The sequence below is a fragment of the Anopheles bellator genome, chromosome 1, assembly GCF_943735745.2.
Source record: "Anopheles bellator chromosome 1, idAnoBellAS_SP24_06.2, whole genome shotgun sequence".
NCBI classification, from domain to species: domain Eukaryota; kingdom Metazoa; phylum Arthropoda; class Insecta; order Diptera; family Culicidae; genus Anopheles; species Anopheles bellator.
Genome location: NC_071285.1, coordinates 51,794,904 through 51,866,992, shown reverse-complemented (window position 1 = coordinate 51,866,992; position 72,089 = coordinate 51,794,904). Strand labels below are relative to the sequence as shown.

Below are 72,089 nucleotides of genomic sequence, written 5' to 3'. Positions count from 1 at the left end.
AATCCAAATGAATGAAGCGAAAATGATGGGTTTCTGACAATTAAAGATCGAAACATATAAAGATGAACAAATTTCGCAGCAAAGTTTTCTATAGCAAGTATCGAAAGTATAGAAACTCCCCAAACAGTAGTTTCATCTCATCAACAGGTCGCTGGGAAGGCGACTCTCAGCGCTCGGCAATTAACAAACGCTTGCCATGTACGGTGCCGTCCATTTCGGTTTTTCTTCTCACAAAATTATGCTCACTCGGGACCCAGCATTGTTGCGGCGTTCCATGGAGAGCGACGAAAAAAAAAAACACGAAATGCCTTCGCATAAGTTTCCTTTCATCAGCACGACGACGGGCAATGAGCTAGCCCTCAGCGCCCGAGAGTGGAAAAGAAAAAAAGGACCGGAATTCCCGCCGGAAGTGTCACCCACCCGGGAAGGCTCCGAGTGCTGCTCGGGTGCCGGAACCCTCCCTCAACGGTTCTTTCATGCACGAACCACTTCCGGTCGCTCTGCTTTAGTTACTGCCAAGTGGCCCAGTAGACCGACCGGTGGAAGCGCACCGGAAATGCGAGAGTCAGAAGTACTGGCTCCACGCCATCGCCATCATCGCCATCATCATCATCATCTGCTCGTAATCGGTCTACTTTGGAGGTCAACTCCATCTCTCGTCCCTCTCCTTCCGGCACCGACCGGGCGGAAGGAAGAAAGATAAATAAAGTACCGGCAACTGTTTGCGGAAGGAATTTATCCTCGACAGGGATTGGCCCACGACCGTTGGCTTGCGGCCGGCGAAGTGCGATCGGCTGCCAAGATGGTCCCGGATGAAAATTGATGGTTAATCGGTTCGGGCGAGGGCCGAACCGTGAGAGCTGAGTGCGCACTGAACGAGCTACTTTCGGCTCAAGGATCAAGTCAAGTTCAACGAGCCCTCTTAAGGACTTTGTGGCGGTAGAGTGCTATTAGTGGGTGTGTCCGTCAGTTTTCTGACCCATCCAACCGTGAGCCACACCGGGAAGGCTAAAAGTCGCTCGTTTTGTTATAGGTCCTTTTTGGGGAGCTTGACACTACACGTGGTTCACTGCAACTGCTTATTTGATTGTTGCTTTTCAGCAATTTCGAAAAGTTTTTTATATGACGGAAAGGAAAACCATTTCAGCGTTGGCCACCTCCACAGGACAATTGCTGCGGCGTACAATGACCTGCCACAAACCCTGCCTGAGTCAGTCTCTGCTCTGCTGCTTATCGATTTTACAGCCACATCCAGACACAAAAAGGCCCCGAGAAAGCAAGCGGAAAATGAGGCTAAAGTTGACGAAAAGCTGCAACGTTTCTTGAGAGCCATTCAAATCACGGCAAAAGAGGCAAAACATTGACCATTTCCTTTGGCAAACTCTAAATGTAGGTCGCCGGCGCACGGGCCGGGCCGAAAAGTCACAATAGTGACACACGGTTATGCCGTGGCCGTGGCCAACGTTGGTGTGCAGGAAAACAGTCCCGAGCAAAGCGTTGCTTTTTAGAGGCGGCGAAAAAGTTTCCGGAAAATGGCCCCATGGCCCGCGCTCTGCCGACGGATTAAACCCCCTTCCGGAACCGCGCAGAGGGGCTCGATTTTTCCACACATCCAGCTGGCAGCTGGGGGCTGGAAGGCCACTTAACTGGGCGACGGTGCAACACACGAGCGACGGTGGCCGAAGCAGCCAACGGATTGCGCTTCGTTCCGCCGTTTGCTTTTGAATGCGCTGCGTCTGATGTACACGGAACCGATTTATGTTTCTTATGCTGCCCGCCCGGTGGCCGCGGGGTATTTCTTTATGATTTCGGCATTCAACCGCCACGCTCCCGGTGTGTGTTTGTAGCAAGTTTGTGGTACGCTGGTGCGGCTCAGACGGCAGTGGCCGCATTATGAGTACAAATGTTTTTAATAATAAACTACACCGGTAAGTACTGCGCACCGTGAACCGTGTAGCGACCCGGACTGCATCTGATACGCGGTTTTGTGTGCTTGTGTTAACATATCATACGCTACAGCCCTGTGTGTCCTGTGAGAGTGGCCCGGGCCACGGCCCGGTGTGGTTAAATAAAGTTGGGATTTTTCTCCGCAACTTGGCACAAGTTCTGTGTGCCGCGGCCCCGCGATAGGGTGACTTGGAGTGCCCGGATCTCGGACCATTCCGACTGCTGGCCGCTTGTTGAAGTGGTGGCGTTTTTTTTCACGCCACCTCTTTACTTTAAAGTTCTGCATTCCGGTGGCGGCCGGTGGCACCAGACCGTGGCCAGGTTAATTTAATATTATTTCCAACGAGATTATTTTTTGGTTCTTATGTTGCATGGGCCCCGAAGCGCCATTGTGGTTTTCGGTGGGTTCTAGTGTTTATAGAGCGTGACATTTGCCTGCAGAAGATCGATCCTGCCCCGTTAGGGTGTTGTGGTTTCGAAATGGAGTGTTCTTTGGTTTAAAATTTCATAGCAAGTGATGGCATGGGGTTTCTGAATTGTTTCCACGAAGATTAATAATACATTTTTTATTGCTATCATTGAGCAGAAGATGTCCGATCGGAGTGACTCTTATTCAAACCGAGGCAAGTCGTAAGCCGGCAGCACGCAATAAACATGTTTTCCGCCCGCTCTCCGTATATTACGATTGACAAAAATTGAATTATCACCGGCATTGAGTGGCTGGCCGGCCAGCCCGGTGCGTGACCATCGTCCACATCAGGTGGCATAATTTAATTTTTCGCAAAAATCGGAACGTTGATTGACGGACAGCCGGCCATCGGTCACGGGAGGGTAAGCCATTGCAGTCAATTAGCGCCCGGACCGGGTTTTGGGTCGCCCGCCCCTCCCCAATGGCAATAAAATATTAATTATAGTTTTATCATTTGATTGTCAATCACCAATCACTTGTGTCGGCCAAAATGGTTCCGTTTTCTATGCGTTGATTCAATTTCATTGGTTTAACACTTGGTGCAGGAAATTCGGAGAATAAATCAGCGACCGGCAAATGTTGTTGTTTAATGCATGACACTTTAATTAAACTATCTACTAATTACGCTCCGGGACTTATCTTCCTTTTTTGGTTGAAGGTGCGTTTCAGCCGTGGCAATTAACCCGTTTCGCTAAGGGATCTTCTGGGGTTCGTACGATAACATAAGAACCAGAGCAGAAGAGCGGAACCAAGAGGGGCAGGAATTAAAAACAAACAGCGGTCCATCATTCCGTACGGTGGGCATATCATTCGCTGCGCCGGTTATGGATTTAATTTTATCATTTTTGTCATTTGCACACTTGCCGAGGGCAGCTTTAAGGGCTAATGTTGTCGTTTTATTACGCCTGGGAAATGGTCGCAGTTTGCAGGCATTTTGTTTGTCTGTCGTTGTCGCACAAACAAGTGGAACCGATAAAACCCGGCTTGTGCGTGCGATTTCGATTACCGTTATTACTACTGTTACTGTTGGACGGACGGTGTGGATTTAAAAACGGGTCCCAAACCGTCCCCTGATTCTTTTTTGGAAAGAGAACAGTTAAAACCCGTGCCGCTTCACCGTGTTACTGATGGTTTTCATCGAGGTTTTGTTTGGATTTTCATCCCATTTTGGGCGCGAAACGAACGCGAAAATCATGGGCGGTGTAAAGTGGGTGAACGTGTTCGAGGGCCGGTGCTGCTGCTGCTGGGGCTGGGTGGTTCATTGTGGCGCTTGTTGTTGATCTTTCGACACGGTAGTTATTTCACCTGCGGGCTTTATGATAGCCTTTCAATCGGTGCCCCACTGTGAGCCCCATTGGCGCAGGGATTTATATTTACTTCGCTTTAAATGGCCGCGTGAAGCATGTTCATTGCTGGCTATCAACGGGCAATTGAACCATCAAACCCGACCGGATGGAATAATTCGAGCGAAAAGTGACATTTTCAGCGCTATCAAATCGAGGCTTTGATTGAATCTTCTGCCACGTTTAACCATTTGATTTGACAACCTTTTTTACGGTGTTAGTCATAAATAAATCAACACCTATCAACCGGCTTAGTAATTGTAATGAATGAATGTATGAATTATTTAAATTTAAATTTATTCAAAGCAGAGGGTTTTTTCCGCATTTATTTGTTGAAGTGACGTTTTGAAGCTCAAAAGTTAAATTTAAGAATTTAAAAACACATAAAACTGAACGTAAATTTTGTTGGTTTAATTTTGATACCAGCAAATGAATTGACCTCAATTTGTGCACAGCAAACCCTAACCGGGTTCCAATTTCTAATCAATTGCTGCGGTAAAAGATGGTCGAAATCTATTAGAATAAGTGGAAATCAATAGCCGAGACACCAACTGCCGTTCCAATCGGCATTCCCGTAGCCCATGGCTCATCCGAGCGTAGGATATTTATTTGCCACAACATATTTGTGGCCACCATCATCGGCTTGGCCCCGGAGCATAATGCCAAATGGGGTGCAAAATATACGTCATAATGGAATCGTACACTGAACCGTCTGGATGCTTGGCGATTTGAGCCGGAGCCAGAGCGAGAGCTCTGCCCCGGACGAGCCCAGCATAAGGCCCTTTAAATTTAAATTGCCCCACCAGAGACACGTAGCATAGATCTCTTGCCGGCAGCATAATGCAAGCGTAGAAGAGCCGCTAAACCGACCGCGGGCCACGTTTCCGAGTCGGGGTTGTTGACATCGTGGGCGCCTTTCGTGTGCCCAATTCACCGCGTATCACTGGCCGGACTAGGCGTCAGTTGCACGTGCACAGCCATATGGACCGTGAATCGGTATCGGGCCGGTGGGCCGGTGGGCCGGTGGGCCGTCTGACTGCGATCCGTGCGATCGGCTATGTGGCCACGCTAAATTGCGGTGATAAATAAAATGGCCATGATTAGGCGGTGGCGGTGTTTTGCGTAAACAGGATCAGGACCGTTAAAGGCCGACCACTGGGCAGATGGCCGGCTGGGGTGGGTTAAAGCACACATCGTACATTGGGCTGGACGAGCCCATCATTGTAAGAGGTCCAGTGCATCGGTCCGTGGTTTATGCACTTTGCTTTCGAACGGCCAGAGCAGCTGGCCACATTAGGGCTCATGCTTTATGATAGGTGTTAATGTGGCTGGTTGCGTGCTGCTTCGCAATGTGCCTGATGTGGTCTGATACGGTCTGGTCCGTCCGTCCGTTTTTTTTTCGTAAGGACACTGGCTGTCAGCTCGACGTGCAGATAAAAAGTGATTCCGAAAACCCTCATAAAGTACGTCAGACGGTGGTCGTACCCTCTGTGGCCTTTACATTGACCTCGGGTGGGTGGCGCAAAATGGGTGGATTTTGAAACGAAAAAACTTCCCTCCAATACACGTCCATTACAGGCCGAGAGGGCAAACACATTAGCTTCATTTCGTAGCTACATTAAGAAATTATCTGCAGCGCACCACGGGACGTGAAGTGATGATTTTTCTCTCTCTCTCCATAGCCCAACATCTGTGGCCAATGGAGGGCACTGAGGATCTTTTTTCGACGCTTACATCTAGCGTCTTTTTCGCACACGGCCACCCGAGAGGGACGATCGTTATGCTGGCAACATATCACCATATTGAGGCACTTCGTCACAACCGGGTGAGCTCGCCTGGCTCCTGGTACCCCATCGCAATAGTTTCATCTTATTAGCCAAATGTTCTTCACGCGTGCTTGGCCAGCCAACGGGCGGAGCGCATCGCATGTGAGCACCGGAAAAGCGGAACGGAGCCGTACGAACCGGATGAAGTCATCACCCCGACGAGTGCCGTCGCGAGAAGATGAAGTTCCAGGACGTGGCGTCCTGGCAGAGTTTGTGTGTCGGGAGCGGAGCCGTTTTCAATGTCTGTCAAGCACGAAACCTAATTCGCACGGAGCCAATTGGGGTGGTTTCGTCACGGTTTTTGAACGAAGAGTGCTCCGTGCCGGGCGATGGAGCTTGGGGAGCGGTGAACAGGAACGAGAAAAACGGATTCGGGACGGAAGCCAGAAGTCTGGTACGAATGATAAACTAGCTTTTGATACGTCTCGGTTGCTGCCCTCAGGTGCTGGGGCCAGCTTTGAAGTGAGTAACCATCGGGTATCGGGACTTGGGCCATTGTTTTCGATTAAATCAATCAAGCCGAAGGTGCTAGCGTGGCACGTTTAAATCTAATGGAGGCGCCAGGTGGTTGGTTGAAACTATCGGAAAACTTTCCGCACCAAAACTTGACACTAAATAATGAACACTTAGACGATCACAACTTGGAACTTTAGGTGCTAGTTTTGTAGATAACAAGTTCACTTAAAAATGTACAAGCTTTAAAAAAAGAAACAATTCAGCTGCAAACACTTTTTTCTATTATAACTGTCATTTTTTTAAAAATATTTTCGGTTATAGTTTTCGAATTCGAAAGAGCGTTTCGAAAACTTTTTGCGTCGGCAGCTTTTGATAGATTAAAAATTGGTCAACTCGTTAATGTTTGATCGTTAATTTTTAAATATTCTTCTGAATATTTTTAATGCCAATTTAAAACTTTAGCAATGCAAATTTTTACTTTGGTACTTTATATTTTCTTTACGTTCAAAACAATCTTCAGAACACGATCGCAGCGTAGCGTCTTTCGATGATAATTTTCAGTAGCGCTTCAATTGATTCAGTTGAATTCTTTGTCCAGTCATTATTATCATTATTCTGATGTTGTTATGTTTCCGCTCACCGATATGCTACATCAGAAAGTAATGTAAGCTCAACGTTACGGTAGCAGCCCTCCCCGAACGCATCGTTGCTTTTTCTATCTTTTTAAATCATTATCCATTCTCATTTCGGAGTTTCCTTTTTTCTGTTGCTCGGAACTCCCATCGTTGGTTCGGCATTGAAGGACAAAACGAAACGAAAAAAAAGCTGGCAAAAAGAGCGAAATTGAAATCATTTCATCATTAGCATAGCTCATGCAATAAAGTGCCCCAATTTAACACATAATACGAAAAGTTTGACCCCATCTAACTACTCTATTTGTTCGACCCGGCCCGCCCGGGGAAAAGGTGCGAAAAAGCGAATGCTCCAAAATGTGTTGTAAGCGGGCTGAATGCGAAAAAAAACTTGTTAAAAAATAGTACTTCCCTTTCACGGGCGAAGGAAAAACCGGAAAAGGTTTTCCATCGGCAGCCGGCAGCGGAGAGTATTTTCTCGAGCATTGTTTTTCCGCTTCGTCCACCGCCGTCCCCCCATCTGTTGTCACGCCTCTTCGTCATTTGCAGTGGAATTGAAAATGAAAATTCAAAAGTTTGTGAAACACATTTTTCCTATCCTCCGTCCGGGTGCGGGGGTTCCTTCCGGTTCGCCGAAGGTCGCGGGTAAACTTTGCTTTGCTGCTCAACCGCGCAACGCCCGCCACGTGGAACGCCGGCAAAGACAACACACGCGACCGTCTCGTGGTTGCGTTAACGCGAAAGGAAGTGAAAGTTTCGGTGTGAGTCCGTGGTTTTTTTTTTATGGGACGGGCTAGTTTTCGTTCATCTTCCCCAGATTGTTCCGGGATTGTGTGTGGTGGTCGTCGTTTTTTTTTTGCCGTTCGTAAACTTTAAACCTATTTTGCTGGCTTTTTTTTACTCATTTACGTTCGATGTCGAAGGGCGCAGCGATGGGAAAATGAATGTTTTAACATCTTCTCGCGTGCCACTCGAAGTGGGGCGGAATCGCAGGGTGACTTCTTATCGGAAGCACTCTGGCACGCTTCTTCGAGGGTGCCTCTTCATCATCGGGCGAGAGGTGGGAAATTTTGATTGAGTTCGGAAAAGGAAAACAATTACATTAAAGTTCGCAGCCGCTGAGAGCTGCCGCCATGGCCACGGCGACTCGATTCTCTTCGCTTCCCGATTTGCCTTCTTGTTTTTATGCTCCGTTTTTTCATGACTTGATGCATGACTTTCGCTGACCCTCAGTGGAAAGAATATCGTCTTCGTGCAAGTGAGTTCGCGGGAACCGTAACGATTACCATCGGAACATCGACCGGTAGGTTGAGCTTCATTTGTCGAAAGTTACATTGCAATTTGGCGAAAAGAAACTTCCCTTCTTTGTGTCGTTGTTGCGCAATTGGTTTTGTAATGTTGAATTAATTTGCTGTTTTCTGTGGGAATTTTCTTATGTTTTGCTTATTATTCCAATTTTTTGTCGTTACACTGCACGCAAAGACTAAATACTTATTCATAAAAAGAGCAGGTCACAGTGTTTCATATTTTTTTCGCAGCACTTTGTATATTCTTTTAAAGAAAGATCATTAACCGAAGAAAACCAACAGCTCTTCGCCATCCGAAGCGAATGTCCTGCGACGTCTTGGGCGCGACGCGACCTGAATAACGGTCCAGCAAACGAACGATAGTTTCGGGAAAAGTATGATAATTTCTTTCGTTTAGTCGGATGAATAATTCGTTCCGACGGCCAGAACGCTAATGAGTTAAGGACCGTGCGCTGCTGCGCACATTTGTAGCATAATAATCAGTGGTTTTCAGTGGCCTGGTCGGGTCATTTGGACGTCTTGTCGAAGATGTTTTGTTGCTGAAAGAGAGAGCGAGAGCGTTAGAGTAGAAGATGTTCACTGTTGGTGTGTTGGGGTCCTTTTGCCCACCATAACCGAGGACGCATAATGGCCATCCATTTTCCGGCATTCGGCCGGGCACCAAAGTTGACCGAAAGTTCGGTTCGGGCACGGTACTAAGTAAAACGTTTCGATGTTTTCGAAGGCCGGGGCCGGAGCCATTTTCTCCTCTAGCTTCCTCTTTTCGGGAGTCAATTAATATCCCGGGTAGCAGCGGGAAGGAAAGAAAAACTTTTTCGTTATGCAACCCTTGGGACGGTTCGGCTTCCGCGTGGGAATCGATCAATAAATAAAAAAGTGCAAAAGCTTATTAGAAAAACGAAAACCAAAAAATACTGGAAAACCCACAGAAACCATAATCTACCTTTCGGCAAAGCGGGCTACCGTTTCCTTATTCCGTTTTTCCGAATCCCCACGAGCACCATTCGGTTGCGCGCAACATATCTTGTGCTCGGTCACTTTCGGGCGGACACTACGCCGGTGGAAAAAGTTGACGTTCGAAACACATTAGATTCCGGACCCGAAGCGGGCAGCAGAAATGGGGCAGCGATCGTAAAAAAATCGAGTAATTTTTCATCGATGACGACAGCCGCACACACCACCGGCCGAGGCCCGGTGAGTAATAAAGTCATAAACTGTCAACCTGCGATCGTAAAAAGATGAAATGTGGAGCCAACCTGTGGGAGATGTGTTTGTTATCTGTTTTTCACGGTGCAGCCCAACGGTACGTGGGGGTTTCTTTCTCCGGAGGATGTGTCCCCACCACCAGAGGGCGTGTGTTGAGTGGATGGTTGAGATGAAATGATGATTATTGGCGTTTTATGCAACCGTTTGATGGTTTCCGCGTACAAGCGACGATGCTACGATCCCATTCGGAGGGCGGGCCACTTACCGGTAACCGGTCGTGATGATCGTTAAAAAAAGGACACCCTCTATCGCGTTTGATCAGAAGACATTTTCCGCCGCTCCGGCGGTGAAGCAATCAAATTAAGTCACTCGAGTAAAGTGGCGTGCAACGGAGCGTGATAATTGTGCCTGCGAACGAAAGTCAACCAATTATTGTGAAAGACGATGGCGGACTCGGAGTGGATCAAACGGAGCGGCCTGCAGTCATTATGCGATACTGTCAATAACGATTGATCCTGGCAATGGAAACATATTTTATTTTAAACAAAGGGAGCAGGAGCGACTGGAAAACAGCACCAGTGATATGCAAAAAACATCCGAAAAAAATGAAAAATCTTCCGGTTTTCATATCCAATCGGCTTCCCTTCTCACTTCGCGTTGCATCTTGTATGGGAGCCCCCCTTGATAAAGTGTGCAAATTACGCTGTGTAAAGTTTCACGCGGATTGCTTCAGTAGTTTTGGAGAAACAGTAAAACAGACGACGGACCGAAAAACATTCATTGTTTTATACATAGAAGATAAAACTAGACATTGTTAAAGCAAAAGATAAAGACTAAGGATCGCGGATCACTTTAGCAATCGCATTCGGGCACGCCATCGCTCGGTACAATCGCTGGACCAACCGACCGGAGGCTCCGAGTTCCATTAGCGTCCGATTGCGGCCCGTCCGGGACGTCCGGTAACACGATAACGAAATCAGGCTTCCGGGAGCGCCAGCAGCAAATGGTCATTTATTATTTAAAAGGCAGCAATTAAATCATTTCGTTCGGACGGGCGGGTCCGAAAGCGAGATGGTGGCCGTGTTAGGAACGAGGTGGCCCCGCCATCACCGCCGACAAAGGAAGGACATTTAAATGAAGGATTAAATTGCAAGCATTCGAATTGCTTGCAAATTGTTTTTGGGCTACGTAAAAAAAGCGTGGCCAAAACTGGGGAATGTCCCCGGCGAAGCACTTCGGGCACTCGAGCAGCCAGGCAACCTGCTTCCTTGCTTTCATCCATCAATCCATCACTTTCCACCGCAAAGCCCGTGTCGTGTCGCCGAACGGATGTTTGTATCGTTTGAGAGGGCGAAAAATATTAATAATCACCAATTAAAACCCACTAATCACCGCACTTACACCGCGTGGCGACTTTGTACGCATTTGCGGTTCCAGGCACACCGGATGGTTGGGGGGACCCACTCGGGCACGAACGGGACCACCGCCGGTGCCAATGGAGCCTTGGAAGCGGGGTCCAACAAGGGGAAAACCCGGTGCTAATGAGAAGGAAACCTCTGTTTAGGTGATTTTCTGACTCATTAACCATTAGCCGGCGACCCGGCCTCGGCTGTTGGGCTTGGGCTGTTGTCGAAGCCCGGGGCTTGCTGGCTTCCACTTATCCACGTGCAGCGTTTTCACGCGGACCGAGTGGGCTGAAGTACGTGTGGGTGTGTGTGCTCTAATCCGGGTGGACAGCCACGACCGGAGTGCGAACGGTCAATGACGCCCACTGTGTGGCGTCATTGACACAGCATATGCTACAAACACGGTCGGGAAATGGGATCGACAGCTGGGATCCAGAGTCGGTTGGACAGCAAAAACCATCACGCAATTTAACAAATCGATTCGGATGGCTGCACTTTCGGGATGATTGAGATCGAAGGAAGTGCCATCATCGTCATTGCTGATAATAAATGCATCTGGTATCTATGAATTGTTTGTGTAATGGAATTAGTAATCTTCTTGTGCTGTGCGCCATATCGTTTGGCGAAAATTTAACAAGCTTCAGGAACATGTTTTGGGTAACATTTGTGAATAACAGATATTAATGGTTTGTACCTAAAGAATACTTAAGCTACAAATTAACATTCAAACCTGTTGGCACGTCACGTCCGTGTTTAAATTGAAATCATTAACGCTGTCAGGCAAAAATAAAAACGAAATCATTCCTGACCTCTTACTGTGACCCACGCTGGAGGGTGTAACGAGGCGAAATGAGTTTCATCCCTACGGCCCGCGAGAGAACCGCCCGCTTTGCCATGCTTAGAATTTATGAAATCCATTAATTCCCGCATCCGTTCTAAAACGCCATCGAAGACTAATGGATGACCATTTGTTGCCGTTGCTCGGCGCTCCGTGGCGGACCAATTTGCGGGCGAACCCGTTGCGAGATGATGGATTTTTCATAATTTCTGGCCATGATCGTTAGTCAGCGTTGTTTTCTGGACGGCGACACCCCGTCCCGGGGACAGTTAACGATCCCACGCCTCGCACCGCATTAACCTGGCCGTGATCCTTGACGCTGCCTTGGCTTGTCTTCCACCGAGCCAATTACGAACATGTCACGTTCATGCACGCACCATTCCGGTTTTCGGTTGAAGGCACCGTTTTTCTGTGCGACCAATTTGTGGTTCCTTCGCCCGCCCCGAGGGTAGGTCCGCTGGCAGGCACCTCGCGGCAGATTCGTTGACTGTCTTCCCACTTTTTTTCCCGTTCCCTATTTATGCAGCCGTTTCTAGCCGGATGCTTCGGTTCGCAGGGCTCGCGGCCAGCTTTGTACTGTCAACGAAAATGTTTTCTTATCATTATTTCTTTGATCATGCGACTTGGCCGACTGTTATCCTGGCGCTTCATCAACAGACGACGGCGGGGCCATCGTCAAGGTGCGCCCGGATACTATCTTTGGCTTTCGCTGAAACACAGAGCCGCAAGGATCCGGGGTGGCTCTGGATTTCGGGTCGCCAGCTTCGGCTTTGGAGTGCCACGGTTTTCATGAGATCCATTGATTGGTCACCATGGAAATACGACGGACGAACCAATGCTAACTTCGGTTGCAGTCAAAGTGCTGATAGTAACGGGCAAGATCAATGAGTTTCGAATTGGGAAACGTAAACGGTGCTTCAGCTGCCGTGTTTTCTCTCCGGTCTCTGGGACCTCTTTGGCACTGGGACCCAATCCAATTGACTTACAGTCGCTAAGTTTGATTGTGTTGCAAAATAACCACATGTGAGCTATTTCGCTAAGTAGTGTGTGTTGTACCGAATTTCAACCCATAGGCTGGATGTCCTTATGGGACCTCCAAAAAATGATGTGTTCAAACATCCGAGTTTTGCCATTGTGTTGCAGGAAACGTATGCGATGCTCCTCCATAGGAACGCCAGCAATTTGCGTTGAGGTGACACCCTACGCCTGGCGCTTTCATGGCGATGTCTCATTGTCCCCACGGTGGCCACGGGGACAGAACTAGAGCGATGCCACCAACACGGCGGTGGAAGTTCAATCCAATTAAATAAAATTTATGATAATTTTTAATAAAGTTTAAACAATTAATTACGCGCACACATCATTATCGTCGACATAATTTGAGCTGATGCACTGTTGCACTGTTTGCCGCTGGCGTCCGTTGTTTGGTGCCGGTGCGAAAGTTCACAACTCGTGAACGCCTGTGACTGTGGGTCGGCGGGGCTGGCATTCTGTTCGCACCCCGTGTGCAGATCCCTCGTGATTGTGGGACACGCCGGCAAAAGTTGGCATGCGAGGCGACTACTGGCGGCCATTTTCCGTTTCATCCGACCGGGGCGGGGTTTTTGTTTTAATTTTGTCAGCCCCATCGGGGCTGGGAAAAACCTGTGGCATCGCTTAATTGTGCCTGAGTGACAGCTGCTGTCGCGGGATGATGATGATGAGTGGTGCCCGAACCCATGGTTTAATGTTAATGATGTCTCGCACCACTATTCGGTCAGAGCCATATTTGTACTCAAAAGCAGAAAATTTGTCATACACAAAGTTTTCCATTTACAAACTACTGATTAACCGATATGTGTTGCATAATTTTTGACCTATTGTGGAAAACGTGAAGACATTGAATCCAAATAAGCACACCAGACGAAAGCATTTTTACCGTAAAAATTCGATTGTTTCAAAATATTTCATAGGAAATTGGGCAGAAAAATTGTCACAAACCGGGGAAACTATAAGAGGCCAGAAAGTAGCAACCGACCGTGAAGCAACCGTGACCATCTGAGCATAAAGCATGAACTCCGGACAGCTCCTGCCCGGGCAGAGTTGATACGCCCTATCGATTTTTAAGCAGCGAGCAAAAGGAGAAAAGAAACGAAAACTAGCTGATGATGGCGATGATAAGTGCTTTTCACTATTATGCCACCGAACCTCCGTGTGTGGCTCCGTCTGTAGGTTAGATGCCGCCATCATATCAACTTCCGGCGCCTTTCGCATGTGCTATCGATAAAACTCCCTCTCGTCCTGTTCGCGGTCGGTTCGGTTCAGTTGAAATGCTTTCAAGAAGGTGACGAGCCGAAAACCCGGAAACGGACGGCGATACAACATACATTATGAAGATTGGGACCCCTGCCCCCCAACCTCCCGGAACGCTTTTTCAGCAACAGGATAATCTTTTTCCCCGGGCCCGCCCGGCCGGCAGTGGTAAAGTCGGTCCGATCTGTTGGCTGATGGTTGAACTTTTCTTTCGGAAGTCGATCAACAAGAAAAGTGGGCTTCGGGTGGTAAATTGGGTGTTTCATGTTGCCGGCTCCATCGGCCTCGGGCTTCGTGGCAGCTCCACATTGATCCTGTTTTTTGGAAAGACTCCCCGTTGTGATATTCACTGGCGCAGAATTTAAGCAGAAATTTAGCAACTGAGAACTCAGCGTAGTTTGTTGTCTTATCATTATATTTAATATCCTTTACCTCACTCTCTCTACACCTTATGATACAATATAATGTTTTATTTTCTTACATTTTAATATTTATTTCATCTTTCCGTCCCTGGCTGTTGTTTTACTTCCTGCAGCAGGAAGCATCAACCTGTCAATCTGGCTCCCTAACGAGCGGCACGCGCGAATCAACACCAAGCACGCTAAGCACCGCGGCGGCCATCGCCCAAGGACCTCCGGCGCGACGTGACGCAATCCCTGGCCGGCATGCCTTTAAAATGGTTTCGGTTTATTTTGTTGATAAAAACCTGATCACTGATCTGCGATACAGCGCGCGCCTGTGTGACCATCGAATGCCGTCCCCTGGGGCGGGTTTTAACTGCATAAATACTCGTTTAGAGATTTGAATAATGGTACGTTCCCTCTGTGCTGCGTGTTACCGAGGGATCAGTGCAATTAGTAAATCATGCCCGGCCCGGCCATCATGAGGCGCGATCACCGGGCTCCATTACTAACTGCACCGATACCGATACCGTTGATGGTGTTTGAATTAATTTATATACTTTTATATTTTAGGTACTTCGTACGCCGGGCTCGGCCGCCGATAAGAGGGGGCCCTGTTTGCCCGCTGCCCAAACCAAAAGTTCGCTAAACCTAAACTATAGCCGAGTAGCCGAGAGAGCGATAACCGAGTATGGAACAGTGGAACACGAACGCAATTACGAGATTAGTGAAACGTTGCAATAAGCCCCGCCCGGCCCGAGAGCCCCGTGCTGCCATCCGTCCGTCGTAAAAAGAAACTAGTCGGATAGAGAGTCAGAGTAGCATAATAAATTCGTTCAATACGTTGGTGCGTTGGGATGCTATTTCGCAGCATAAGGTGTGTTTGTGTGCGGGCTGCTGCTGATAATGCTGAAACCGATTGCGATACGGTGCAACAAGTGACGTGACGGTGAAGGCCAATAAATCGAGACTATGTTGCAGTGCTTAATACAGTAACACTAGCACTATCGCCTATCGCCCGCCGGTCCAGCAAAACAATACGGAAATGCAGGGTGAAAGAACAACGGTGCGTGGAAAATATGAGCCGCGTTTGCAAAATCCAAAACAACGAACATTGGCGGCGTCGGTGGCGTGGAACATTGTTATATCGGGGGGGGTGGTCGGGATAGGAGCCCCCCCCCCCCAAACGCAGTACTTGATAGAGTTATAGGTAGACTTTCCCTTTCTTTTGTGGTTCGTTTTACACTATGCTTTAAACATCAATATGTGGCTCCCGACCCTTTCGACCCCTTTTGATTATTCGTACAACCGCCCTGCTGTGTGGCCCTCATGCCGATTATGCGCACACGTAACAATCTTATCCGCTAAAGACATTATGCTCCGGACGCGCGTGATATGTACAATTGCCGCGAGGCGATTCCGTAGATATTCTTGTGTGGTTTTTTGGTTAATTTCAATCGGAACGAGCCCCGTCATCGCCCGAGAAGCGTAAGCAGATCGTTTCGTACTCAACGTTTGAATGGCTGATCCTTGAGTCAAATCCTAGCTACCTCTCTCTCTCTCCCTCTGCCAGTTCCGTTTTGCACGATTCCGGGGTAGAATGTATTGTTCTGCCATTCAGCCAGAAGCCAGCCGCGCATTATCTTATCAACAACATATAAGGGTTTAGTAACTAAAGGGTGCGATTTATTTAGCGCCTGATTTTGGTGCGACGCCTTTTCGACGCCACCATCGCCACCGCGCTAGTAGGTGCTTTAGTAGCAGCAACAGCAGCTCAAACATAAATCATAACCATAAGCTCTCATTGTTTTGTATTCATTCAACGTGCGCCGGTGCTGCTGCCGTCCTGGAGCGTTAGCGCTTTGAAGCGGCCATTTTATCCTTTTTTATGCCATGGTTTCTTCAAAACTGCACGTGAACCTGTCTGTGACTGTGTTTATTTAAATCTGTTTTACTCTTACTATCTACTGGTAGAATACTTTTCGTTTCTCTCGGTATCAGAAGAACGGTTGATGTGTTGTTGTTTGTTTGTTTGTTTGTTTGTTTGTTTGTTGTTGATCCTTCGAGCGACCGAGAGGTCCCACAGAACGAAACGAAACACAGACCTGGAAGCAATCGTAATCGGGTTTCGCGGATCGCCACCGCTCGCGTAATACTCGTTTCATGAGGAGTCACAAAGCTCCCAAAGAGTATAAAACACCAAAGAGTGAACCGAAGGATGACGAGAGACAGTGAAGCAGTATCAGTGAGAAGGGGGCTGATGTAAAACAGGTTAAAAGTTAAATCACAAAACAACGCTTACGAAACTAACGGGGGTAACTGAAAGCGAACTGTGTCGACGCGTGGTCCTTGCGCTTACTGCGTGACGGTCGCAACGGCCGCGCCACCAGCAAGCGCCAAGCCCATCGAAGATGACACCATTTTCAGTGCCACCGCGGCACTGGGGCCCTGCGCCTTCGTGTCCTGCAAGCGAAAGAAGGAAGGAATCCCGCGTCAGCCCCGGGGACGAGTGCACACGGAACTCTACTTACTATACTGACGGCCGTCATTATGCATGCCCGTTGCGGTGGTGCTGCTGGTGGCGGTGGTGGTGGCGGCGTGCTGTCCTTCAGGTCGCCGGCCGCAGCCACACCGAACCCATTGCCTAGCGGGCCGGGACCGGCCGCTTCCGGCTTGATGGCCTCGTTCAGCGAGCAGATATCCTCGTGCGAGCCAGCTCCCTGCAGTTCCGGTGAGCTAACCGTCGGCTGCGACCGCGTGTCCTGCAACGAAGAACCGAGCAAAATGAAACGTAAAGCACACGGATTACGTGGCAGCGCGAGAGCGGCGTGATTAAAGCATATATCGGGGCCGTAGATTACTGGCTGCGCCCACATTTTAATGCTGCGGCGATTCGGGCGAACTCGGGCACTCCTCAAAACACGCCAATCTTCCTGGCCGGAGCGCCGGGCGGTTGAAGGAAACAGCACGGTAATCGCTACACGGCGGCGGCGGCACCACGCAACAGCGTCTCACAGTGGTCCATCCGCGGTGGACACAATTTATTAGATCGACAAATTAGATAATGGATTTCATTTTATCGCTCACCGAAGCGATGTGGCCGGCTCCAGTGGCGAAACGGAGGAACGGAGGTTCCAGCCAACAATCACGTCCGAGCCCGTAAGGATCACGGCGCAAGGATCTGCAACGGATTGCGGCCCGCCGCTTAGAATTACACTGGAACCTTGTGCAAAAGACCCGATAATCAATTAAATTCAGCTCGTCCGCGTTTGACTAGAAGATTTTCCATAGAAAAGGATACGAGTCCTTTGCTACTGTTGAATTGTAGCAATGTTTTTTACCAATTTTGATTCTTAAAACCTTCATCAACCGAGGTTCGACTGTAGTTTGGGAGTCTTTCCTTTTTTTCCCCTCTTTCGAATGTCTACTCGTAGACCAATTATTGCTCTACTTTGTCCTGCACGTCCGTCCGTCCAGTTCACGATGGTCAGTGTCGACCCACCCACGGTCGGGTAGGATTTTTGCATTCACCACGGAACGCGCGTCCATTCGATGTACGTTCGCGCCTTCTCACTATCTTCTGGCGGACCGGATGTTCGTGACTGATTCCACCGAACGGGACAGACAGGCCGGCCGGCCCGTAGATTAGACGTGCCTAGTGTCCTGCACGGGCATGGGCAAGAAAAACCCATGAAGTAGTCGAGCACCGCAGACGTGGGACGTGGGAGCGGGAACCTTTTAGGAAAATTATTTCGAATGAATAATATATTTTTATCACTGGACTTATCTGGCCCACGTCCAGTCCACTGGTTGGAACTTTTTCTTCAACTCGTTACTGTCTAACTGGCATGTAGGGCGGCGTGCATATCGTTCACCTGGCCGTGGCCTGGCCCTCGCTATCGGTGAGGTGTGTCGGTCTGCCTTGAATGAGCGTGCATAGACAAGCCGTTCCGTGGTAAGTTATGTTTACCAGCTAGCTCCACTTCCGGCATCAACATTCCGGCTGACGAGCCAATGAAGGGAAGCCGGTCCAAGGACGTGCCGAGTCACGCCGGACCAGCGTCCGAGCGAGGACGAGCATAATTTCCATCAAAATGCAAACTTGAAATAGTGGGCCCGGGTGCTCTTGACCGATTTGCCGCATCGAGGATGATGAGCATGAGGTATTCACCGTGTCGGATCAGTTTCTTTATGTGGCGTTTATAAAGCAAACGGTCAGGTTACTCCAGGTCCTGTATGGTCCGATAAATTTTGCAAACACACGGAGCATCAAAGGTGTAATGGCCAAAAGCATGTTCTGGGGAGCAAATATGAGAAAACGATGGTGACTGATTATCCGGAAAAACTTAAACTGGACCAACTCGTTTAAGTTCTTTTGCTGTTCTCCAGTTTTTATTTTTAAAATGAGCCTTATAACCATTATATTATCAGCTTTGAAAATGTTTAAAGTTACGTAAACTGTACACACTCATTTCACCAATCCCGTCCAATTCAATTTGGTGGATCGTTCGCACCGGTTGGTCTTATCCAACATGACATCTGCGAAGATAAAGCTCCCCCGTTTAGTGAAGTCCTCTCCGTGGTGACCACCACGATTAAGTGCCTTCAAAACTTCAACCGAGTCGTTTGTAAAAACAGAAACAAAAACCCACACAAGAAAAAACAAGAACAGAAAACAAACACATAAACAAGTCCCCGACAAGGATATCTTGATTTATTTTCCAACAAAACTTTTGCACCGTTTTCTTCGGGTTTTTTTTTGTTTGGACTGGACTACCGCCCGAACGAAGAACGGCGAAAGCGGTGCAAAGAAATCAACCGAATCCGAAGTCTGGGTTTCCCAGACCCACGGGACCAGCCGGCGGAGGGGCACAGATTTCGGGCGGAACGGAAAACCGAACATCTGCTCTGGCCCGTTGGGCGCTGGAGATCAAACTTTCTTGATAAACTGACGCCACGCCACGACTGTTGGCTGACGGTTTTTCGGGCACAAATTTCGACAACCGAACGCCCCGGAACCAGATCGTCCGAAGTGGATTGTCGTGGCAGGGGAGAAGCGACCTGGGGTGAAAACAACGGTTCCACTTCAACAGGCAGCTAACAAGGACACTAAAGTGCCTCATGTCGTCCCATTCCGGGGGCTCGGGGACCGGTTTGTGGTGTGGTGTGGTCTGGGTCTCCGACTCCGACATCCACACCGGCGAGAGCAGACCAGCTGTTCCCCGCTGCTTCGGTGGCTCTCGGTGGGCAACGAATGTCTCGGTGCTTCGACGACAAGCAGCGAGATAAATCTGTTGAATTTTGAATGCAGTCCAAAAATAGTGCCTTCTGAGGAGGCATCCGACGGGGTACCCGCTGCAAGTGCAATCCGTCGAGTGAGTGGCAAGTTAACTTCTACAAGCCATCCAATTTCCCTCCACATGCCGGGGATCCATACGAACCGTTCCGGGCGATGCACGGGAAGAAAGTAACCACTTTTATCACCTCACCAAAGCGAAGGTTCCGAAACGGATGTCTCACGTTGGATGGAGTGGGCTTCGAGACGGGCACTAATCTGCGATCTTCGTTTTCAATTTGCTTTGCCGTCATTTTCCGAGAGCAAATTTCGCCACATAACGTTCACCGGGCCCTGATTCTGATTGGGTCGGAACGGTGGTCAAGAGATGGTCACTTCCATCGTAGGGCATAGGGATGTGTGGAGCCAACCATTGGCCAAAACCGTCACCGAAGACCCCTCTGTGTGATGGTTGAGGTTGCCGAGTGTGAAATATTGATAAGCTAAACTCCACACGTCCTAATGGATTGATTGGAGAACTATATTAGTCGTGAGACGGTGTGACGGCCTTGGCATTGGATATGCATTCTTGGGAAGCCACTGCATTTAGCATTGTTCGGAACTCGATTGCATTATGCATTATTTTTTATGGACAGTCCAGACTCTATGTTTCTTTTATCTCTATTATTTGTGCTTTCTCTTTTTGCAATGCAGAAGTATGCAGTTTTTGTAGTTTAGTATAATAATGATAGCTATATTAAAAGATTAAAGTATGGAAGTAACCTAAAGTATGGTCTATTTAGACATCTGTAAGTTGAAATTAATTATGTGTGTGCCTATTCGATTAGTTAGTAAAAAAATTGTGAGGAACAATTAGCAAACTAAACATTAAAATTAAAGTCTTCTTAAATTTGCTCCGCAGGATCCAGGTCGAACGATTTCCGGAAGAGTTTGACCACCTGATTGGCCTGACCCAAATTGTTTTCCACCGTCACGTCCTCCGCAAGAGCACCGGAAAAAGGATTTGCCAAGAGCTTGTCTGCCTTTCCGCCCCAAAAAGATTAGACCCAAAGCAAACGAATGGAACGGAATGGAAGGAAAGTGGCCATGGGTGTGGCCTTGGCCAAGCGAAGGAGCAAAACAGAGGGTGGCCAAACATGAAGCACAACATATTGATGCTATCATCTTTGGCGTTAACACCTCCGTTTGCCTCCCCCTTTTTTTCTCCGACTTAAGCTGCCGACAGCCCCGGGTACTCGAAAGCGGACCGTAAATGCATAATCCGGAACAACAATCTCCTCTCCTCCGGCCGGATCCGGGTCCCTCGATGCCGTCGGACCGATCGATCGGCTCGCTGGGAAATAGATTATCTGTTCCGGTGCGGACGGAATCTTTGACTCGAATCCCGACGTTCGTCCGAAGGGTGCTTCCGAATTACGTCCGACACGCGCGGTGAAGGGAAATTCGCTTCCACCCGGCGGCGCGTACGGTAGTGATTTTTATGGTTTCGAATAAATTTTTATGCTCGCAATGAAGCCACCATCAGTCAGCACGAGGCTTTCTCGACCCTCGACTCTCCACACCGACCACACGGACCGGCCGCGCCCCACCTCGCAAGCGGATCGAGATGAGCGGAGAAGATTAAAAATGACGTTCGATTGAATTCTTGTCGAAACTCATTTCCACTACGTTCGGCACACTACGTGGCTTCGGTCCGGTCCCGGGCTCCGAATGGTTTCGTGGGCTGTGCGTTGAGTTATCGGCAGCCCCGTCTGTGTGGCGTCTGGAACCGTTCAGCCGAAATCCGACAGCAGACACTGCTGGCCGGTAATGCGAAATCCAGTAATCCGGTGGAAAGCACCGCGTGAAGATGGCAAATTCCCTCACGTCCGGTGGCTCGCCCGGTGACTCCGGGCGGAGATGGTGGGCGAAAATTAGCAAGCGGTGGTGTTGAAAGTAATTGATTCTTGATTAAAATCAGTTACACCATCCTGGTTGGGTGGACTGGCGAGGGAGCGGAGCGGAGTGACACGACACGGTCACGTCCGGGACCGAGATTGCCGGTCCGAAATGAAAGGAATGTCGTGTCACTGCTTTATGGACGTGACCGGATTAGAAAGCATCCGATTGGAGCAATTGATAAACGATGTACAAACTCGCCCGCTGATGGGTTTTGTTTCCCCAATGAAAAGCTGCCAGCCCGGTAATGATCGTGCTTAATCTTTTGCCCAAGGGGCCGGTGTTTGGGAAGTGAGGCACAAATTGCAGACGAGAGATTTTAAAAGTGGGACACTTTTCTAAAGAGAAGAAATATAATTTGAGTAGGAATAGAGCTCAATGAAGTCCTTGAATGGGTGAACTAATTCGAGAATTAGATGTCTTAAGTAAGTCTGAGCTTTAGGCAACACATGAAAGTCCAAACTGTTGAGAAAACGAGTCGTGAGTTTATGGACTCCATTACTACAGAAAGCTGGTACAGCAACATTCCAATCCCTGCCTTTAAGCGAGCCGCTCTAAAATTTAGCCCAAAAGTTGGTCTTCCCAAACACAGCTACTCACCTCGCCGTGATCGTGTTCCAGGTCGTGCGGCACACCGTTACCCAGGGCGGTCACTCCGACGGCGCTGCCGACTTTGCTCACCTCCAGTACCGGGGGTGACGAAGGCATCGGGGTCGGAGTGCTGTTGGCGGTTCGGTCGGTGGTTGCCACCTTATCCTCACCGGACCCTTCGCCTAGCTCGTAGATGTTGACCATGTGGGCAGCCTGGGCGTGGACCATCAGATCCCACGGGTTGGAGAACGAGTCCTTGCACGCGACACACAGCAACTTCGCCGACGGCACAGGATCTATGGGGGAGAGAACGGGAGTACGTGTGGAGCCCGGGAATGCTGGGAGGCCCCTTTCGGAAACTTACAAACTTTCTGCACCGGCGAGGAGGTGAGACACTTGCAGGTGAATCTTAGCTTGCAGTAGCTCCGCTTGTGGTCCAGCAGCTCGGTCAGGTCGGTGAACAGCTCCCGGCAGTTTCCGCAGATCAGTGTGTCCGGATTACCTGTGGGTACGTAAATGTTGTAGAGTGAGTGCGGTGCGTGTTACAGTACAGGAGGCCCACCCAAAACCCAAAGATGAGAGATCAGTGCGGAAGTTGTTATTATCCAATTTTCTCGTCCCCGGTTCCGAAATCGACCGAGCCCCCAGTCATGGATGCTATCTATCGTCCCGTATTCATGGAGCGCACGGTGGCGAAGCCGAGATTGAAATTTACGACTTCCAGCAACGATTCCGCGGCATAGTTGCGCCATTTACCGGGAGCAGAGGTATCACCAGGCGATGCGTCATGTACGTCATAGATCATCGGAGCGGCCGCCTTCGGGTGACGGAGACGTAGCGTGACCTCCCCGGAAGCCGGGAGTGGAAGCGCCTGACAGTAACTGACAGCACAACAAACCTCGCACGGGGCAAAAAACCCAACACACAGTGGGCCCAAGTTTACTACGAACCATCAACGAGTTATATTTCCGTGCTTTAATTAAAATATGAATATTTTAGCACTCTGCCTGGCGACCCCATTCATTTATTTGTTACAAATACTGTGCTCGCCTGTGCCGGCGAACCGTTCACGCCTTTATCATTCCGTTACTTCAGGAGTTCCCGTCGGTCGGGTAGGACAACTGGTTAAAGTTTCGACTATGCCCGGGCCGAGGTGGTGACGATGGAGAAGCCTCACTTTATTGACCCCCATCCGACTGGCTCTGTGACTGGGTGTGTTGGTAACGTGTAAGTGGGACGAGCAGTGCGCCCATGTTTGGCCGGGTGTCTAGGCATCGTCCTCGTCTCGCTTTTGTGTGAGCTTCATCAGGACCTCCCGGAGGATCGCGGGGCGGTCTCGGAGAAGGGTATTATTATTCGACCGTCGCTGACAGCTGGTTGGAAAGTAAACAGACACCCGGAGAAAGAAGAGGCCAGTGAAAAAAAAAACGATGGCCGGATAAAAAGGATAGTAGAGAGCGGCTGGTGGCCGTTGGGTTGGTTGGATCAAAAGAGAGCAGAACACTAGTATAGCAAGTGTGCTCAACGCTGACGCCATGCCGCCCAGTGTCTGTGGCTTCTTTGGAGGCTCGCCACTCGCCCGGATGGCGTGTTTTGGGTAGGCTCGGAACCCACTCCGTGATGAAAAAGAAAGGCGACCGGCAAAGGTGTGAAAATGTTACAACCGGTCTGGACGAGTCCTGCGGACGCCCGGCGGAGCCACAAGCCGACCACCGTCTGACAGATTTGACCTACGAGGTGTTGGGCCGTAAACAACCTTAAAATTAAGCATTTTGATGTAGGACGTTGAGATTTCTGTCTGTGGGACTGAGAACGGCTCAGGATTCTTTGCGAAAAATGCCTCCAATTTGTTTTCTGACAGACGGAAGGTTGTTGACCCCAGACTGTCCGGTTGGTGGACATGAAGTCACTAATGATAATTCCAAGTATGTAATTTTCATTTTATGTTGATTTGTTTAAATTCGTTTGCTGGCCACACAAAAGTCGCAGCAGACTGGCTTCCGGAAGGGCCGAATCTGTGGCCGAATCATGTCAGGTACCTTTCTTCCCAACAAATCTTAATCACACCGACACCATCCATAATTACACCACATGATTTATGCTTGTTTTGTTGTCTCATCGCCTGCCCGCCACAATAGGATGACCACCGACCGTGGGACCACTTCGCATAAAACATTAACAGCGATAAAGCAAACTTCAACACCTCGTCCTAGCGGAGCCATGGTCGCCACTTTCTTGGGGCGACCCCAAGGGGCGACAAGTGTTGGTCCCGGTGTAATGAAAACTTTGGCCAGATCCTCAGCCATTAGCTTCCGTGTGGTTGCGAACGAGAGTGCAACTTCTTCTTGCCCGATCCGAAGGTGGCTTGTTGCGCCCGGTAGCCCCCGGCAGGGACGGGAAACTCCAGGACACCCAGTTCATTACACGGAGAATCGTTAAAATCAAAAGAAACTCTTTGCCGGAAAGTTTGCCACAAAGTACGCAGAACTCTCAGGGAAACGGGACAAAAACGGGCACACAGTGTGCTGGCTTCAAGGATGCGCTGTCGAGAGGGGGCCACCCCCGCGGGCGGCCACTCCTTCGAACCATAATTATGAATGTAAATTCAATGAATTGTAAATGAGACCGACGGCCCGACTGATAGTGCCGGGAGTCCCGTTCGGGGTTTGCGCTTGAACGGAGCCTCCGACACGCGTGCCGGAAGGAGTGTGGACCCTCCTTACAAGGAACTGTGCCGAAGAGGACCAAGATGGGGTTCTTTCGTAGCCTTGGCCACGTTTTTAGTGCTTTGATGGTCGGTCGGTTGGTTGGTCGTTTCGGTTTCGGTGGCAATCAATATTTGAACCGTTAGTGGGTTAATCCTGAAACGCCTGAGTTAAAGGGGATGTCCACAAGCTAAGCCACTTACTGTAGGTTTTGAACGGTCCAACGACGTGCTGGCCGTTGGTGTAGCTCGACATGTTGCCACACGCGGCGGCGGCGGCGGCGGCGGCGGCCGTCGTTACGCCGGCCATCTCGGCCCCGTTCAGGATGCAGTTGTTGTTGATGTAGCCATTGGTGCCGATGCACCCGTTCGGTGTCAGGGTGACCCCGTTGCTCGATCCGATCCCGTTCGCCACACCGCCACCGGCACCGCCGTAGTAGAGCCCATTACAGGAAGCAGCCGATACGGGGCTGCCGGCAGCGGACACTAGCTGCAGTTGCTGCGTATGCGCCGCGAGCTGTAGCTGCTGCTGTTGCACTTGCTGCGACAACACTTGCTGCTGCTGTTGCACTTGCTGTTGCTGTTGTTGCTGCTGTTGCTGCTGCTGGCTGTGGCCGTGGCTGAGGATGCCCGGCCCGGCCCCGTTCAGCTTGTTCTGCATGCCCATACGGCTCGGTGCCATCAGCCGCTGGCGTTTCAGTGGCCGCGGCTGCGAGTTGGGCTGCTGCTGTAGTGGCCCGAACAGCGTCGAAGCGTAGTAACTGCCGAAGAAGAAAAGCAAAAATGGAAGGACGAAAATTATATCATTACCGCTTGGTGAGAGCCAGAAACCAGAAACTTGTCCTTCTCGAAGCGCGCGTCTCCCATTCGAGTGCCGCTGACACTGATGAGCCATTATGGCGAGGTGCCAAATGTTGGATCAATCAAATAAAATGAAACGACAGCATAAACAAACAATTAGTCCCACTCCCGGGGTCTTCGCGCCACCAGCAGACACCTCCGCAGACGTCACACAAAAGTGCCCCTAACGACGCCTAATTGTCGATTGTCGGTCTCGGGAAGTTTTTCTGTTTGCGTTTGCGGGAAATTTTTCTCACCGCCACGGATGTGGGGTGCATCCTTGAGGCCCGTCGTCGTCCTCGTAGATTATCATCCGACAGAGAAATCTGTTCTCAACTTCCGCCTGTCCGTTCGATTAAATTACAATATAATGATTATTTGCTCAGCTCTTCCGCGTGTGTCCGTGCCGAGTACTGCCCGCGGGGAGGAAAATTGAAGCGAAAAACTTGGCGGAATGAACTTTCGCGAACTTGTCGATCGGTGGCCAATGCCAGTGGGCAAGCTGCACAGTAGAAACTTGTGGCACCATCCCCTGGATTGCACTTTACCAGAATTGGAACTCCTTCAGCTCGCAGTGAATGAGGAGTAAATTGCGATAAGCTGGCGTAATGAACGGGGTTTTCTTAATGCTTTCGGAAAAAGTTTCATAACTTCTTCACTAAGCCATTTGGAAAAATTGCGAACGCAATTTATGCTCAACCTCCATGAATTTTATATTATTTTAATGGAACATTTAGGACCTTTCCACTCACGCAAAGGTTCCACTGTACGGCGGCGAACTGGAACCTTCGTGAGTGAATGAAGCACAAGGAAGTGGACAATGAAGTCGGCACCGGCGGCGCATACGGAAAAACGGGGGAAAATGTGTGTTCATTGTCATTCGGATGACAAGTTGCTTATCGTTTTTGTCGCTTCGGCAGCGTGGAGCATCATGCCGCGCGACGGAGGACATAAGAGGCCACTTGCGCCCCGCTCAAGAAGTGAGAAAGGACCTCGAGGAGGGCTGCCATTGTGTTGCGCCGTTCGAGCAGCATTTCGACGACAACACTCGACAAGGACGAAAGCAACACATTCATTCACCATTCGCTGTCGTGATTGAGTCAACAAAGGAAACAGCCACAGCGCGGAAAGTTGTTTGTGGAAATGATTTAAATCGTCCACCATTTTGCAGTGAAGTGGAGTTGTTTTAGGGAACGGTTTTATTTGCATAAAAGATTGTTGCTATTGAAACGGTGTGTTTGCGTACGTCCTTGTGGTCCTCATTGTGCAGGTCTATCAGAGCTTCGATTAGTGTCGTTTCTTGACAATAATCTTGCGGACTGGATTTTCTTGAAACCGGTACGCGAACTGATATAAAAACTTTATGATAATGTGTCAAAGTTTGATGAGGCCAATGGGCGATGAAAAAAATAAGGCTGGCCGGACATCGCGGGGTTCGCCAACATTAACGACTTGACACTAATCTAATCTACGGTGCGCACCATCATCGCTGGCGGGGATATGAATTTCAATTAGCTTCCTGTTTGCCGAAGGATCACAGATTGGCCCGCCCCGAAGGATAATTGGCCCACCCGGAGGCGGGGCTCCCGATCGCAGGACCATGCCGGGTCGAAAGGAAAACCTGGCCGACCGGGCGTTTATTGGAAAACAGGAAAGAAAATCGACACGAAAATTGGAGAAGGCACAAGAGACAAAGCAGGAAAAAAAAGGAAAACGTTCACCCAACGCGACCGGACGACAATCACGCGCATCATTAAAATTCAAAATTATACAATCAGCTCATCTCGCGCAGCTTCCGGATCCGGTGGAACCGGGCAAAAGATGAAAGGCCGAACGCGTGCGGAGTTGTGCGCGCCGCCAACATAAACCAGATATTTTGCGTGGCCGCCCCGGGAAAACCGAGAGAACGCAGTAAGTGGGACCACACAGCCATAAAAATGAAAATTTAAAACAAAACAAGACAGCTGGACGTGTTGACTGCGAACGAGAAGGAAACAAAAAGATGAAACAAACAAACGCCGTGCGGTTCGCGTTGACAAGGCCCCAGGAAATGGATACAAAATAGGCGACAAGTTTTTGTGCCCACCCCTGGGGCGCTGGAAAATGACGCGACGACGATGATGATGATGATGATGAAGGGACTCTGGCCACGGAGGACTGTGTCCTCAAAGTCGACGCCTGAATGTTTTCTTTTTTCTCGCTTTCTGTTGTTTTTCTGCGCTGGCTGCCCATCATGGCATCAGCCAGATTACCGAGCATAATTTGTTCGTTTTCACTTTTTCCCACCGGTGTCTGGTACGAATGGAACCCAGGTACGTCTGCTGGTGCTGCGCAGACTGGCGGCTAAATGTACAATGATACTGTGGGCTACGCAAACAATAAGCGGCCCGTAAAAAATAGTGAAACACACACAAATGACTGGAGGGACGCGCGATGGAGTGCTGTGCTGTGTTGCGCTTTTCCGACTGAGCTCCGGAGCATGGGTTTGTTTTAACCAACGGGGAAATGACACTCGGAGAGCATAGAGCATCGGTACCGGAGACAATAGTAGTACAATAGTTTTTGGAATCTTTTATCCCGAAAAATGGCAACGTTTTAAGGTATGAACATAATTGATTAAATGTTTTGTTTCCGTAAAAATATGACTGTCGAGCTGGTGAATTGGCTGATGGCTATTTCTGCAACATGGCTGATCGTTAAAAAATGGGCGCGAGAATCTTTGTCTCGGACATCGACACAAAGAGCGAACGGAAATGGTCGCCCTGACTGTCTGGCGCGCTTTTATGGACCCGCCGGCCAAGAATAGCTTTATGACGGCATTATACACCACCCGCTGTGATGATCCTTTTCGAGCGTCACGGCCTAAATGCCTGTCTTTGGCACAAGCCCCCAATTCTCCCCCCCGTTCTCCCGGTGTTGGGTTTCGCAAGGAGAAACACCCGCAGTACTCAGCCCGGGCCCGGGAAATCCAGTACTCAGCCCAGGCCCGGGCCCGGGAAGTAGTCATCAATCATTCGCCCCGGGGCCGTCCTTCTTTGCGCTGAACCGTTCTCGTATCGCAAATTGATATCCTATTGATCAAATAATTTAACATTAACAATTAGCAGAAGCTGTTGGTCTCTTCGAACCATCACTCTCTCTTTCAGGTCGACACCATTGCCGTCGAGAAGGAAGTTCCATGCGGTGCGCCCGACTGAAGGTTATTTTTCATCTTCACAGCAGGGAGCTCGGGAATGGTGTCGGAACACGATCCAATCTAGCCTGGCCAGTTCGTCCTTTTCTTGGCCTCCTTGGCTGGGTGGTGGCTTCTTAGCCGGGAGTCGATCAAGTGAACCGAAAAGTTAATGCCGCAGTGACGCAAATGTGCCAGCTCATGGCGTGATATGGGCCCGTTGGGCGCCAAAAGGTCGGATAGGCAATAGGTTAATTCCATTCCACCGGCGCAGCGCCACGGGAATCAATACCACCATATGGGGCGGACCATAATTTCACGCTCTCGGGCCGTCTACTTGTTACGGTCGGATTTGGGTCGAGTCGATATGAACTCCGGCGCACCAAGACAAACTGGATATTAATTGATTATGATGGCTCGATAATCCACCCGCCACCCCGAATGGAGGGGCCGGGGTGTCGGGAAGAATTTCCATTCTTCCCCCGAGTTCGCAGGAATTTAGGGCACACCGGGGACGGTCACGGCAGCCAAAGGTGGACGTGGTTAATAGATTGAAAAATGGCTGGAACGACTCCTTGTCACGGAACCACGGCACGGACGCCACATCTTTTCGGTTGAAACTTTGGCCGTCGGCCTGGTCCTAGGGGGTGCACAAACGGGGCGTGCGACTAGATAGCTATGACGACAACATTCGGAACGGTGACTGGGCACGAAAGTGGATTAGAGAGAAAGAAGAGGCAAAAAACAGCGGAGAAAACCGACCGGAAAGAGACGGCAGCACGGAAGAAAAGCCCATTTTCTTACCGAGCGGCGTACGGAAATTACCTCCGGAACGGTATTCATGCGTGACGTCTTGAAAGAGCGATAAAAGTGAAACATCATGTGCCGCGGCCGCCCCGGCCGATGTGTCCTTATTGATTTTGCCTCTGCAAGAAGGGCCTATCTTCGCTTTGCCGTGGCGGATCGACGGCGATCGAAATCTTTATTCATAAGAAAATACAGTCTGATGAAGTTTACCGGGCTCGGGGTGGTTCCAAACGGCAACGTCTTACTTACTTTACTTTTTCGGCGACAGACCGGCTATCGGTCCAATGCCGAGTCTAACATTTGACGCCACGTCACTCGGTCCTGGGCTGCTGTCCTCCAATCACCCCCAACACCTATCTCGCGGGCATCCTCGCCGACAGCACACATCCAACGAGTGCGGGGCCTGCCTCTGAGTCGGCGGCCTCTATCGGGGTTTCTGTTGAATATGGTCTTCGCTGGTCGTTCCTCCGGCATTCTGGCTACATGTCCAGCCCACTTCAGCCTGCCGTGTTTTATTCGCTTGACTATATCTGCCGACTTGTACACCTGGTACACCTCATGATTCATGCGTCTGCGCCACTCACCATTTTCCAGCTTGCCACCAAGGATTGAACGCAAAATCCTACGCTCAAAAACACCAAGAGCCCTCCGGTCAGCCTCTTTTAACGTCCATGTTTCATGGCCATAGAGGGCCACCGGGAGGATCAGCGTCTTATAGATCGCAAGTTTAGTGCGGACTTGCAGGTTCCGGGACCTCAGCTGATTACGTAATCCGTAAAAGGTCCTGTTTGCGGCTGCTATCCGCCTTTTTATCTCGCGGCTAACCTCGTTGTCGCATGTCACCAGGGTACCAAGGTAAACGAACTCGTCAACTACCTCAAAAGACGCCCCATCCAACACCACTTCAGCACCAGCATCCGACGGGCTACCACGCTCTCTACCCGCCACCATGTATTTTGTCTTGGTAGAGTTGATGGTGAGCCCTATCCTCGCAGCTTCCCTCCTGAGAGGTCCGAAGGCCTCCTCCACAGCTCTACGGTTGATCCCGATGATGTCGATATCATCCGCAAAGCCCAGGAGCATGTGCGACTTCGTAATGATGGTGCCACTCCTCTGCACGCCAGCCCGCCGCACAGCACCCTCTAGAGCGATGTTGAACAACAGGTTCGACAGCCCATCACCCTGCTTCAGCCCATCCAACGTCACGAAACTGTCCGATATCTCACCGGCAATCCTAACGCTTGATGTGGAACCGTCGAGGGTGGCTCGGATCAGTCTAATCAGCTTCGTTGGGAAGCCGTGTTCTAGCATGATTTGCCATAACTCATTCCTCTTAACTGAATCGTACGCCGCCCTGAAGTCTATAAACAGATGGTGGGTCTGCAGGTTGAATTCTCGAAATTTGTCGAGGGTCTGTCGCAAGGTGAACATTTGGTCCGTAGTGGAGCGTCCCGCTCGGAAACCGCATTGGTAATCACCGACGAAGGTCTCCTGCAGCGGCCTCAGTCTCTGGCACAGGATATGGGAGAGAACTTTGTAAACGGTGTTGAGAAGGGTTATGCCCCGATAATTGCTGCAGTCCAGGCGGACTGCAGCAAACGGCAACGTCATCGGGTGATTAAATGGCGCCCTAAACGTGCTTTCTTTGGAGGCAATTTTTTGATGGCCATCAAAGGATGACTAATATTTTGAATATTGAAAACCCACAGACCAAAAGCAGGTCAGAACGGGGAGTATCTATTCGATAAGACGCTAGGTGATAGAAAATCCTCATCAAAAATATCTAAAGCCGAAAACGCCTAAAAGTATGCAATTCTCTTAAAGCGTTTGGAGCGTTTCAAGTCAATCGTTATGATAGGAATTCCGGACCCCCAATCTGCCTCCCGAATGACATTCGATGGTAACGGCACGAATAAATCCACATAATGCGATACGACCTAATCGTCGCTAAAAGATTGATATGTGTTTGTTTGCACGGAACGCGGCAACGGCAATCTGGTCCGATACCGATTTCCGATTACGTCGATCCGATAAATAAGCCATGAGGCTCAATATCTTGCGAAATCTGGCTTCCCGATCCGATCGGTTTCCGACTCATAATGGATTCGGATTATGCTCTTCTGCCGCCCCCGGATCGTCCTGCCTCTTTTATTCACGCTGTAATTTCACCGCGCGGGCTTAATGAAAAATTCATCGCCAATCACGTGGCAGAGCGGCAAGCGGCAGTCTCAGCGCGGCGTGGTTGGTCGGGAAAAATTATGCCACTCTCACCGAACAACGGGGCCTCCACCACACACTGTTGACACCCCCCCCCCGGGATGCGGCCCGCTGCCGGGAAATCTCATAAATTTTAAAATCAACATTATTAAAAGATTACATTAGAAGATTTATTGGGTTATTTCACTTATTTATGGACAAACGAGGCTTATCGTCGGTTTCGGTGGTCGGGGCGGCCTTTCTATCGCGGGGCGAGAAGCTCAGCATCCGGTTGCTCGTCAAATCCGAACGCGAGGTTCGTGGGGTTCCTTTCTTACGCGAAAGAACGCTTGTTGCTGCCAGACATCCACTTTCATCGGCCAGCCCCCAGCCCGTCATCGTTTCATCCGGAAATGTTCTTGGACCGAGTTCTGGCTCACGCCGGAAACGGACCGTCAGTTGAAACCGATCGATTCCCCATCGGCCCCCCACAAAAACCACACCGTTTCTACGGTGCGCAAGTATTTCGCTTTTGTTTCATAAATAATTGATTGTTTATCTTTTCGATTTTTGATTCAATTCGGCGGCGCGATTGGTAGCCACAACCGGAAACCGGGCTGTGCGTGCCGAAGGAACAACCCCAGTGGGCGTGTAATTTGTTTGTAGGCTTACTTAACCTTCAACTTTCCGGTTCGCTGTCGTTTTGACCAAGTTTTCTAAGGAGGAGGACGACAACCCGGACTTCCGGTCGAGTGAACTGAAGGAAAATAAATAGAGGAGGTCCTACATTTCATCACCCTTCGACGGTGAAGGCGTCGGTCCTCCCTAATGGCTTGGCAAATGATTGCATGCTCTCGTAGCACGATAAGCGAAAGAACAACACGCGCCGTTTTAGAGACGAACTTTAATTGGTCTTTAATGGAATAAAAACAGAATGCTCGGTAAACTGTGTAACATTCCCCTGAAGGTCCATTTATGAACGGACAAATATTAATTGTACAAAAATCCTTTACTTCTTTCAATGCTAGCGTCCAACTACACACTAGCCGTGCCATTGTTCCGTGGATCCGAACCCCGCGGGAACCGGTTAGATAATTTGCTTAATGTAATTGCGAAGTTCATCAAAACTTGTGAAATTGCATGTGGCTGGCCACGGTCACGTTTCGCATGCTGCGAACCGAGAATCGAGCGCCATAAACAATGTCTGCACGTCCCGTTCGGACTCGACCCGGCGGTTTCGACCAGGGTCGTCTGACAGGATCTCATCTCACGTCGGCCGCGACGGACAACGAAAGTGAATAAAAACTTGCTTAAGCTTTAATAACCACAAAGATTAACTTTGGTTAGGAGGATTTGTGCGACCACACAAGAAGCACCCAGCCCGGGGTGGAGTCAGAAAAACAGCGTCATCGCCGCCGTCGTCCGATGGCGAAGGTTGCCACGCTACTCCCCGTGCCCGATTTTCCGAAATGGTAAACAATGTGGTTGACCTGCATAAAGTGGCCCTCGGGTTAGGATAGCGGACGTGGACGTGGCTTGATGTGGGGCAGCAGCATAATTTTGCTCACCATCCTCAAGGGCGGTCACGGGGATCCGTGCTCCACTCGACAACCACACCACATGTGACCTCTCCTGTGATGGGCTCCAGCCAGACAACGATGAATATGAACGAGCGGCGTGCAATAAAAAGATTAAACTTTCATTTCAACCCCCATTCTGGCGGAGGCTACAAACTCTACCGAAAGGACCTCGGGAGACCCCAACTAACGAGCCAAGCAGTGTGTTTTTTGGAAGGAGTCGCCACAACGTTTTGACCATCCTTTCGCCCGGCATGAACTACGGACTCATTTACGCCGGCGAAACATTCTGCCGTTCGTGGCTCGGAATTGGCTCAGATTTCCGTGTCCGCGTTGCCTCGGGACGCGTTAAGCGGTCTTTCGCCATTTTTAAGGTAGTTATCCTTTCGGCTACCCCCCCCACCCGTTGTGAGACCATTTTTGACTTTACATATTTTTATCCATTACGCGCCCACGTCCTAACGCGCTCTCTGGCGGCATCTTGCGCTGCGCCATCTTTCCGGTCTGTTTTTTTTTGCTGTGTTCAACATTTATTGCCATCCTTTTTTTCCCCCATTTAAGGTCGTGTGGAAAAAGATGAAGTGTGGAATGTGCGGAAAACTTTCTCTCCCACCGGCCAGAATTTTGAATTTTTAACGGCATCATTTTCCAGCTTTACACTCCCATGCACCCGTTAGGTGCCTTGCTCCTTGGTCCTGGTTGTGGCGGTGGATAACTCATCGCCTAACCAGCACCAGGCAGCGAAGTGTTATTGGGTGGCGAGCGTTAATGATTTTCCGGCTGCTTTTAGTGTTTCCGGTCGTCGTCGTCGTCGTCGTCGTGGGGCGATTAAGTGTTCTGTCGCGTTCTGTCGCGCGCGCGCCGAGCTTAGGGCGACGCTCATCTTTCGCAGTTAAGATAACGGATGCTTCGCGAATCCTGCCCGACAGACGGCAGCTGCTGGAAATGGGCACCAGTCGGAGCGCCCCAACATCGGCCGCGCTCCATAAAAGCGGCCAATTAGTTAAATCATGTGTAACATAAACGCGATGACGACGACGTGCGGCAAGTGCGAGTGAAAGTGATTACTGCGCGAATGAGTGATGCCGACTTAGCAGCTGGTTGAGGCTGTTAGCACCCGGTCCTAGTACCGGGATGCGTGCGAGGACACTTACCTATCGTAGTAATAGTCCCTGCAAGAAGAGGTAGAAGATAAAAGAGCAGATTATTAGGGTGTTCAGTGATCAACTTGATGGTTTGGGAACAATAAACTCAACAAGGCATTTGAAGAATTCGTTCATGTATAGTTTGAAGCAAAAGTTGCTCCACCATTTGGTCACATGGTTTGAACCCATTCATATTAGGATCACAGGGAACTTTTCAACTATGGCAAATCGTAAGTGTGCCATTTACACATTATTTGCTAAATTAGACCCAAAGACTAAACAATTTATATAATTTTTTTTAGTTTTAATAATTCAAAACGCGATTAGATATTTCTTTGGTTGAAAGCCCCTTTTTGCCGTTTGTTCTCTGAACACGAACGAAGTTTTCGGAATTTATTGCAACGTATTAATCGGCGACTACAACTTACCAGTCATTTCCCGTTTTGGATTTGTTTTGTCGCTTTCTTCCGGTCTGGTGGGGTTTCGGTTCCGCAACCATATTCACGTCTGTAGAGAAAGGAAGAGAGCGAGAGCGAGAAAGAGAAAGTGTAAATATAGTTCGGAAAGGGTCAGTAAGCGGCCGGTCGACAGTCCCGTGGAATGTTAATGAGAATCACTGCGATGCGAATGCGAGCTAACCGTGCGACATTTTTGGGGAAGGTTAATTTTAGTGTCTGCCCACTAGTCGGCCAGTAGTCGGCCGTTCCCCATTTGCCGACCGTTTGGTAAAGTTATGAGCACCGCCCCAAGTTAGCCAAATGCCGCCCGACCCAGGTTGGTTAGATGCTCCTACACTAACCCGAGCTGACGTGGCGCTTTTGTTTGTTCGCTAATTATAATTAGTTCAATTGTCATTCGCGCGTCAGTTGGCAAACCAGGCGGCCACCATGACGCCATCTTTGGTCCGCCGGAAGCCAACACCCCGAGTTCTGCGAATCAGCTCACCGTGGCCCCGAAAACCTACGCACCTCTTCTATGAGGTCTAAGAATCTAATGCTCGTACGCCAGGCAAAGGCGTCCAACATGTTACGATACATGAAATATAAATTTTCCTACGATCATCGTAACAACTATTTTTATCGACCCTGGCCACAGCCCTGCTCGGCCACTGCGCGCTGCCAAAATGCTCTGTGGTCGACGCGGTTTATTAATGTCATCAATGCTCTCGCAAAACACTGCCCGACACTAACCGCGCGCTTAACCAGATTCAGAGACGCCGCCTCAAATCGGGGAGCAATCTTTTTTTTTTTTTTTTTGGTGGTTGTCCTTTTGGGTTGGGCCGAAGCTGGATGCGTTGTTGGGTGGATTACTCACCCGACGACAGACAGAACAGATGGCGGGACGTCAAAATATCACAAACAAAGCTAACAAATAGCATAGGTCGGTCGAGTTGATTACGCGGGCATCGCACAACCACGTGCCATCGGGACGACCTTTCCCGAGACGGCTGCCATTATGTGGCGATAAACGTGACGGAAGCGGGAGCGAGAGGCCTGGGCCGAACGAAAGCGACAGGGAAGCTACCTATGGCAACCGGTTTGTGGGATTCCGCAATTCAGGATTCGGGGTAAATTTAAAGTGGCCGGTTCTATTTTGAGACCCGGTTCAGCTGATCAAAGTGCGCGCTCGACCGGTCACGTGGACTGCGGTCGACACGGGGATGCGTGGCTGTCGCGCCGAGAACTAGTCTATAAAAACTAATTGACAATAAATGTTAATGGCCCCAAAGGAATCTAATTTAAATAAGCTAAACTACTGTGCAGGTGTAACTATTTGGGGTGGGTTGATCTCTTTTTTTTCGAATTCGCGTTAAGCAGGAAGAGGATCGATCTTAACGAGCCAATTAGGTGTCCGGCCTGTCAGGATGCGGGCAATGGACAGTTGATTTGTGTGGGGCACAGTAATCGGTAAATTATTTCGATTTCTGGGTCTCGTTTATGCGCTCCAATCAAATCAATCGAACCTCGGGAGGTATTAATAACGGCGAAGAAGTTGCTTACGAGACGCGGAACATGCTCCACCTGTCAATCAGTCGCTTCCTGCTCTCCGCAGCCCTGCTACCCTCCATAGTCCATGTGGCGATCTATTACTGGCCAACACCATGTCCCAGTTGCATAAGTGCATTGCGTATCGATTACGGCTCAGAGTGCCACCTTCGTGTGCAAGGCCGAACCACCCATGAAAGGGAGCATGTCTGGGAGCATCTGGTGATGCTTTAAAATTAGAACACTTCCACCACGAAGGGTCCCTGCGCTGCATGGAGCTCTCGAACGTGACACCGAGGGTGGCACAAATTTAATTGCTTAATAATTTCATTGCAGTTGCAGCCCGATCTGCACATCTGGGCAAACTGTTGGAGGGGTCCTCCAGGCCCGCAGCCCGGCCAAAGTTGCAAAAGTTGCAATTTTGTGACGTGTGCAATTGCAATTATCCTGCGAATCGTCTGACACGCGCGTGACATATCATTAAGTTTGATCGATATTCCCGCCCCCGGGGGTGTCCGATTCGGATCACCAAGGGTTCTCCGGTGAAGGTGGCCATCAGACACAGTGGGGAGTGGCCGCCAGCTATGAATCAAACTCTCAGCATGCCGCACACGGGGCACTTTCTTCGCGGAGGGTCGTGGCCCGCGGAGAATGCGGATGAAAAGTGAAAAGTGACCTCGGCCAACAAGAACAGCTGCTGGGCGGCTAAGTCGACCACCAGCGAGCGGATCCGTGTTTGAAAGATTTATGACCGGGCCGTTTTATTGTGACTAGTATTCTGCGTTTAGCAGCTTCTTGTTTATTTAAGGTGTACTCATTTTTCTTTGCTCATCCTTATTTTGAGATCCTTCCCGGATCGCGTGAACCGCGCGAGAACATGAATCAACCATCAAGAGCATTAATAAAACATTCCACTATTTGTTGAATGTAGCCTTAATTCAAATGGTTGAAAATAAACAAATAATAGGATTACTCGATACGCAAGTGAGAGGATTGCTGACCAAGTTATTTAAAGAAGAACAATTTATAACATTTCTCGTGCAATGCTTTCAAAATTATCTGCGAGTAAATTCATTTCCATTTTCCACGTATTAGTACTCTGTGCACTACAACGACGCTCAACAAACGTGAGTTATTTGGTGGAAAAGTGGCAGCGAGCGAAACAGGTTAAGTGGCCACGGCGCCCACTCGTTCGTGACTGAAGTGCGTGCATGTCCCCGTGTGTGGCCTAGCCCCCCACCGGAAGGGTAACCGACTTTGTCCAACTAAACATATCGGCCGGCCGGGCAGAAGCCTTTCGGAAAGTGACACAGCACAACGCACGCACTTTGGACCGCTGGACGAGCCTTCGCACGGGGTTTGGGGCCGAGTTGATGGAGAATCAAATAATTTATGTATGACAGTGCTGCCGGTCAAAGTTTTCCGACGCTTTTTTGTTATCATTTGCCCACCCATGATTGATGATGGGGTGGCCCATCGTTCGCTCGCCGTGAACAATCATGACATGATGTATCCATTTTTAGTTGTCGTAACGATGGCACAATTTTACGCACAGGGCGTGTTATGGAAATGACTAGCGAGTTCCACCCGTCAATTCGCGTTTCCCGCCAACGGAGCGGTTGAAGAGCGGCCATTTAAAGTGCCATTTAATCTGCACGGAAACTGCAATCCTTGCACGGGGCTGCGGTGGCTGAATTTATAATGCACTTGGCATCAGTTAACAGGCGTGACGCGTTTGATTGCGCTTTTGATAAACCGCAGCCGCAGCTCTTTTGTTTAGTTTCAAATAATTCATTATGCTGTAAGCATGTCCTGCAAGTGCTCGATCGTTTCCCGTGCTTACTTACCCAACGTTTGACTGAGCACCGTTCGACCATCCTCGCCGTGGCAGGCGTTCCGCGCGTCGAAAGGATTCGTAAACTGCACGAACGCGTATCCCTTGTGCATGGAGATTCCTTTTGAAGAGAAAGAGAGAGAGAGAGAGAAATGAATCATTAAATTCCCCATCGGTAAGCCTGTCCGTGCGCTCGGCACTCTGGTTAATGGTCGTCAATGTGAGCCTTTAAGCATATTTAAGATCAATATTCACAACTGGCCGTGGAAGCCCGGCAAAAGTTTTCACTCCATTTCCACACAAAACACTGTAACGAACACCGGCGGCGGTGGGCAAAAAATCATAAAAACACAAACTAACGCACCATTTTGTGCACATTTCGCCGGTAGCAATTGGGCGAACTGTTGACGGATAGCGATCCTGAAAAAAACTGAATCAACCAGGGATCGGCCATGTAGCCGAGCCGAATGCCGAACGTTTCGCTTGCGGCGTAAAGCGTCCTGCTGGCAAGGACCGGTTGCGGTGATGGTCACGCGTATCCTTTGGCCGAATTTTTCTCCCGCGTGGTCGGTGTGAAAAGTGGGTGAATGTGGCGAATTCTTCACTGGCCACCGGCGGGCGATATACATTTTTAACAAGTGTAGCACAGACCAAGAAGAACCGACAAAAAACGTGGGTCCTGGGAGACAATGTTGTTGTCTGGGGGGGCCGGTGGGGACGATGATGATACGGGAATCAGAGATTCGCCGAGAGCGATCGTCGATAGCTGCAGCAGGCACGAAAAAAGTCCAATTTCATCGAGTGAATAATTCACGTTTCTATGGGCCCGGCGTAGAGAAAGGATTATGTGGACTTGAAAATCGGACCCATCGCCACACACGCATCGGACTGGCATTTGTTTCCGGTTGGCGTTTTTCGGGGCGCGGCCAAAGAATGCTGGACTGCTCGCTTTAGTTATCCGGCATTTGGCAGTTGGGTTGAGGTAGAGAGAAAAAAAACCTATGCTCTTGGTACGTTTGCCTTACATGTCCGAGGTTTAGTGGATTACGGATCGTGATACCGGAAAAGTGTACCGTGCAGGTGCATCGCGCTCGGTCATAATTACCCGCTGGTCCGCCGAATCGTGTGTGCAGTGTGGTTCGAATATTGGATTCGATGGTGCATAATTAATGTGTGATTCCATCGGGTCCCGTTCGTGAGACACTTTATTTGGAGCCCGTTTTGAAGGCACCGAAGGTTGAAACATTCGTACCGAAATGGACAATAAAGCGGGAATTGATAAAAAATTAACCGAGCATGACTTTTCCTTTAGCAAAATCAATCAGCACAACGCGTATGGCTATACCGGGTAATCACTGGAAAATTGATATTTCTACATCTGCCATGCTGCCCGGACACTACGCCCGGGCCTTAAATCCATGTTCGGTTCACGTGGGATTAGTTACATTCTTTTGCGAGCTTCGGTTCGATGTTTTTTGTTCACCTGCCCCACCCGGTATCTATGCTGCACCGCGGAGCATAGATATCAAAATTTCCATTCGCATCGCAAGCGGATTGAATTACACCCACACACCCAGGCACACACTTGCCCGGTCGTGGGGAAGACAAAAAGCATGGAATTCGATCGATGGCTTTGGTCATCGACCGGGCAATGCTACTATGCTGCCAGCGGCGGAGATGCATTTCACTGGTTTTCACGGGATGGAATTATCGAACGCTCGGCTCCCGCTGGCTCTCGAGTTCGTTAAGAGGGAATTGTTTCGAGCCAGGTCTTCCGGCGTCCAGGTGATCCGTGATCCGACCACCTGGCCACCCCGGAGCCCTAATGGTGTGTTCGAAAAATGTAATCTGTCTCCTGGCAGACGGGTGTAGAAGGTTGTTATTGCTCTTTTTTCCTTTCACTGTGGCACCGAAAATACTGCACACAGCCATGTGGGGAATTAGGACTCCCGGGGGCTGCAGCGGTGCGTCTTGTTTCGTGCACCTTTCGTTATGTTAAGCCTCCGTTGCGGGCTGGACATCATAATGACGCAATCAACGGCGGGCGAATATGCGCAACCCAGCGCGCACTGCGTTGCCAAAGGGCAACGCAAAGCCGGCGGCCAACTTGAGGCTTTATCCGGCCGAGCCAAACTAACGAGGAACCATTTGGGGTGTTCCCCCAATACTCCGTGCTGCAAATGGGCGTCGCATTGCAGGCGCAAAATAGCAATCAAAAGCGCGGTGCACAAAAATCCGTGCAACGACGACAACCGGGTTGGTTGGTGCTGGATTCGGCCCGGCAGCCCGTTGAGTGATATTAAAAATTGATAAAACTTGCGAAACTGTTTTGTGTGGCCGGTGGCGGTGATGGCGGCGGCACCCGGCAGCCTGGGTACGTAAACATGAAATTAGTCGAAAACTTTGTTGCCACCAACCAACGGGTGGGGCAGGCAGCAGCGGCAGCCGCGGAACCGTCATCCCCGGCACAGCGACTAATGATCGTGAGTTCCGGGAATAAAGTTTTCCTTCGCAAGTTCCCATTTTTCTTCAGGTTTTTTATTTGCTGGTTGCCTTTAGCGGGCGACCGAAACCTCGGTCCGCGGCCCTACGGTTCGTCCTTCATTCACACAACCCGAAGCCCAATCGGTTGCTGGGTTGCCCGTGGCCCAATTTACGACGACGGAAAACACATGTGTAGAGAGAGAGAGAGAGAGAGAGAGAGAGAGGGGCAAGTGCACGCAGAGTAAACTCACCGCGCCAAAGGGCTACAAATCTCACGGCAATCGAAACACGCGGCCTGTGGCTGTGCGAAGAAACTATTAAGAAAGTTTCTAATTAAAAGCATGCAATAAACTTTTATTTACAACCCCGGTGAAGGTGGTGCGTTCCGGGAAGCGAACGGTGCGGGGTGCAAACTGCATTGCCATTTCCGTTGCGTTGTGCATGACAGTTTGACAAGGTGTGAAATCACCTACCACCGCCCGGAGCCACCGCCCATTATGCGAACTGCAGCGATTCAGCAGCAAATGCACAATTCATAGCCGCGGCCACGGTTTATGCTGATGCTAATGCTGGCACGGTGCGGCATAGTAATTATTCCGCTACAGAAAGTAACTGTTGGCGGGCGTCGAACATGTCACTGAATAACTTTACTTGAACTGAGCAGTTCTATTGTTCAAATGCCATTGCCTGCTGAGCAACTTCCAAACAATCACCACAGTTATGCCGTGCAATACAAGCGGACAATATTATTAACTAGTTAAATGTAACCATTTTTTGCTCTATTATGATTTGAATTAGCGCACATCAGATAAATTTAATAATAATGCAGTTCGAAAGGCAATGAATGTAAAAAAGTATTTTGAGTACTTGTCAAATGCTCTACACTTTTTATGTAATAACTAACAAAGCTAGTATAATGCTAAAACATCTGGAACGCTTTACCGATCGCCTAGAATCAAATAACTTCGTTGGCTGAGCTTAAAAGACACCTGATTGAAAAAAGATTCCATTCGCCGCTTCAACATTAGAGAGTTCAATCGAACTTTAATAGTTGTTTGATTTCTTGGAAGTTGTTCCGCTTGCATTTTTACGCCCTGCACCCGGGCCTGGATGGCGTCCAATTTTCCGCCTTTAACCGTAACTACCCGTCGTGCGCGGGTTGATCAAAAGGTCGAACGGCGACGAAGTCCGGTCTCGCCGGACGAAAGTGAGCTACCCATTCGACACCGGGCCAAGTTTGACACGAAACATCGAGGGCCACTGGAAAGAGCTTACAATTAAGTTTCTTAAGACGATTTTCCACTTCCTTATCCACACGGTCCCCGGTCTGGGGCGGCGATGCTGACGTGGAATTGGCACTCGAAGACACGGCTAGCTGGGTCCGACCGTCTAGCAACATCGATTTGTTCCCCATTTTCTGGGCCCTTTTCTCATCGTGGCTACATTCTCTGTCTTGAACAGGGAAAAAAATCTGACCGCCGGCTATCAGAAACAACGGGCGAAACCTTCCGCACAGACTGCAGTAACTCGAGCCACTCGAGAAAACTTTCTCTAATAGACCGCTGCAAATTCAATTACACCATTTGTAGTTTGCAGTTCTATCCGCTACCGCCAACTCCCTAACCTCTCTTGCCTTTGGATCGATCAACCTAGGAAAACGTCCGCGACGAGAGCCCAAAGTGGATTCTGTGACATCAAACGCACAAATTATTGATGGTCGATAAATGGCCGAAGCCTTTAAGCTTTTGTGACTTTCTTTCGCCAATCGTTTTTCCTGCGCCAACATGCCCATTGATTGGCCTAACACGGATTGGGTGATCCAATAAAGTTTGCCTCCGCCAAAAACGTACCTGCCAGCCGTCCGTAGCGCTGGAACATCCGCTCCACGTCCGTTTTCGAGCACTGAAATGTATTCAGGTTGCCGACGAAAACTCTCGAGTTGACCGCCTGCGGGTCCTGCGAGTTGGTCTGATTGGAGAGTTTTGACATCTTCATCTTGACGTGCCTTTTGCGTAGCTTGGCTGGAAAAAGCAAAACGGAAGTGAAAGTTAGTCGTGAGTGACGTTACAAAATGGACCACAGCGCACCCTGCTGGATCGGCCTTTACTCTTAGGTAGGTCGCCCCCCGAGAACTAACCCCAGAACTTCATCATCGAAAACCGAAAAGACGAATTATTCCCGACATTAAATACCGCTCGGCTACCGGGAGTGCAACGGATTACGGTGCGGCAAGTGCTTTGGCCGTTAAATGTAGGTATCCGTTCCGCCCGGCCCGCCCGGAGCCTGAAAGAATGTATGGGAAGCAAATTCAGGAGGAGTGCCTCGGTACGAAATAAAAAAGTCATTTCTCCAATTGCTTGATTGGAAGTGAACGAACCAAGCTCGGTCTCGGAATGCAGCAGCCCAAAGCCCGGCCACAGCCTGGAGCCCGCTTTGGACATCTCACCGGCTGGCTGGAATGCGGCGGACTTGCACCCAGACCCGCCGAGGACCGGGCCGGCAAGAACGTTAAAATGCAAACGATAACTTCTGCACGACCGACGAACGGTCCTTTTCTACGATGCTCACGGCCCAGACGGCGTCGTCGTCATCGGTACCGTCTTCATCGTTAAGGACGGCCAACGGGACCCCAGACTCGGTGCAGCGGTCTGCGGACAAGTTTGCCGGGGAGTTGATGTCGAGGAATTAAAGTAAGAAGTAATTTATATTTGTTGCTTCTCGCCGCCGCTCATGACGCCGAGCGGTTGGAGATGGTTTTAATAGTTTTAATATTTCAATTTGGCTGGCATTTGACTGGGAAAGTGTATGTGTTTGTATGAAATGTGCCGAGAACCGATTGTGGTGTTGGCACGAGCTCGGGAACATGTTTCAATCATTTCAGAGGCCGTGGCCTGTTGCACCCATTCGTAGATGTTAGCATTACTCTGGGCCAACTGCATCTAATTGGTTTGTTGAACTTTAATGAAATTGATACACATTTTGGCTCACGATTTTCCTCAAACCGATGCCAATATTTGAGTGTCCTTGTTGGGGCACCACAACACTTTCCGACTCTAAAGTGTAAATAGTATTCCCAGGGCGTTTGAATATTTAACAAGCAGCAGAACAAGATAGAAAATGCATACATACTTTCATCTTGGTGCCAGTGTTACCATCTTAATAAATTTTGCAACCCACAACTTGGTCGATTTCACGAAGATTGCATCAGACAGTTCTGGCATTCGCCGGACCCGGACGTGCGGTTGCCATTGCGCACCGCACAAAGAGCGAGATACGGAAACGGTCGACAGACCGAAACCGAACCGAACCGAAACTTCTATGATCCGCCAATAGATAAACATGTATGTAAAGTGCAGCGGGAAAAGCAACATGCATATAAATTTCAACACCTCAACTCGTTTCCCGGGGACTCTGTCGGCGGGACCGTGTTGCCAATAACTTTCCCGCCCAACAATGGGGAGCGTCAAAGCTATCTTGGCTCATGTTTCGTGAAATGTTCATGCATGATCAAACTTTGTTTTCCCAGCACACAACACACCGTGACAGAACGGCACCCGGCCGGTAGACCGAATCAAAAGGCAACCCCATCTTGGCCACGGAAAGGGAGGATTCCTTCGCCGGCCCGTCAGGAAGAGACGTTGCCCGTCGAAGGGAATATTCGGAAAAAACGAAATGCGCTCCTTCCGAGAAACGGAACAACGCGGCCCCGCTTGAGTCGCGCTCCGTGGAGTCCTGTGGCAGGCGTTAAAGGCAGCAGGTTTCAGTCAATAGTCTTCCGACGGACGGTTGGTCCTGCACACGATTCGACAGGCGACCGAAGCGTCTCGTGTGAACTCCCGTACCTTTCTGGCGGCCACCAACATGGAAGGGTTATGCCTTTCGCCTTCCCGACCGTTCCGTTTTATACTGAGCCCCGTTTTCTGGTTGAACTTTCCTTTCAGCCTCCCTTTCGGTAACATTTTCACATACCCGGGAAGGAACGGAAAAAATGGGAAGAAACTTCCTTGAGGAAGACGCCCAATTCGACCTGCCTTCCAACGAACGAACGACGACGGCGACGACGGCGACGGCGACGACGACGAGCGACGTGACGAATGGTTTATAACCACGTGGGAATAGTAGCAGGTTGTTTTTTCCACCGCCCGCGCTTGTTCTACTCGATTTACGATCGAATAAACGGTAGTCTAGGCATCCCCGGCAGGCAGGGTTAGGGCCATCCGACCGCAAGCGAAGATTTGGACAAACTTTTTCGTACCGGCACAGTGGTGGGCTAATTCTGGTCCACTTTTTTTGGATTTCATTTTACAGTGTTTTCCGGTGCTGGCTCAGTGGAAAAATAGTGTTACTCTCATTGGAAGGTACTTTTTTAAATAATACATTTCATTCGGTGTGGTTTGTAATAATAAAGTAGAGCTAACTGTTAAAGGTTAAAGGCTGATCGTCGTCAAATGAGAAAGTGTCAAGGAAATTAATGTAAACCATTGGGATTGTTCAAGTTCAGAACAGATGAAGCGTGATTGTAAGTTCTGGCGATATCGCTTAGTGGGTCCGGACTAGAAGAAAATTTACGAAAGTAAAAATTCGGCTCTGACATAATCATGAAAAGGGCCCAAGATTCCTAATGCCTATAGGACAACCGGCTCGTGAGCGAAAAGTTGGAGCCAACACATATTGTAACACGGTAGGTTATTGCGTTCGAACCAACCTGTCTTCTAGATGGCGACTCTAGTGAATTCTTCTCTGAACAGCATCTACCACACATCGTCAACACAAACGTGTTCGAGAATTGTTTTGATAACTCTTCTTACGTTTGGGTCCTTCCTAAACGAGCTTATGAAAACGACACAGTATATCTCTCATCTGTGTTTTCCAAGAATTGCATTTGGTCCCTGGCTGTGGCTTAAAACTCTCGTCTGTTTCGTTCTTCAACACTTCACAAGCCGCACAAGCGGACATCAATAAACGTCTCGAACCGGAAAAAGCAAACCAACGTGGGTCGTGTTCCGGGAGCGACCCGACGGGAGGCCCCTCGTCGACCGGCGTCATATTTAATTTCTTGAGCCATCGCTTGCACCATCCTGCCCACGACTGACGGATTGCCTGTGGCGGTGCTGAGTTGCGAAAGGCCCTCTGGCACTCGCTTTGATACATTTTCGAAAACATTTTTGATAGTAAACATTCTCAAACATCTCGCCCCACGCGGAGGTCGTCCACTAAACCGTGTCCAAACAAACAACGAGTGCCACCGACCGAGGAGAGAGAGAGAGAGGCAGGCAGAGAGAGGGAGCGAAAGATATGGAAATGGCAAATTGGTTCCGGCCCACCCTTTTTTCATGGCCAGGAGCGCTCGTTGGGAGCGAAATTCTTTCGTCTTCGGCTTAAATAGCTCCATCGTGAGCCGGTTGAGGCTTTCTGGGGGGCGTGACTGGCGTGGCGTGAATGATCCCGGGAGTGTACGAGGGCACACAACAACAACAACAACACCACCACCAACAGCCATCCATCAGGGCGTGAGTGCGCGCGGTGGCATTTATATAAATTTTGGCAGAAACCAGAAACGGATCTACGGGCTGCCGGTTTGCATCATGCTGCGGCGCACCGTGGCACTGTTTACAAACCACCAAATGAATTATGGCCACTTTTTCCCGACGCCGAATTTTCCACGGCCCCCTCCCCGACACTCCGACAGGCAGGCCTCTTCGCTTTTCACCTCTATCTCTGCGCCATCCAGTGATATTTTCACCGCTGCATTTGATGTCGAAAGATGCCACGATCTTTCAGCGCAATTCCAACGAAACGACGAGGACCGGCCATGCAGCCATGAGCGGGTGGAGCATTTTCCCTGCACCCCCCGTCGGAGGGTTTTCCACCGTCATTGTTTTGGCCGTCGTGTCCGGGCTTCCTACTCTCGCACCTTCGCGTCAATCGCTTAGACCTAAAATTAGCTTCCCGCGTGCAAATTTAGCTCCACCGGTGAGTTCCAATTTTCCTCGGCCTCGGGCCGAAAAATACCACCCAACCATTTTGCGGTGGATTGGCCCAGTGCCGGAAAAATGACACTTTAACGAGAGAGAGAGGCGAAGAAGTGAGCGAAAAGAGACCACCGCGACGCGGCACTGCCGAAGCGCTGAAAGGTGTGGAATTTTTATAGGAGTACATAAATTATGATTCACCTTCATCTCGGCATTGAAAGGCGCGGGAGTTGTTGTCACAATCATCCTTTTTTTTCGCCACTCTCCGGCTCGACACGACCACAGCCATCCTACACCTCATCATCAGTCAACGCTGTCTGTCAAGCTATCCAGAGCGTGCCATCTTCATCTTCACGCGATCTTGATGATGGTGGACTACCCAGCTCAGCTTCGGTGCGGTGAAGATGGGCGAAAAATTCTCATCATCCCGAGCTCGGGTGATGCACTCGACGTCGGTCGACGGCAAAGAAGGAAACGGATCCACGGGTGCGTCCAGCTTGTCTGGTGGTTCTCTTTTGCGTCGTCAGCTTTAAGACGGACGCAACAAAACCGTGAAGAGGTATCAACTTTCAGCGGACACCGAAGAGACACGTGAAGGTGAAACTAAATTGCCGGGCATTTTAACACTTTGTTGCATCCGGAGTTGCATTTGAAGTTGGGTTTGTCTCATGCAGTGTTTCGATTGGTAGTAAATTGATGGATTCTTCGGTATCTTAAATTAATATTTAAACAGACAGGAAAATGCAGCCCATTTGAAGTGAGAGAGGCTCGATAAAAATAAGGAACTATGTTATGATAATATTTCACAACATTCGCATATTTTGGTTGGGTAGGTTTATGGTGACGCGATTTTTGAGTTCTAGGCCTGGTATATTCAAAGTTTGCGTTTTGAAATTCTTCAAGCAAGATATCGTCGTTGATTCACATCGTTTAACGCGCCTTTCTGAATGATTAATAAATGACAAAAATGCGTACATGTAATTAAAACAGCTAAACACATTATTGCCCCTTTTTCGAGCGACCAACGATCTGATCCAGGTTGTTTGCGCAGATTTAAAAAAAGAATAAAATGCTGCACTTGAATTAACCGAACGTTGCAAAAACTAACCTCGTCGGTGGGTAGAACCTTCATCAAAAAGCAATTACAAAATCGTTTAATCACTTAGGTTGGCGCATTCTTCGGTCATGGTGTCAGCTCACAAGGATCGCAAAGCTGATTGGTTCATCAAAAAGTTTGCCCCCCGGGAAGTCCTTTAAAATTGCTACCAAAGATACGGAAAATCTAAACAATCGTCGCACGGTAGCAAAAAAAGGTGTTCACGTCGTCGCTCGCGTCATCCGGAAGGGTCCCTTCATTAGGCCATTTTCTTTTTCCGGGTTATCACCCGCCGCCACTTTGGCAACTCATCAACCGTCCCCGCGGCGAAGCATAGCAAAAATTAAATCAACCATTAACCCTCTTTCGCGAGGGCCAAGCCGATGGCTACCTTCATCAACGCGTGTCACTCGCACCGCAGCCGTGGCCGGGACGATACCGGAACCCGTTACTTCGGGCCAATCACAATGCCCGAAGACACCGCGCCGCCAACAGCGCACAAATCAAATTTAAAACCACTTGAAGATATTACGCGTGAAATTGCTGAAATTAATACGCACCGCAACGGCGCTCCGCCCTCGTTGACCAACAACAGTTCCGCTCATCAACGAAAGGGGGTTTTCTGGGGTTAACCGGAAACTTTGCTTCCCGCGTTCCCTTCCCCGTTTAAATCAACCCCTCGTCACTCGCGAAGTGCGAAGTGCTAATGGTGAGCCCGCCATCCCCCGAGGTCCGCCGGCGATGGAAGATCCCGAAATGGGATGCCTTTTGTGGAGTGCGTTTTTTGTGGCCACCGCCGCATTTTTCCGGTCGCATTACATTCCTCGTTTACTCGCGCGCTGCGGGCCCGCTTTCGGGTGGGGAGTTATCAGGATGGAATTTTATTAATTTTAGGATGAACATTCTTCGCATAATTCTCCGTCTGGTGGCCCTCGGTGGTGTCGGGTGTCGGGTGTCGTTCGCCTTCTAGGCCGATGGAGGTTTCGGGTCCCTTCCCTAGTATGTCAGTCGCCACCGCCACCGAGCCTGGCAGCCATTCCGAAGGGCATCTTTGCCACTAATAACCGAAGCTGCCATTCTTGCCCGGAGCGCGCCTTCTCCTGACTGTGACGTGGAGGAACACCCCGGGGCCGACGATACCGGTTCGACAGGGAAGCGCTGCGGCGAGTTGAGATTTGATTTCCTCTACGACCGAAGGAAGGATTAAATTGATTTGTGGTTGAAGTTCCAGTTCCCGTGCTGCCGAACTCGCCGTGCTCGGGCTCGGGAAACTCAGAAGTGAGCCAAACAGAAGCTATTCATGTTTAATTAAGTAACTCAGACAGTATGTCCTAAAGCGGGATTGCCGAGATGCAAATTGGGGCGAAGTGTTAATCCGCTCCCGGCTCTCCGACAACCGGACCAGATGCGAACTTCGCTTCCCGTTAGGAGCCTGTTTTCTGAAGTCCTGGTTTTCTGGGGCCCGAATAATGACGCGTCTGTTTTCCCGCCAGAAACGAAAGTGTGGCGATATTATCTTCAAACAAGAAAAACGCACCAAACAAGTTGGAAACTAAACAATAGATTTGCATAAGCCACCCGGGCTGGTCAGACAGGCTTCGGCCCACGGGAAGTATTAGGATAATTTGTGCGTCAAATATTTACTCCCAGATTTCGTTGTGCGACTTTGTGAGCCGATCGGCTGTGGTCCTAGAATCAAGGACCACTGCACACGGTTGTGGTTTGCGGGCGTCGCATGCGAAAAGAACAGACTGGCCTCTGCTCTGTGGGCGGCCGTAAGTTTTTCCTCCACCAGCTGACCGACCCGAACGCGTGTTGGTGGTTGTGGTTTTGCGTGTTCCTTTGCCTCCGTCGGACCATCGGACCATGCTCCTGAGTATGTGTGGTGTGATTGTTTATTTCAATTACATTTTCCACTCTCCATTAATTGATTGGTTCGGTGCATCGGACGGCAACATCCCGGACCGAGAACCGGGAAGGGCGCGACCGGTCCGGTATTCCAGCCGCAAAAAGGGCGTGGGCAGGAGGACCTGGTCCTGGCGTGCGCGTAGTGCTCCCGTGTGTGCCGGTAGCCCGTCATGTTTACGTTCGCCCTGCGAGTAAATCATCTATCGATGCTCGATGCCTCGAGCCGGTGATTCGAGGGCCACTCGCAAGGACGGTCAGGTCGGTCCGGGTGGTGCAAGTGATGATAAATTTCCATTTATCGAGGCCCTCGTCGACGTTTACGACCACAATGTACCGTAGCTCCCCCGTAGAGCCGTTTGTTGGAGTCGGCACATCGTTGGTTACAATTTCTTTCCGTTCGTCGCGGTTTGCAACCAACTTCTAGGTTGAATCGGCATTTGGGGACGTTTTATGAAACCCTTGATTTTCGGCAAAAGCGAAAGTTGGCTGTTGAGTTGCCGATGAACACCAAAATAGAATCTAATTTTTGTAAATAAACAAAACATAAAAACAGTTTGCGATTTCGCACCCTACTCATGATGCTTTCCGTTCAAAACGGTTCCTTGTTTTTTCCTCGCAATGGCCCACGTCGGCCGGATGCACTGAAAAGTGCAGCGTTTTAAACGATTTTAATTGCATTGATTTACGGCTGATGGAGATGGAGTGGCCGGCGATGTTTGGCCCTGGGCAACAGGCTCGAGGACGTGCGGCCACTCGGAAGGGCCACTCTACTCGTGTGCGCTCTGCTTGCGGCGCGTCTAATCTAATTGAAACGCTTTCGGTGTACCAACGCGCGGACCCGGCCCCTTGCATTTCACCGTGGGCCACTTCTGCGGCCGGATGCATTTTAATTTTCTGCCACTTTTGGCACCCGAGTGCGGCGGCGACACACGGCACACACTGCTCACAAGAGATCCTTGCCGTCTTGTGCTTTCCATTCCAAACGGCAGCGTTTACCTTCCGACAACACCGCGCAACGTCCGGGTTTGAAGAGGAGCATTACAACTCGAGCTTTCGTGGTTCGAAGGTCCACCATGGTCCTGAGATTTTCCGGAGCGCAAGGCACGCAAAGGGCACTTGGCAGAAGCTGATTGAAGTCACAAGATGGCGTGGTTAAGGATCATTGTGGCCCCAAACAGGTCGTGATTTGTGACGTCTACATAAAGATGTGGAGCCGTGATAGAAGAAATGAGAAGCTTTGGAACCCTTTCCTTAGATGTGTATCAAGGATTTTTTTTCAGTAGAGTAACGATACTATCCGGCAGAAGGCAACAAAAAGTCATCCATCGTGCACCGTTTAATGCCCAAAGCGATTCTGATACGTCCCGGAAACATGTTTCGCTGTCACGGATTAGTATCGATTGCTCACTTGCCAACTCCAATTGACGCTGCGGTCCAAAATCACTTAACTCTCCGACGGCCGAAGCTCGGGGCGCATCGTCACCCGACCGGCCACTGCAATGTTGCAGCAACCACACGGCATCATCCGGTCGTCAGTGTCAAAATGGATTGTAAATTTCCGCCATCGATGCGAAGTGACAGCTTCCGGAGCCTCCCGGATTGGATCGCCGGCTCGCCGGTCCAACAAAATGTTGCCCACGGGCAGCCGTCCGAGATACGTCTTCGTGTGTCCCCGTTCGGGCGTGCCACTTTGGCATTGTCTTGCGCGAGGCAACGGCCATGTCCTTGGCGTGAAATCCAGCCGCCAGCAAATTTATTCATCGTCGTCGTCGTCGTCGCACTGTCACTCACGCTGCCGGATGACCCATCTCCGCCGGCACACCCAGATTGTCGGTTGGCATTCCGACAGCGACACGGTGGCAGTAGATCTTCTGCAACCACCGCCATTTAATTTAAAATAGAAATAAATTTTATAGAAATTTAATAAAATCCCCACGGAGTAGTAAATTCTCATTTACCCGTCAGACCCGTCGTCGGCAGGGATCGCAAGGCAAACACATTATGGGCCGGGCCAGCGTCTGTGTTCCGTGTGAAAGTCGGGCACACGTCTTTCCGTAAGAGCGCGCGAGTTGATCCATGAGGCAACGGTTTCAAAGGATGGCAGCGAAGTGCATCACAATCGAAACCTCCATCGCCGTGCTCATTTCGTGCTCCACACGCCACCGGCCAACCGGGGAGTTTCCAGGAGTTGACTGGAAATTAACCGGAGACACCTAAACGGCCCGATGTTCGGTACGCTGGCAGCTGACAGCTGAGCGGCGGTGGTGACGATTTCGAACGCTCAAGAAGCCACCCCACACCAGGTGTGTGCCGGGGCCATGTTTTCTTTATGCTCCGAACCGGAATGGGAAATTGTTTGAGCGGCGGCAGTGGGTCGGAAATGTCGGAAATCGTACCGTACCGGGTTTGACAGCAAACGGGAAATCTGGTGCACAACGGGATTAACGGGCACGCTGACTGTTGCAACTGCACTTCGAGCACGTGAATGTATGTTTTGCAAGCATTTTGTGCATTGTTTCTAGGGAATAAATTGTTATGCTCAAATAATGGATAATGTGCAGTGTTTAAAATGAAATTAAATCGCAGTCGGTTGTACAAAGTAATAACCGAACAAATATGCATCGATTGCATACTTTTAGGCGTTTTTAACATTCGCACAACAATACGCCAAAAATTACGAGTGAAACGCCGGATTGTACAAGCTACTAGTGAGTATGTTCTCCTATGATCATTTCTGTGAAGTACTGCAATAGTGTTCAGTATCAATTTTCTGATTAAAATTTGGCGGAACAACCACCGCTACAAACATATTTTTAAACAAAACACATTACGCCTTTCGGGTGCTTCACAAACCTACTGTAATTCAATTTCCCAATCCTCGAAGCTCCACGAAAAGCTCATTAAAATGCAGCCACCGGTGTGAGCCACAATCGGGCATGTTGTTTAGCACCAATCTCACCGCGGATAACAGAAATGTGATCCCCATCATCGCTCCGATTGGGCGCGCGCGTGGCACTGGCAGCAACAACATTTTAACATTGTAATTACATGCGATCGATCTCCCGACCGGACGTAGTTGTTTGTGGGCTCAGGACTCGGATTCGTAACCCGTGTTTCTTTATCCCGCCTCCCCCCCCCAAGGCGCCAATCGCCTGCAAGGATATCGCGGGCGCGGATTACCGATTTCTTCCACCCGTAACATGATAAATTGATATGGATTACGTGCCGTGTGGTGTGGTGGTAATTAATTGTCCGGCCGAGCGCGACCTCACGGCCCGGGTCCCAGTTGGTCCGGCGTGTGAATGCGTGAGCTCGACACCAAAGTGCAAGAAGTCTGCGTACTGCCGGCGGAAAAAGTTGACCACACAAAAACTAACAACCCGGCTGGCGGGCGACCGGCTGGAGAAAGGGCACACGAAAATGAATCATGGCCGTGCGCCCGGGACCCTGGTGAATGGGCTTAAAATCCTATTAATAAAATCCTGCCACACGGGAATTATGATTTATTAATTGCAATATCACTCAATGGTCGAGTCCGAGTTCCGGCCCGGCGAACGCATTCCGATGCGCGACCGCCTCGCACGGAGCAGAATCCAGGGGACGCCGGCTCAATCACCACACCGCCACCCCAGGCCGCTTATTTATGGTGCCGAGCGTACGCCGATGCGGTATGTTGGCGTAGGGTTGATACATCGCACCCGGCTTCGGTCAAGCCCTGCCGGTAAGCCAGCCGCCATCTTAAGCCCCCGAGACAGCCAGGCAGGCTTCAAGCCGTACGCCGCACGGTGCCGTCGAGGTCAGTGTCGGAAGTCGCCCGTTGGATGTGGGACAGCGCCCCGGCAGCCGTGCGCACCAAAATAGCCACATTATAAATTGCATCATTAAGAAGGAAGGAACATCGAGCGCGCCGCGATTAGCACCGCGAAAGGCAGCAGCTGTGGCCGGTGGCCGGTCATGTTCGTTCCATTCGGAATCTTCAGCATTAAAGCAAACGGGTTGGAGACTCTCGAAAGGAGGCAGAGCATAAATTACATACTTTTCACCGGGTGGCCGACCAACATTCGGCCAGTGGCTGCAGTGATAATATATTCAAACAACACACCCCCTTATGACGGTGTGTGTTTTCAAATATTTGCTTGCCATTAACGAAGGCAGGGCCATAATTGAGTTTTGTATTAAGCATCGTTTTTCCTAATTAAATCGATCAACGTGGTGCATTTATTTCAGCCAACGCCAACACACATGACACATCGCGCCAATTGATCGCATGCGGTAATAAGCACCGAGTGGAGATTTTTTCAGCAGTGTGCGAGGAGCAGAGATTCTATTTTTGCCGACCGCCACGTGTCCTTTCGCCCGGGGTCCTGAATGACAGCACAGGGTTCACGCTGCAACCCACTTAGCAAGCAAACCGTGCGGCGAGCGGTGAAGCCGTGTGATGTGATAATTTGTCGCCAAGGTCTTAATAAATGAGCCACGGCCTACGGTTTCCGTTGGGCTGGACGAGATTAAATTAATCCACACCGAGCCGCAGCCGAACCGCAAACCAGCTGGCTGCTGCGGGTTATTACACGCAATGCTTCACTTTCACGACGAATTACGGTCGCGTACGGTCACGATGCACGCCGGAGGCGCCTTAAGTGCCTTTAAAGTCACCACAACATGAAGTATAATGCATTTCCCCCTCATTACGCTATCTCTCATCTTGCCTCGAGTGGGCGACACTTCAGACTGCGCAAGATGAAACTATCGTTTCTTCTTCTCACTCGCCTCACGTTGGTATAATTGAAAGCAGAACACGGAAGCGAAAGAGAAAGGGAGAAAAAACCCTCTTCTACGCCCGCTGAATGATAATGGGTGTATCATAATGAGACATTGATGCAAAGCACAAGATGATGCACTAATGTAGCAAAAAAATGACGTTGCACACTCCCAATTCCGTGGAACGTTCCGTGTAACGGCACACATGCACCAGTAGGGATGCAATGGAGCCGCATCCTGTAACGGCACCCGACGCCATTACCACACGAGAGCGGTGAGAGATCTGTTGCGCAAGACACTTCGAGCGGGAAACAACGATAATGGGTCCTGGGCTCGCGGAGTGCAGGCACGTCATTAACAGAACCTCAGAACGGAAACCCGGCAACAAGACGAGCGCTCTCTCTAATAGACACTTGTTTCCGCCGCGCCGCATGCAAAACAATCGCATTACAATGCCATATCGCTCGTAAGAGGATTTGCATTTTGTCTCGCGAAAGAAATGATAAATTACTCGCCCCGAACCGAAGGAGGCTTAATGTCAGTCACTTCGACAGCCTGCGTCGACCGGCCCGAGACAATTTCCGGGAAGCTCTTCGTCCCTTTTAGCGGTGGCCCACACAACAGGAAGTCCTAAGTCCGGAGCGATTCATCGAATCAATTCGTTCGGGGGCGGATAAAATTTGCACCACGTTTAATTGAATTCCTCGGCCCTTGCGTTGACCGCGCTGAGCCCGAAGAGCCTGCCGTTTGCAAGATTTGCTCTTTCCCGTGGCGGTGAAGATAAATTTCGCACCTTCGCCACGTACACCTTGCGCCATAAATCTTGCGGCTTCCCCCCTCGCTGGTCGGGTGGACACCGGCAAAAATCGTTTCCTCGTTGGTCGCTGCTCGAGGACCCGAAGAAAGTGTAGTTTATTTACCGCAGAGCACCGAGTTTTATTACCCAGTGTGCCCGCCGAAAGGCCCGCTGAAGCACAAGCTGCGATGATTCCCTGGGATGGAGTGTGGAAAGTTATCGGGATTCGCCGGATTTTTTTCTTTGCTCCCAACTCCGAGGAACTGATTTTGCTATTTTTTGTGTGTGGCTCCCACCGTCGTCGTTGCGCGTCGATTCGAACATTATCGCTCCGTCCTGCAGTCCGTCCTCGGTTTTGCGGAAGGCGATGCCCATGGTCACACGAAAGGGCACACAGAAAAAAATCCTCATCTACACCAGCGATCAATGGCATCAATAGTCGCCCGACCTACGGCAGGACGGATGAGCAGGATAACGATCTACGGACGGCACGGTACGATGGCGAAGAACGTAGCCCTCGTGGCTTGGCCGATGCCGATGTCGGGCTCCCTGCTCAGTATTCATGACGCCCTGTGGTTACACAATGTTGCGACGTTTCGCTGGGAAGACGCTTTTTGCTGCCTCTCTTCTGGAGATTCACTCGTGGCACAGTGCGTAACCATTTCATCGCAGAAAGCTGCTAATTGTGATGTTTTTTTAGAAACAGGACACTTTTAAAGCAGAAGCTTATGCTTTGGGAGCGATTTCCAGCAAAGCGCCCGAAATTATGCAATCGCTGTTACATGTCCATTCTTGCTCGATATGTTCTTCTGTTACTTTTGTTCCCACGTGGTTCCAGTGGCGTTGCTTTCGTTACACACTGTGCCGTGCAGTGACGCATCCGGCAGAAGTCCGGCAGAAAAAGTTCCCCGTCAGCCATCAGCCGGCGAGGATGCAGAATCACGCTAATCCCTTTCGTATCTGCAAGCACCGGGAGCGCGTTGCAAGGGAAGCCATTTAATAGATTGTCTTTTCATTTCTTTTCCTCCTTATCAACCCGGCACACCGCGAGGACATGGAGACGCACTTCAAAGCTCGTCCCGTCCCTGGCTGGCGATCGGGCCTAAGTCTGACTAAGCGCTATGCGCCCGACTTTGAACAGGGATCTTGCATCAGTGGGGGTCGTCGTGACGCAATGACGGATGCCGTCTGCCCCAGTTCAAGGTGATCCTGCAAGCTGCTCGACAGGGCGACGACGGATACTCTCGCCGATAGAGCTCGGACAATCCTTCCCTTTACTGTGCCCTATCTCTTCTTAAATGCCGATAAACTGTTCGCCATGTCCGAGATTCACTTCGCTCTACTTTTAATTTGTCCCGTTGTTTGGACGGAGTTCACTTTCTACTTTTTCCTCTCATCCTTTGTCGTCCGAAAACCACGGCAACCGGTTGATGCGGATCAGGCGAAGGCACCACCACGCCACAGTGCCATTATTTTTCTCGGTGGCACCGTAGAAAAGGACGCCGTGAAGTGGGAAATGGGCACTGTTGCAGCGCGGGCATCTAGAAAAGTTGAGCGGGCGAAACGGGTGCAATGGGCGACGGACACAGCAGGACACCGAAAGCCCGGGTCGATTTTCTATGGCCGGAAATGAACAATCAAAAGTGTGCGAACGCGCGTGGTGGAAGCGAAGGGAAATGTGTCGGGAAGACGCCCACGGAATGCTCATTCCGTGCGGACACCAGGTCCACCGTGCGGTGACGCTTATGCTCTATCGGACCGGGCCTAGATCGTACGGCACTGCCCTGGCGGCATTCCACAGCCGAAGGCAGCCGAATGAATTGTAAAAATGGAACAAAAGTACGGTGCAAATTAAAATGGGAATGCACATTGATTATTTTGCTCGGTCGACTGACGTCCGGCCAGTCCCCGGCCGGCCGACTTGACAGCTGCTGGTGGCGTTGATTTTCACACCAGATACCGTGCAACGAACACGCTGGAGTGGAGTGCAGAAAGTGAGAACGCGTTGCACACGATGAAAACCTTACTTGCACTTCACCCGATCTTGTCGCGTTCCTGAAACCTCCCATAAATATGCAGTGTACATTTAATGGACTCCAACAATCCAATGGAAAAGGTTAAAGAACAGCTATAAAAAGGTTCGAAACATCCTTGGACCGCGAAGGCCATCGAATGACACTGCCAAATTAAACACTGGCAACCGGTTCTTATATAAAAAATCTATCCCTATTCGATAAAGATTCGATCAACCTATAACAATTTGTGGAAAGCACTAAAACTAGAGTGTTCCACACTCGCTCGCGGAAAGGTCCTCATCCAACCCGTTCGGGCCACGACGGTCGCTAGCAACCCCAACTGAATGCTGCATTGCCAACGGCAATGAGCCAGATACATGGATCAGGCTGTTTATTTCGATAATTGTCATAGCGTTGCATTGGCCTCGATCCAAATTCCGGTCGATGCCGGTCAATAACGTGAGCCCTTAGCGTTGGCGAATCGAAGGCGATCGATATGCTATAGCGAATCGTTTTGTAACGTTAGAAATCATTTTAAATTTACTGCAAACTGCAGACTATACTGAAATTGTAAAAAGAAAAAATTAAAGAGAAAAACTACTTTTAATGAAAGACACCATGCGCCTCCATCGTGAACTGAAACGTACCAAGCGCCTCCATTGAATGCGGAGGAATGTTTCGGAATCAGTTATTTGCGAGGCCAAATTTCAACCGGCATTACAAATCATGTTTATGAATTTTTTGTAAAGCCCGTAACAACATCGCACAGCTGAAAATGCGGTCTACACAACGGCACCATTCGTTGCGAGTTCAATCACTAGTGTGTAATGCATAATGACATGCATGAACACTCGCTGCGTAGCATAAATCGCTCCGCACCATTGTAATGCGATGAGTACGCGAAGGTTTCGTTGTCACCCGCCGACCGAAACGCATGCCACGCGGTGCCTAATAAATATAAATTTGAATAAAGAAAATTTGAATTTATGAACCGGCCGGCATTGAAATTTTATGCTCAACCTCTCCATGCTGTCTGGCGGATTGCTGGTGGCGAATGAAGGCCGGGAGGAAATGCCACACACACCCCGGACCAATGTCTGTCTGATCATAATGTTTACATTAATGATATCAATGATAATAACAATCGCAAATGATAACAATGGGTGCCGTGTACCATCGTGTCTGGCTGTCAAAACAGTCGGCCTCCAGTGACGGTGGCACTGTGTAACAGTGTAACTGCGGGCGATAGCCGCCATCGGCCACGGGTGCTTGATGCAACACTTGAGGCACTCGATGCGTCTCAAATGTTCTTCATTACCCGCGATACTGGGGCCCGCCGTACGCCGTGAAGTATTACATTACCCGGTACGCGTTGCTCCGCAATCCGACGGGCTCAATTTTGATTCCGTCCAAATGAGCAGCAGCAGCACGAGCGAATGTGCCGGAAGCCGTAACAATGCTGCTTTCGGCGAGAAATATCACAGATTCCGACAGCTGTTCTCGCACGGTAACAGATGACGGTTTAATACCCGATGGATTGCTGCCCGTCCACGCACCTGCAATGAGAGATTACAGCAATCAGAGCAGAGACACGCAAACGGGATGGCAGGGATTATTGAAGCGAACCCTAATCTCTAATGACGTTTAAAGCTCTACCACGAATCGGGTGGTTCAGTCAACGACTAATGTTGTGGCTGGCCACAATATTGTGCCGTTAAAGCTGCCCGGTTGTTGAGGTGGAGTCAACCAGCGATAATGGTGTGTAACCGTCAGCTCGCAAACAAAATGTCGATTACCCAATCAATGTTAAGTAAAGAAACACGAAGTGACCCTTCACAGCTTCACACCATTTCGGTCAGTCTCCGTTACAGAGTACTTAACACACAATTTAGCAGGCGATTCGTGTGTTATTAATCTTGTTACAGATGACGCCTATAAATTTGTTTGCCCCGACACCATATTGCACGGGGTATTTGTTTTCCACAGCACTCGTTCCCCATTCGCTGGCCCTCAGAAGCAGCGCCGAGTCCTGTGAGGCTAGTATACTTTCAACTCGCCACTCCGTTGACCAGTTGTTGCCACCGAGACCCACTCGGTGCTGGCAGTCCTGTTCCACTTTCCGTTCCACAAAACCGATACGAGACGCATCCCTACAAACGGCGCAAGTTGCCGAGAGCACCCGTACGCGAACAGGACGAATGATTTCCGCATCCGTTCGGATAATTTCATCGCTACCATGTTTTGGGCCCGTCCCGTCGTAACGATCGGTATTTTGCTTTTTTCGCCCCCGTATTGGCCACACTCGGTGTGTTTTTTTCTGTTTTTTCGTTTTGTCGTAACACCCCAGACTGTTCCCGTTTTTTTATGGCCACTTTCCCAACCATTTTCGCACCCCTCGGTGGCGATTTTAATTTCCATTTTAACTGGGATTAATTCGATTCAATTAACTTGATTGATTCCCAGCCGCCAGCTGCCCGGGTACTGGAAGCACTTTGCTGCCCGTCGCCGGCAGCAGCAGCAGCACCAACATCGGCCCACTTCCGGGAGGGCACACGGACACCGCGCTACCCACGTGCTCAGTGTGCAGCCGGGCGCGTGGGCCTCATTTCCTGGCCGAGGGTTGTGCGTTTCGTAATCGCACCACACCGTTCGGCACCGTTCAGTCGCCAATCATCGGCCGAGCATGGGATTGATGGTTTATGTTTTACTCCTTCTTCTTCCCCACTGGATTTTATTTTTCTTCCATAGCTCGGGGTTTTCAGCCGATTTCATGAACCGTTTAATTCGGCTTCGGCTCAACAAATTTAGCGCTGGTGCGCTGGCGTATCGCGGCGCACCAATTCATTTGGCGAGCGCATAAACAAACATCGGTGGAGCTACCCGGTTCCTGCTGGCGGCGGCTCGGTGCATCGGCGGCGCACTTGGAATGGAAATTCGGCGTAACGGGACCCGCAATCATTTCAACGCTTCCTTAATCCCGTGACAAAATTTCCCACCCGGTGGAACGGTGGAAAATCCAGTCGTTCGGCTTGACGGCTTTGTGGGAGTTAATTATCGAAGTGTGAAAGATTTCCCCGATCCCACCGATACGATGCCCCGTGACGAGGCGTATTGATTAAGGCCTGTGAACGACGCACTTGGAGCGAACATATTTTTGGCCACGCAAATTCAAAGCATGCTTCTTAAAAATATGTGGAATAAAATAAAATTACCATCAATTAGCAAACACACAGAACAATCTTGCAACATAATAGCGATAAACCTCAAACACACCCAGCGGGTGGCTCCGGAACATTCGTCTTCCCGTGTTGCTTTGCGGGTTCCGCAATCCTGGCGGAACCGCTACCGAAACCCATCAAAACACAAGATTCGTTTCGCTGGCGTGACGACGGTGGCAGTAATGTGTTGATTAATTAATTCATTTATTCACACATTATGCATAATGAAGTACAAAACGGAGACGCTGATAAGTCGCCGACGACCAAGCGGCGACACGGCCCGACACGAAAGAAAAGCGGGACCGTCTGGTGGGCGAAAAAGAACCGGTGAAAGAAGCGGTCCGAATAATGGTAGCTCCGGAAGTAACAAGCGAAACGACAATTTATGTAAATTCTGGTTTGTAAGTGCTACAGACCCACTTAGACGCTTACGTGCATTACCACGATAAGTGAATCGTCTCCTAACACCGCCGATAAAGTGTGCGTTAATTAATGCGATATTCTGGTCGGACGTCGAGTAAAGGCAAATTGTTTTGAATAATTACAACTCGGTTTGGACGATTGGAACGAAGCAGGAAAACACTTTTAAGCGGTTGTCACATTTTTCTCGGCCATATGGTGAAATAACTTTTTATACCATAATCATAACGCTGTCGCTAGGCCGATAAGCACATTTTAATTTAGTAGCTCGCAATAGCATAAACCACTTTCAGGGAACAATCTAAAATATGATCTCATTAGTAACGTTCTCACTATGGCCACACTCAATATATCGTTACCGAAATAGAACGATTTGCCTGCGCTGCGATGATTCATGCTGGCAGCTTCTTTTCCTCTCCACGTCTTCATTTCAAGATCTTAATTTTCCCAGAAACAGAGCTCTGCGGCCGCCACATCCGTCAACCTACGCAGCCGCCGCACTATGGGTAGCGGCCACTTAGCGGTTAGCGAACGCGGTTCTGCCCATTGCCGGACGCTGTCCTAATGTGTGATCGTTAAAAACGAGATTCTTCCCTGTGAACCGCGGGTGGCCACACACGAAAAGGGTCGGAAAATCAGCTGACGTGACTCGCAGCGCTCGGATTCGTCTGGGTCTTGGGTGGCCAGCAGTATGCCCGCTGTGTTTCTGTTGTTGAGCTTCGTTTTATGGTGCATTTTTTTTATTTACGTTTTTTAAGCACTGTCATAATTCAAATTAACGTCGTCGACAAAGGTGGAATATGATTCGTGGCGAAGGACAAAACCATTCGGACGAACCACAAATTGCGTGTCTGGCAAAGTGTTTAAATTTATCAAATTATTTACTAGGTGACGACGTTCGAAATTATAAACATAAGTTTAACATGTTCTAGGACAACCGTCTTTTAGAATAAAATTTCGGTAATTATCGGAATCGAAATGATAAACTCAATTCATACAATAGCCATTGCAATGCTGATACCATTATCCCTTTCAAGAACACTTTGCTGCTCCCAAACTTCATCTTATGGAAGGACTTGGAAAGAGAAAACACCGAGCTCCGTGTCACTTGCAAGAACTCAAGATTAAGTACTTCAATTCGCTACGCCAAACGAAACAAACGACAAGCACATTCGCACATGCCCGCTCATGAGCCACCCGCAGAACCTACGGGAAGATACGAAGAAAAAGTGTGCCACGGACCAAAAAAACCGTGTGCCGCCCGACAAGAAAACAATTGGGAAAACATTCATGTTTCGGATGCGAAAACAAAGAACCAGTTTCCCGAAACAAAAAAAAACTGCAGGCAGACAGGCGTTATGAAAGCCAACGACTATATCCTCCACGGGACGCACGCTGACAGCGCGCCGAATTCGGTGCTTCGTGTTTTTAAGCTGTTGCTGTATGGTCGGATGCTTTTGCATAAATGAAGAGTTCTGCTTCTTTCGGGACAGGGCCAGAAGTGAAAACAATGCTCGAAAAACTGGCCCAGCCGGGAACGAGAGACTGGCAAAACAACTCGGTCTCGGTCGTCTCAGATGCAGTTCTTTCTTGGGTGACCACCGGGAGTTCCGGCTTTGGGGAGTGGGTTTTGGGCGGTCTTGGGGTGGGATTTTTCGCCCCTTCGCCACGTCGGGAACTATAGCCGGGAAGTCACACCAGCAATAAGAGGTTTTGTTGCTTTCCAAAGCAGCTTTTAATGCCATTCGGGTTGGGTTTAAGGATGTAATGAGGTTATGGTTTGCTGCGGGGGTTTATTCATGTAGCAAGCAATAACAAGTTCATTGTCATGGTTACTTCCCCCGGAAAGGGCACCTTATGAGGCATCAATAGAAACCGAAACCCCCGGCCAAAGGAAGGTGCCAAACGCCAGGGGTGCTGCTCAAGTGCTATGAAGTCTCACTCAACGCCAGAAATGCTGACGGCATTGTACCAACCCAGAGGTCTTCCCTTCACAGCTTCAACCCACAATAATCATAGCAATCAAGTGTGAGGACTGGAGCCCCACAGCGCGGCCACATTGCGTGCGGAGGTTGTATTCCACGACTGCATTGTTCTTCGTCCTTCCGCTGAGGGGTCCACAAAATATTCGGCTGCCGACCCATTCAATATCGCCGATACCTTCCCCGTGAATGGCGTGCCTCACACGAGCAACTGGTGCCAATAAAGTGCACGAAAAAAGTGCCAACAGTGTAAGGGTGGCAGCATTGATGAAGTCGATGGTGCTCCGGACTCCGGACGTGTTTGACTCTCGCTCAATCAAACGCATATTTAACAGTAACCACACAAACTCACATGCCCGGATCGCTTTGTTTGGGACCCAATTTTGACAGGCAACGGAGCAACGCTGAGTTAGGAAAACCTCCCCGTCGTTCTACGAATGTCATCCAGCGTCGTGTCTCGTCGGTACAATGTCGTATCGCGCCGAGGGACGAGATTCACAAAAACCGCGTGTTCCGCAGAGGCGCAACCGGACCTAGCCATTCGATATGAATACCAATCGCCCGGGGAAGACAGGACGCCACGGGGTCCATTGAGTGTGACAGTAAAACGCATCCTTGCAGCGCACAATCACAGAGACACCCGAGGACCTGCCGGTTGGCTGAAAAATGCCCGCTCCGTTGTCAGCGCGTACGGCGACAGATGGATCCGGGGGCGTTTAAATTGAATTTACATACATCATATCGGTTGCCTGCCTGCCTGCCGTGGGGACCAATCGGACCGGATTCCCAACCACCACCGTCACGGGACACGGGCGCCCGTCGGTCAGCGTGACAAACGGTTGACAGTTCGTGTCCGTCAACCGACGGGGCAGTGACAGTTTTTAAATTGCGGTGCCGGCCCTCGGTGCCGCCAACTTCATTCGCGAATGTGTTGATGAGCAACAGCGGCGTGTGCGGGTGAACCGCACTCTGACCCCACGCATACTGCCCGTCATGCTGCGGCACGTGTAACAGGCGACGTGTTGCATGTTGCCCGATTGTTGCTAGCCTCGTGTCATCGACACTACGGACCGCAGAGTTGCCGTTGCCCGCAATTGGAAGGATGTTTCGAACACAGAGCAGTGATTTGTGCTGCGACTAAATCGAAAATTACCTCGAAAATCAGCAAGTTGTAGCAAGTAGCAAGGGAACATAAGCACGCATAAATCTCTCAAACGAACACGAGTTCAATTATGACACAACAGAGCGCAACTTGTGAGTGCCACAAACCGAGAAAAAATTGCTCAGTCCAATCATTTATCAATTTCTGCTGCAGACTTCCGGACCCCCCCGGGCCGCAGCGCAGCCACGGGACCATGTTCCACAAATTGATTCGTTACTGTAAATCTCGCACGCAGAGTATCGCTCTGAGCTGCTTTTGATGGCCCCTCATCATCGGTGACCGGCGGCGGCAACAGCAGCGACTGGAGCGGCACGATGGCCGAGCTGGTGACTTGTAATGGTGCGCTCAATTAACATAACATGCCTTTCGGAAAATTTTAACATTAGAAACATGCTTCCCGTCGGCCTAGAATGCACCCAACGCCAAGAGTGGGAAGGCGTGGGCAGGGACGCACTACAAAACGAGAACAACACGACAACAACAACCACCACCATCATCATCGGTCGGTCGGTCGGTCCGTATCGGCCGGGTTATGTCAGGCGGACTCGACTCTGACTTCGATGCGGGCAAGGACCGTGGAGTGGGTGTTCTGTGACCGGCGACTGGTCAAGTGTGGCTTTGGCCAGATATTTTGCACGCCCCAATGCTGGTGCATCGGCCAGCATCCGATTTGTGCATCGCCGACACAGTGTGCGGACCGCTCGACAAAAAGCACCGCACTCGGTGCCGAGGCGCCGGCCCTGTCAAAACCATATGTGCCGCCATTGTTATGCAGCGACCAGCGGTGTGGACGATGCTGCTGCTGATGCTGCTGCTGATGGGGGCCCTCGGGAACACGAAAAGGGACGTTCGCCGGCCTCCGATTGGCCTCGTCGGTTGACGGATTTAATTGAAAAACTAAACAGTCGGTGTTTGAATGTTTTTCCTTCGACCGGCGGCACGCAGATTGTTGTGTCGCGTCGTGTCATGCCGCTGTCCACCAAAGTTGCCGGACTTTGGATCACTGCGTGTGTGCATGTTTATGCGACAAATCAATGCTAGAGGAAGGCAAGCTCATACTGAGCACTGTTCGGGCAGACAACCATCAATCGTCATCTGGCTTGTCGTCCGGCCAGTTTGGGTGTCGCTGCAGGACCCTGCCAGAAAGTTCCTCCCAACTGGGTCTGGGGGACCTTTGCGGATCACTGCTTCTGGATTGGCAGCCATTTGTCCGCGTGCCTACATCGGAATGCGGCCCAGCATGTATCGGCTTGCCGTGCGCTATGGTCCTGCTTAGATGTCAACAGTGGCCATAATTTTTGTTGCACTCTTTTTACAATCAAGTACAACGAAAAAACTTCGATTTTCTTTTTTCCCTTTAGTATCCTCGCACACGCTCGATTTTGACGGCTATTTGTGGGGTAGTAATCGCGATCGCTCGCCACCGAATCGGCGACGGACAACGACAACAAATTAGCATAATTGGTTGGAATTGAATCGGTGCATTGAAATTTAACGTCAACCACCCAACACTTTGCGGCGACTATGAGGCGATACAGCGGTTTGCACGGGCCACCTGGGGTGGTCACGGAATCGATAACCGGAATAATGGAACCCAATCAGAGCTGAGCTCATTTCTATTAGTGTACCATTTGGGATGGCGTTCAACGCGTTAAGCGCGGTTAGCGTGGTCAACTATTTATTGATTCTGTTCGAGTGTGAAGTTTTATCAGTTCGTTTTTTTTTCGAGATTTAAAATGTGTTTCACATCGGTGCACATCGAACACCTATCGATATAAATAGAAACATTTAGCATTTAGCAACACTGGTGCATCATTTTCATCATGATTTCCTTCCAAGCGGACCAAACTGTCAACAAAGAATAATGTTTGGGTATTATGGGTCGTTTGTGTAATGGTGTATGCCAAAAAGGATGGATTTGTGGAGAGAAAATTCTTAGCTCAACATCCTCGTGATGAATTTGCATCATATTTTTGTGATCAATTCGTAATCGTTTCAACAGAAACTAAACCCACATCGTTTATTTAGCCTGATGAAGCACAATGTGACTTCTGGTTGTCCGCTAAATTTAAAAAGCCGCTCCATGTTGAAGGCTATGGCAAAGAAAGACTTATTTAGACAATATTTAGAAGAAAAAAAGGGTTTTTCAGTTACGAGCTGATTCTCGATATGTTTTGGAAACAGTAGTATTCGTTTGCCAATATTCACTATCTCCAACTCAGCAGATGTTTTAGTCTCTCTCTGATGATTAAAAAAACTTTATACCACGTGTACTCATTCAACGCAGTTTCAACCGTGTGCTGAATTCAAATGGGATTTTCCATGCCAAAAACCTGTCAGGGATTCCAAGTTCCTAAGCGCACCGGTAGAACCTTCTGGTCGGGTGACAACCCGTGCCGGGCTTCCTCTAACACACCTTCACAATCACACACTAATAGATTCATAATCGGTGAGGTCTCGGTTGCTGATTGGCGCACGCCTCCGTTCCCACCGATCACACCGGATATGCTCGGTGAGGCGCACAAGAAAGTCGATTCACTCCGCTCAGCAACTTTTGGCGAATGCTCCACCCTTACGGTCGCCACCAGCATCCGCATCGGAAGCGTCTGTCTTTCTGCCGGAGAGGCGACAGCTCCGTAGTTCCGGCTTTGCGGAAAGCGAGAGCGAGAGAAACTTTTACGCTTAGTGCAACATAATTGGAAAACGATGTTGAATGTGCAACACTCATGACGATTCCCACACATACACATGCACACACAACTAGAGGCCGCCGTCGGGCCATCTTAAAATCAGGCACGTCAGTGTCAGCTCTCCGGAAATTCCCTTTTCCCAGCGGAGCATCTGTGCATCGGCTGCGCTTCCAAGGGGGACCATATTATTCTGACCTGTGGCCTTGTGCTCAGCCCAGACTGCCGTACCGTGCGACTCACCCCCCGGAGACGGTGTCAGAATTGAATTTACTTGTTACTGCCAGCACTTTAGGGTCCACCGGGCGCATCCTCACCACCGTTCACCATTGTCTCACTAGCCCGTCCGGAGCGAGCAACACGTTCACATCCTTCCGCTTTAATGCACACTTCCTTCCCGGAACGCTGGGCCCCGAACTCCGAAAAATGTTGATGGACGCAAACTGGAGCATAAATATATCCTGGTGCCCGACCTAATTGTGAGAGGAAATTGAAATTGTCCGGCCATGTCCTGAATTACGGTCACCGGTCTGTGGTATCGTTACAATCACCGGAACGACGGCCGGTTCCGGAAGGCGTCTCCTCGGTCGCCCTGTCAACCAGCGTCTGCACAAGCAGCTGCGTTTCTTCGCCACTCTAGGGCCTCTAGGTCGAACTTCCAGCACAGAACCCCAATCCGGTGCCATGTGAAAAATGTGTGCGAGCTTCGGGTTTTTGTTTTCCTTCGAGCTCCACGTTGGTTCATTGGATTGGAATCGATCTCCAGTCCAGGCTGTCGGAACATTGGACAACGAAAACCGTTGACCGTTCCGGATGCAGGCGACCGCACGATGCGTTTGCAGTGTCATGGCTCGGAATGAGACCGAAAGCGGAGCTGACAATGCTGAAACCATCGATTATTCAAAGCGGAAAGGATAATATGCAGCGCGACATTTACACAGACCTTGGGCCGGGTGTTCGGTCCGGTACGGCTGAATGCTCGCTCGTCCATGCTACGGTATGCTAATGGTCTGCGTTATAACGAATTATGCTTGCCTCCCGTCGAGGGTCAGCAGTCAAAGTGTATATTGATTATCGCACTGTCTGCCCGGACGGCGCACGACGAACGAGATAAAATCGATAAAACATCATAAAGGCTTAACAGGAAGGTTTTCGTGGCTGGACCATCGGTTCCCTTGCCGCGACAGCTTTAAGCAATCCAAATCGAGTGGAAACGGTGACAAACAAGCACGATTTATGCTCCGTAAGAAGAGAATTTATAATTATATATTTTGCATCAGCTCGCCGTGCCGGATCCTCAAGCCGATCGCCGAGGTCGCACTCAATAAAAATAATTTATTGCGGCTCGGGTCGTTCGGGAATGTCCGAGGCCGAGGAAGCAATATTGAGAAGATTTATGGTCCAATTGGGTGTGTAATTTGCAAATAAACACTTGTCACTTGTGCTTGTCGAATTCGAACACTGTCAATTCAGCGGCCTTCCCGAGCGGCTTGTAGTAAGAAATTGGTGGCCAGTTCAGTTCCGGGCTCGAACCGCAAAGCGCAGCAGTCAGCAACTTCTCCAGTGCTATGAATTATGAATTGCTGGCTCAACCGGTGCAGTTTTCGTCCGGATTATGACGCGCACTTTGAAGATGGGCAGATTGCCGTGCCGTGCTCCGGTGGGGGCTACGTTTAATTAATCCTCTAAGCAGCCCGGCATTTGCTCGAGCCTTTGACGGTCCACCGAGCACGACCGCTTCAAAACGAGGTCGCCCCTTAGACGACGATGCTTCCCGACCGCAGACAGGCCCGGCCCCGGGTGGGGATGGTGTTAGGGTGTTGGCGCGACACTTTTGCACCAAGGCGTGAAAAATGCCCGTCTACCCCTAGGTCCCGCCATCAGGCCCACCGACCTGGGACCGGGAAAGATTTGTCGTACGAAATAATTTACGGATCAAGAAGGATAAGCCATCCGTCAAGCGCTTGAATAGGGCAACCACTTCAGCAGCGATGGCACCCTTTTCTGATGGACTGGAATTTTGCCCGAATACCGGAAGCTCGACTTTCAACACCGACGGAGACTGGGTCGCTCCGTTGGCGGCTCCGTGGCCAACTCTCTGAATGCTAATAAATATTAATGAAATTAAACATTAAACAGGTACCTGCCAAAGGAACGAAGCTCGGTGGCGTTATGATTCTTTGCCCTTGCGACCGCACCGCACCGCTGGTACCACTCGGTCAAAACACCTCACACAGTGTCGGTGGTTGGTCGGTTTTCACTCTCAATTTACGTCCCGACAGTGATCTCGGGACACCCCGTTCGCAAGCGGGACCTCGATTCAGCGCATTTAATACCGCTCTTAATCACTCACCACACCTCATATCGGGCCGGACATAAACACGCTCTTAATTTCTATTGCTTTCGGACCACCACACGGTCTGTCAGCACTTTCTTCTGGTGACGTGTGCAGAAGATCGCGTCACCGAGACACTCGCGAACTTTGGTGCCAGCGATCGCCCCCAGCCCGCAGGGAGATCCTCGCCCACGGCTAGTTATAGTTAGATTTGAGTGATCTTTCGCGCACGCCGAACCTACAGCCACTGGTTAGCGGTGTCAACTCAATCGACTCGTTAATCCCACGATCAACGGACCGCACCATCTAGTACGTCCAGCCAGGACAGGCGAACCCACGGAATCGCTTCACAGACGACGCGATCAGCTAGCTTCTGGGACTTCTTGGGGGAATCTTGCAACCGTCCTTGGGTCGACAGCGCGTGGCTAAGCTCCGTATTCCCGAGCACCCGAGAGAAGGATTAACACCGCGAAGAGCGTATACACACGCGTCCGACACGTTCGAACCAAGCCGACCGACTAACTGGTATGCCCTTTCGCTGCGATGGCTACTACGATAGGTTAGGGATAAGTGGTTCGGTAGTTCGGGGCCCTCTTCGGGTGCGCTTCGGTTTGTTTTTGCTCGCACCCGAACACCGATGCCGGCCGCCCGATGGAGCCGCCTAGTGCCCGACGCCGGCAATGTTTACAGCCGCCGGGGCCGCCGTGGCCACTCGCTGACAGCAGCAGCTGGTCGGCGGCCGTCGGGCGATCGTGCCGAACCGTTCGCTCGCGTTTCCCCTATTGTTGCTATCGCCGTCGCCGTTGGCGGTTGCCTGGTTCCGGTCGCAGGGTGCTGCGCTCGGGTCTTCTGCGCAACCCCTGGTCCTAGCGCTCGCTGGTGCTTCCGAAAATGCGGAGAAAAACCCGTGTAAACAGACGAACGGTGTACGCCCGTAGCGGCCACCGGTAGACACTTTTCGGGAGGGCGCACAAACACACGCCATTTGGCGACGGAAGCCCCGTCGTGGAGCGCAAGAGCGAGAAGCAAAGTGGCGGTTGGCCGAATCACGAGCGGGTGACACGTGCGTCTCGCTCTCGTTCCCAGGAGGAACACGTGGGGCCCATGGGGCGAGCCCAAAACGCCCAGCTCCACACAGAGCGGGCAGCCGAGCGGACGGAGCTGCCACTGCTTTGCCAAAATATTAATAAAAACAGTGCCCACATACACCAAGACACACTGTCTCTCTAAAGCATTTCCACCGAGTGTCACCGAATGACGGCCGTTTTCTTGCCATCCTGCTAGTGCTCCAGTTTTGTTTTGTTTTTTTTTTCCTCTCCGGAGCATGATGGATGGCTGACGGCCGCGGCGAATTTCGTGGCGTAATTTTCGGAACGGTTCGCTTCGCTCGCTTCGGAGACTTGGATGATTTCGCACGCCGTGGGCCGCATCCGTTTGGCGTTTGGTTTGGTGCTCCCATAGAAGTGAGGTAAAACCGGATGTTGTTCCGGATGTGCGCGCACTCATCCGCAATTCATCACTTAATACTAATTGTGATTTATTTATGAGAAATATTATTTATAAACGGACCGTAGTAAAACTTATGAAAAGTAGGTAAATTTGGTACAATGTATAAATGTTACACAATGAAATTAAAAGGAAACAACGGATTTTGATTGACGTCTTACACTTAAGCCTGAACTCAATTGCATTGGTCACATGACTTAAACCACATTTCAATATAAATTCTGAGACTTTTTTTTTCTAATTTATCATACTTCATGAGTTTTGAAAAAATTTGTAAGAATTTGAAATCGTGTTGTATTTTTGATTTTTTTATATTTTTTTTAATCAATAGACAAGGAAAAGAAACACCCCGGATCTTCACGGAAGCCTGTCCTTCTCAAGGCCAAACAAACATGGCCCAAATCATGCTATAGCATAAATTCCAATAAATAATCGGCCAGTTGGTGCCATTTTCATGTTTTGAGTATTGAACCTTAAAAAATTAACGATCGAATTGTATTCATTTGGCAAGATGGGATAGAAATGAGAGAATCGATCCAAACCTTCCTAAACGACATTTCTATCTGTAATCCTTTTAATGTTTACTAAAGGTAGCAAATGTTCTACTATGACGGCGTTCACCACCGTTCGTCCTTTTCTACTACAATTCTTAAGTAGCATGTATCAATTAAGATACCATTGATCAACATCCTCCATTCTCCGATCAACAGTAAGTGATAAATTTTATTACTTCATTTCTTCCCGCGATCTTACGCTTCGATCGATGTTCACACCTTGTTGGCTGGCTAATACCTGACGAAGCCCCCGGTATACTGGCCGAACGTGCTTTTCGCAGGAGTCTCCACATACTCCGCATTATACTCCCGGTTCATAGTTCGACGATAAATAAATGCAAAACAAAGCACAACGCGGTTCCGAGCTTCCGGTCCCTGGCTACACCCGGCCCGGATATGCGGGGGGATCATTCATATATCATTCGAAATTACTTTTGCATACATTCGCTTTCTCTTCATCGCTCGATCGCTCCGACTTTGCTCTCCGGTCCCCGGTTATTGCCGTTCCTTATTCCCTTTATATGCACCGTTATGGGCCAAGAGTTGCCCATTTTGCGTACCCAGGTCCGGCAGCGTTCCGTGCGCGGCTGTGAGCATCCATCACGGCCGCCAGCGTCCCAATGTGCGATAAATTTGCCGATAACTGCCTTTACAACTCTGCCCGGTGTGCGTGCCCTCGGGTGCGTACCGGCCCGATCCGGATGATTATGGAAGCTGTTTCACCGGTGTCACCTGCACTCCCGCGTCAACATGTGGTTGAGGTTGAAATGCCTTGCCTTCGGTGCGTAATTTTTGCTCCGACTTTTCCCGTGGAAAAAGTGGGGAAACAATAACAGTACGCCTCATCAACTCGCCCCGGAACAGACCACGGCTGATGGTCGATTTATCAGCCATTGAAGCAAATAAACTATCACTCAATCGCCCGTTTGCCTTCACTTTCACCGTAGCGCCATGAGTGTCGCCTGTCAAGGCACCGGAGACGCTA

General features: G+C 49.9%; 1 protein-coding gene across 1 annotated transcript; it reads right to left on the bottom strand.

Moving 5' to 3' along the window:
* Window positions 1-15,317: 15,317 nt before the first annotated feature.
* Window positions 15,318-68,966, bottom strand: LOC131205962 (uncharacterized). The gene is made up of 10 exons (XM_058198293.1): window positions 68,853-68,966; window positions 42,543-42,713; window positions 38,222-38,329; window positions 34,818-34,896; window positions 34,399-34,416; window positions 24,857-25,413; window positions 22,313-22,450; window positions 21,958-22,244; window positions 16,655-16,885; window positions 15,318-16,586 (listed from the first exon to the last, which is right to left on the bottom strand). Exons 2-10 carry the CDS (start codon window positions 42,685-42,687, stop codon window positions 16,479-16,481), a joined length of 1,671 nt encoding a protein of 556 aa, XP_058054276.1. The 5' UTR covers window positions 42,688-42,713; window positions 68,853-68,966; the 3' UTR covers window positions 15,318-16,478.
* Between the last annotated feature and the right edge of the window lie 3,123 nt (window positions 68,967-72,089).

Bases quoted from the DNA above. Each gene is read 5' to 3' on its own strand.
- LOC131205962 (XM_058198293.1), bottom strand. From the start codon at position 42,687: ATGAAGATGTCAAAACTCTCCAATCAGACCAACTCGCAGGACCCGCAG. The intron at 22,451-24,856 runs GTAAGTGGCTTA...ACGTACCCACAG, and splicing joins TGGACCGTTCAAAACCTACA to GTAATCCGGACACACTGATC. The intron at 22,245-22,312 runs GTAAGTTTCCGA...TCTCCCCCATAG, and splicing joins CTCGCCGGTGCAGAAAGTTT to ATCCTGTGCCGTCGGCGAAG.